Raw genomic sequence first — 72089 nt, 5'->3', positions numbered from 1 at the left:
TCAAATAGTTCAACACTAGAAGCATGCCTTGAAGTGTGAAGATTCACTGGCAGTCTTATGTACATCCTTATCGGCTACCCTCAATTGGTGATATCCAGAACGTAAGTCAATCTTTGAGAACACACTTGCTCCATTCAATTGGTCGAATAGGTCATCTATTCTAGGCAAAGGGTACTTGTTTTTGATGGTAACATTGTTCAACTCTCTATAGTGGATACATAACCTCATGATTCCATCCTTTTTCTTCACGAACAACACAGGAGCTCCCCAAGTGATGCGCTAGGCCTAATATAACCTTTATCTAAGAGCTCTTGCAATTGCGTCTTCAACACACTCATCTCAGGAGGTGCCATTCTATAGGGTGCCTTAGATATCGGTGCAATTCCAGGAACTAAGTCTATAGTGAACTCAACATCTCTAGCAGGCGGCATACCTGAAATCTCACTCGGAAATACATCCATAAACTCGTTCACTATTGGAAATCCTTAAGTTTTAACTCAGCTTCCTTACTCACATCCTGCACGCTACAGAAGAATAGCTCACACCCTTTTCTAATCAATTTCTTTACTTGCATAGCAGAGATAACTCCAAACTTCTCAGGTTTCCCGAAACGTCTATAGGAGGTCAATTTTCCCGAAGGATTTCTCAACACTACCTTTTGAACAAGAAATATCGAGAGGTGGATTTCCCCCCCAAATCTCGACCTTTGTCAAATAAAGAAGGGTTCGGGTCGGCTGGGGTGTTACAGTACGCGACACGCCTTTCATTTAGCTTAGTTTCATTAGGTTTAGGCTCAGCTCTTAGCAAGTTCAAAATTGGGACTCAGAACAAGGCCTCTCTTTTGGAGGGCCCTCAACTTTTTGAAAGAAAAAAAATTCCCGAAAAACTGAAATCACGTACTCAACATTACTTTACACCCAAAAAACAATCAACCATACTTTCTCTCTCCTTACTTTTCTCCTAAAGCTCTGAACTTTCTATCTCTCTCTCTCCTCACTTTAATCCTAAAGCTCTAAAGAAATGAAACACAAAGGCGTGTAAAATATTTAATTTCATTGCAATCATCAGATAGTTTTAGTAGCTCGATAACATATCAAATAAATTTAAAGACAAATAAAACAACTAAACTCTTAAATCACACTCATCGATATGGCACATTGCCAAAATCCATTAATTAACACAAAAATTAAATTAAATTTCAAGAACAAAAATCAAATAATTAAAATAGTGAATCTGCTATCATTATTAGTATAAGATCATTGTAGTATCAATCAAGCTGAACCCCTATGGTTGTCATCCTCAACTTCATCGACATCCACTTCACCAACTAGTTCCTTTATAGATTTACCCATAGACTCGGGTACAAATAATGTGCAAACCATACCAAGGAAGTTGATGACGTTAAGCACAAAAAGGGAGTTCTTCTTCCCAATACCAGCTGGATAACCGTGATCTCTCTTGGCCGGATCCGAATCTTGTGACGCGTAAACAAATCCGAAGGCTCCAATGATGGCCCCAGCTTTTCCAATTGCTGCAGATATACCATTACAAGTGGACCTTAACCTAGCCGGGAAGACCTCAGCAGGCACCACGAAAGTAGTGGCATTAGGACCAAAGTTGGCAAAGAAGAAGGTGAGCCCATACATGATGATGAACCCAATACGATTCCCCTTTTGCTGCCAAATGATGGTAAGGGAAGGCAATGGCAAGCATGAAAACAGTCATGAAAAAGAATCCCATCATTTGGATCCACCATCGTCCAATTACGTCTATGAAAGCGACAGTAAACCAATATCCAGAGATGGTTCCACAAAGAGCAGTTAGAGTTTGAGCTCTCGCTATCATATAGACCTCCCTAATAGCATTCATATCAGCTGCAGGTGGAATCCATCCAATAGAGGTGAAAAGGTCCTTCTGGAAAAGGTTTTGACTGTAGAACACAATGTCAAGTAAAAACCAGGTCCTGGTTGTTCCTAAGAGGCGAATGTCGTACTGGCGAGCAAATTGGGCAGTGAACAACCCGAATGATTGGTTAGAACTTTTTCCAATTTTTTTAACCTTCTCCTCTTCGGCATCAATTTGAACCTTCAAAACCTTCGACATGTCAGCAGCAGCCTGCTTGGCATTCTTTGCAACCAAGACAGTGTACCTAGCAGTCTCAGGCATCTGCATACGCCAATAGTATGTCACAGCAGCAGGGAAGGCTCCAAACATCAACACAATACGCCACATGTAGTCTGACTCCGGTGGGAGGGAGGCCACAGGGTCGACTTTGAAAGGGGGAGGCTTAAGCATTGATGTCAAAATACAAGGGAAGAGACATTTGATGTCATTTCATTAGCTGTGTAATAGCTCACGTAACATGAATAATTTTAAAAAAAACATCAAACCAAATGTCATTGGAGAACTGGGTTCAGCTATAATTCCATGACTTGTAACAATAACATGAGCAATTAAACAATGTAACCAATGTTATTAGATGTTGCTCTAAATTTTACCGTTTTTTGAAAGGGGCGCCCAAGAAGCATCTAAAAATACCATGTACATGCAAATCATCACCCGATAAAGAAATAATAGAAGGTGGTTAATTTACGTTAGCAAATAGTTACGTTTATTTCTACACATACAATTCACCCATCTCCTTTTGCATATAATTGAGTTTGTTTTCTAAAAATTTGACACGAACAATCCCAGCTAATGTCAAATTTAGTTAGCCTTTGGGTTCAGGTCGAGGGTCACAGGGTTTTGATGTTAGGTTTGCAGGTTAAGTGGGTTTGTGGGTTCCAAGGTGGTTAGGCTGATGGGGGTGACTACACTAAGGCTAGGGCCTAGACAATTGAGGTAGAGCATATAAGTTTTTTTTTTTTTTTAAAAATGATATGCTTAACCAATTACAAATTACAGGAGTGGCATGTCAATCATTTCTCTAAAGTATATCAATTACATTTGTAACAAAGAACACCATAACATTTACGACAATGACATCAATGATCATAGAAAAGACAAGTTGACACCACATAGGGAAGAAACAAAAGTGGATATGTAATGAAGGCAAAAATAGTCTTCTTTAAACAATTAAACTGTTGTAAATATTGGATTTCTTATTGTTCTATAAGAACAAAATCATTTGACAAGAATTTGGAGTCATCCAGATTAACCACTTGTAACTGTAACCCACAATGACAGAATTGGGTTTTAAGTTCAATTGTTAACATCCAGGGCAACTGACATTCATTAGCATGTTCAAGGGACTCAAAGTGACTCAAATAAGAGGATTATGTGTTCCAATAACCGGTTCAGACCCCTGCCACTAAGTTGGTCTTGAAATCTCCAAATACATGCATTGTGTCAATTAGTTTGTTTCTGTATATACTACATATGTCGTGAACTTTGCATTAGCTTCTTTTGGTGCACAAGAGTTAAATACTCCTTGTGGTATAGTAATATAAAATATAATACTTTGCAAGACTTTAATGTACTGTTGTGGTCTCGAACTATTTAATGTACTATTGGCTTTGGAACTTTAATGCCTTAATTAGCAGTTTAGCATTACACTCTATGTTACTCTTGCTCGGGTATTAGTAATATATTTGAGCTCTTTGCCCCTGTTTTTCTCCCTTTGTTATGTTATGGACTATGTTGTCATCATGCTTGGAATTCAAAAACATCTTTTTATACAATAACCCTCACTACAATACTAATTTTCTCATTATTGTTTGCTTGTAGTTTACATAGATTCTATATTTCTTTTTTCGTAGGATAAGATGGCAGATTATGAGAAATACAGACAAATGAGGATAGCGGAAAATCGATTGAAGTTGCAAGAGATGGGAGTTAAGTCTATGTCAATTAATGAAGGGAAAAACAAGAACATGGAATAATAAGAAAAAATATCAAAAGTCGGATAACGATGATGAGTATACACTTGCTGAGATTGTGAACAACTATTGATCCACTCTAGTGAAGATAGTGATAACGATAAAAGGGAAAAGTGCATAACATTGAGGTCTCAATCTAAAAAGATGGTACTTAATTTGTGAATTATAGTTTTTAACCAACTTGGTACATTCCTGAAATTAATATGGTTTTCCATTTTACATATTTTAGAGCAAAAGATAAGTCCTGCTCAGCTTAAAGACAATGCAATCGACTCTCAAATAGGAATGGCAAGTCTAGTGAAAAGGCGTCATCCAAGCTCGAAAAATGAACATATAGAGGAGGAATCACAAGGGAAATTTACAACACGAAGTAGAAAGCAACCTCAATTAGATTTAATGAAAACTAAGCAATAACAAAGAGTGTCAATGTAATCTGATCAAAATCAAAGGTCGTCTGGTTTGGAAAATCCTCAGTTGAACATAAGTAATTCTATTGTGCAGAGTAGACCCTTGTCCCATGGCCCAAAACAAATTGAGGGTGATGTTGGTGTCCATACAAAGATGGTGCAGCAGAAATCAATGTTTGCTCCTGGTTCACTTGGTGCTTATATGAGACTTAAAGCCAGAATAAGAGAAAAAGAACTACGAGATAAGAAAGCAAATGCAGTAAGAGAAATTCAATATCAACACACCTTAGAGGGAGAATATGAGAATTATAGGAGCTCAAACGAAATTGATTCGGAACAAGGAGAAGAAGAAGTTGTAGATTGGGGAGATTTTGTGCATGCTCATAATGGCGAGATACAAGAACACCTAAAGGAAGCACTTCTCAACCAAGAGCATGAAAGAGAACAAGGAGGTAACCACTTATCTCTTATCTTTGTCAATCGATGATTTTCTTCCTTTTCTTTTGGTTCCAATAGCATTTTGTACTTCACCTATATATGTACTACATAACCATATGACGGGAAAGCAAAGCATGTTATCAAAATCTATAGTGCTGTCAATTTTTCCGATTTCATATTAATCACAAACTATCAGCAACTGAAAACTAAAGTGTACTAATTATAGAATATAACATAAAGTCATAAATAGACATGAAAAGACGGAAATAAGCTTAGGCTACTTTACCCTACATGACCGAGTAGATTTGTACAACTTGTCTAGTTGTAGATGACATGAAAGCTGCCACTTTAAGGTGTCAAATCATTTATTGATGCATTTATGATGCAAATGGTTTATATTGTAACCATCAGCCTCACTCGCTGTCTATGTCACTAAAGTTTAATATTAGCTGCAAGTTTCAGCTTAGGCATCTGATATAGGTCCAAGATTTTAGCTTTTAGCTGGCCTATTCTGTTGTGTCTTGCATTTTTGCCATTGAATGCTGCAAGTGAAAGGCATTGCCTGTAGCAAGGAGGCAAGGACCAACATACCATTTGGAAAGAAAAGTTGGAGTTGGTTTTCTTAAGCATCTTGTTTCCCTTAAACTAACTTCTCTCTGTTGCATGAAACCATTAGGCATAAGTACTGAATAGATTAGCAGTTCTATCAGCACAATGCCTTCAGGAATCAGGACTACAATTTCTGATCTAACATGCCTACTTGTTCACATTTTCCTAGTACAAGTTCAAGATCAACCCTTATATGAAGTGCGAAAAAATAGTTGACACGCTTTGGGCTTAAAAAAGAGTACCAACAAAAGCTCAAGATCAACCCTTATATGAACTGTCAGGAAATAGTTGACACACTATGGGCTGAAAAAGGAGTGAAAGCTTCATTATGGCTTGCATTGAAGGCAAGAAATAAGGCCCAATCACTCATACTTGGTGAGTACAAGGAGCAAGATGGTTTACTTTACATATATGTTGCAGAGATTAAGAAGTCCAACTATAGAAATAATATCAAGTTCAAGCTCAATAGTGGTATATTTGAGAGATTGTACATTTTCTTTGATGCTAACAAAAAGGGTTTTCTAGCTGGATGTAAGCCTTTTTTTGGTATTGATGACTATTTCTTAAAAGGACCTTTTGTGGGAAAACTTCTCGTTGCAGTTGGTAGTGATGGAAACAATCAAATGTTTCCAATAGCTTGGACTTGTGTTGAAGTGGAGGACACTGAAAGCTATAACTGGTTTTTGCAATTTTTGGATGATTATCTTGAAACAAATGATGGTTTTGGCTACAATATTATGTCTGATCAACAAAAAGGCCTCCTAAAAGATGTATCTCTTTTATGGCCCAGAGCAGATACTAGATGTTGTGCTAGACATGTGGACTGCAATTTTAGGTAGGTATTTAGTGTTGTGTGCGGTATAGAAGAGGCTTTTGGATAATTGCCAAAAGCACCACTAAAGATGAGTTTGAGAAGAATATGACATTCTCTGCTGACATTTTCAAGGAGGCAACAACTGATTTAAGGAAGAGAAACCAAAAGAACCAGAGCTTACTTCATAACCAATCCTTATCGCGACTCTATTGACAACCATATGAATGAGGTTTTCAATTCATATATTTTGTCATCCAGGCATAATCCAATAATCACAATGTTTGAGGATATTATAGAAGGGTTGATGGAGAGGCTTCACCAAAAAATGGACTTCATATCTAAGAAAGAAATTCAGATTTGCCATATATCAAAACTAAGCTGGAGAAGTCAAAGATGGATGTAAGAACTTGGCTAGCATTTTGGGATGGTCACTTTTCATAAGGGGTTAGGGAAGGGTTAACACAAACTAGGTATGTGGTGAGCATGCTTGATAAAACATGTAGCTGCAATGCTTAGCAACTCAGGGGAGTGCCTCGCAACTATGCAATAGCTGCAATAGGGAAAGTAAAGGAATTACCTTAGCACTATGTATCACACTACTTCTCAAAAGACACATATCGATCTAAATGTATACTTGTTTCCATTAGAGCCATTGAATGGACCACAAGAGTGGCTTTAATCAACCTATAACCCAATACTTGCACCTACTGTGAAAAAGCTACATAACATGGTTACTACGAAGAGAAAGCCATCTGTTGGGGAGATAGTTGGTACAAGATTATCCAAGAATGGGGTTACAATGAGGTGCAACAATTGTAGAGAGGAGGGACATAACAAGAGTAAGTGCCTACTCCTTTGAAAGAGTTTGTTCCAGCAGCACCTAAGGCACCTAAGCAAGCAAGCAACCAAGCTTAGAATACAAGTGCTACTCCACCAACCCAACAATCACATACAACAGTCCCTATACACAATACAGGTGTTGGTGTTTCTTACCCAAAATGGATTTCAACGACAATGCAATTTCTATAACTTATGTTTTTTATTCAATCACAGTTGGAAATTCTAGAAACTAATGTGGTTAAATCTTGCAGTTCAATGAAAGTCAGTCATGCCCGAGCAACACAATTAGAACAACCAATATAACTTCCGTTGGATCATTTTACTATCGAGCTACACAATTATTCTAAGGCTACTACAATCTAAGCATTTTCATTCCCTTCATTACACAATATCACATTTTCATTAGCATAATGAAAATTATGATCACTAACAATGCCACAACAATCCTACAATTCATGAACTTCTTGCTAATGTCTTCCATTTTGATCTTCTACGTCCATCTTGCTCCTAATGAAAGTCCCTATTTCATCCATTAATTCAAGAGGATAAGGTCTGTCAATCTACTCAAAGTGCCAACCGCATCTTATTTCATAATTTTCACAAATATAGAACCTCATGAAAGGATTTCTCACTATTTTAGAAACTCTTTTATTTGCTTTTTTGCCACAATCACAGAGGACCTCATTGAAATACATGTTGATTGCAGATTGGTGTTGTGATTACTTTCAATTTAAGGGTGTTGATGATTGTTGATTGAAGAAGCTGCAATGGAGTTTTGCTTCTTTTTTGTTTTTTTGGATTGTTAATATTTTTTGGGACATAAGATGAATTCCCCTGTTTCTTTTTGTTTGTTTTTATAGCTGATATTTTGGAACTGTAATTTAGGAACTGAAAGTTCCAAATATTCCAGCGATTACTTTTGAATTTAATTTACTTTTTTTTTGGTGTAGTTAACCTCAGTTGAGTTAACGATGAGATAACTAGTTGGAATGTCGTGCACAGGTAGAGGTGGGCATGGGCCGGGCCGGCACGTGGGTCGGCCCGGCCCAACACGATTTGGACCCAGCCCGGCCCGAGCCTGCTCGAGGCCTGGTCCGACCCGTTGTCCGCTACGTGGGCCGGCCCGCCTGTCACGGTCAAGAAATTTTATTTTCGGCCCGCACCGGCACGAGCCCGTGTGGGCTGGCCCGCGGGCAGAACACTCCTTTTCTTTGTTTTTTACCATAAAACTGTCAAAAATACAACATAAAACATGGGCCGGCCCGCGGGAAGCACAAGCTCGGCCGGCGGACCCGTGGGCCTAGGCCGGGCCGTGGACAAATTTTTAAAATTTCATGCCCGGCCCGGGCCGGCCCGCCATTTACTCAAGCCCGCGGGCCGAGCTCGTGAACAGCCCCGGCCAGCCCATGCCCACCTCTATGCACAGGTCCCAAACAGTGCATAAAATAGTTATAGATATTGAATAGTAATAAAAATTAATAGTTTGGATCTTTTTTATGCCCTAAACTCTAAGCTAGGCCAATATGATAGTAATTGTTTCATTGATTGGATTATGGACATTATATATTCGTCATAAATACATTAAATTACGTACGTTGACGGGACACATATTCTTACCTTTAGATGTACGAAGTATTAACAAATGGGTAAACTTATGAGATGAAACACTCCACAAGTATACAAAGAAAAAGGCACAAGTTGTCCATTACAACTAAGCTAAGAGCCAAAAGTCTTTATGACGCTTAGTTGTGATTAAATATCCTCCTACTCTTTTACTCTTCCGTCGTACAGCTAGTGCCATACAAGTTGCATGTTGTATGCAATACTCCACCACCCCGACACCACCGCCACCCACGCCTGTCGCAACCTTGTTACTTGCCCACATTAGTAGCAATCGCCATGTTGTTGACTGCTTCTTTTGACCCAACACTAGTAAAGACACTTCTTGTTTCCTTGCCTCTTCTATTATGGTGGGTCCTTTTTCTTTTCCTTCTGCCATCTTTACCTCCACTTCTACCTACAAGTTTCATTACCATCAAAATAAAACATCATGACGCTTACACAAAAAGGAGGATACACATAAAAAAAAAAAAAGGTACTTGATTCATAAAGTTGAACAAATACAAAAAATTAAAGTAGCAAGCTACTACAACTAATAATGTTGTAGCTCTAATTAACTTACACTGATTTTATTAACATTTTAGTCGTAGCTTAATCGTTGATTAGACATGTAGCTAGTTAGCTTACGAGTTTTTGTATTGTATAGAAAGATATTAGCGTTATATTGCTTAAGAATTTTAAGGGATTGCTAGTTTGCCTGGTTATGTAAAGATAACTCACCTCTGGCATCTTAGACTGGCATGTCTTCTTCATAGAGTGTAGTAGCTCATAAATCTTTGGAGACATCTTTTTCCTTGACTCTTCCTTTTCTGTAATATCGATATGGTTATTAAGGCTACTTGGAAAGCCTTGTTAAGATCACAACAAAACATCAAGGAAGAGCCACATTAGTGGAATTTTCATATCATCCATCAATTAGCACATAAGTGAGATTTTCATATTATATGCAATCAAACTCTAATATATCATTTTTTTTACCAACATTCAAAAACAAATGTATCATTTCCTACGTTTCCTTTTAAATGCAATAATTGCAGTTTACACCTTTTATGGTATTACTTTGACCACAAATTTTTATTATTACATAGAAATAAAAATTATAAAAATTACATATTATTAAAGTATGTCACGTCACGAATCTAATAAGATTACACTTGACTATGTTTTTCATTATGTACAAATCACAAATCTTAGTCAAAGTGATAAATATGAATAGTAAAAAAAGTATTTTTGTTGCATTTAAAAAGACGGAGGAAGTATTTATTTTACTAAAACATAGGAGTAGTCCTTTAATCTGAATTAGTTAATATATCGATCGTTCAAATATATTATTTGTGATTGAAGGCATTATATTTTATGTTTCTAATTAAAGCTAAGTTATCTCGTTGAAATCATCCTTAGAACTACTTCCATATTTCAATATTATATATTGATAAAACTTTATTACTAGATATGAGAAAAGACAAATATAGCCTAGTTTTTTGTAGCTTCTTAGTTATATCTCAAGAAAAAAGATGTTTCATTAAATAAATTTTTTCTTAATAGTAGTATACAAACCTATCTTGGTTGTGAGCTTAGCTACATAGAGAAGAATGATAGAGTCATGACTCTGAACGGTATGAGTGAGTGCCCATTGAAGTGCAACTTTGGCCTCAACACTTGAATCAACCACCACCATGATTTTCCTCCCTTGATCACTTGTCTTCAATTTCTCAGAATCTTCCTCAATTTTGGCATAATTGTTCCCTTCAACTTGATTATTCTGATCAGATTTTTTAACACTATAATATGGTGAATTACTACCTAATTTGTTTTGCACGGGAACCTTAACAAGTGGCCTAATTCTATTTACACAAAATGCTTGCAATTTTTTCCCCCGTGTTTTCCCCATTGCTTTTGCCTAAAATTTTAGAGTGGTGAAGAGCAAATGAGGAAAGAGAATGTGTCTTTATATATGTTGATCAATCTAATATGTAGGTTGTTAAGGATAATCATGATTCATGATGGAGAATGATAATGTGTTAAAATATGAGTCATGCTATTGTATTGCCTTTTGCTTTTTCCTCTTTCTTTATATCTTTTTCTTTTCTTTTTCATATAAGCATTTGGTTGTATGTTGTTATTATTTTGTCATGTGGGGTTAAAGTATAAGTCGATCAACGTGATTGCCATCAAATTGCAGGACCCTTTGTCTAGAAAAGAATATTTTAATTAGTTTGATCAATCTTTTCCCTAGCCCTTAATTCCAATCTATATGATTGCATTAGGGTAAAAGGGTGATCAAGATTGGCCATTGAAAAATAAAATAAAAAGATTTGTGGGTGTAAAGAATATTCGAGGGAATAGGAGATGAAGGGTGATAATATTTGAGGAATAGATGTAGGGAGAAATGAGATAAAAATAATGTTTTAATGTATTATTAATTAATGAAAATTCAATAATAAGAGGGTTGTGAATTTTTATGTTCACTGAATTACTCCATATGAAGGACTACTAATACCTGGACAAACTCTTTGAACATTGTCTACCTGCTCAACAATTCAGAAAATGGGGATAAACATCTAAAAAGCCAATTAAAGGACATAAGACACCAAGCTTAAGTTCTTCCCTAATTCTTGTATGTAAAGTTGCAAGATCAATTGTGCAAGAGGCTCATAATTTAGCAGCCTCAAAATTTCGATCTATATAGCTTTTAATTATTTTTCTATTGTAAAAAAAAAAGGTTTTACTTTTTTAAAACACTAATATGAACCTGGTGCACACTAACTTAGTGTGCATCTGATCCATCTCACGTGAGTTGTAATGATTATAACTTTCTCTTGGCCACGTTCAATCTTCCACTCTTTCTCTCTCGTCTGATAACTTCTCTTTCCTAATAGTGTATTTTGAAATGATATAGTGTATTTTGAAATAATATAGTGTATTTTAAATTAACATAGTGTATTTTGACATGATAGTGTTTTGCTGAACTTTTTGACACAAGTGTTTTTGCATGATATAGTGTATACTGACATGATATAGTGTATTTTGAAATGATATAGCTTGTTTTGACATGATAGTGTTTTGCTGTATTTTTTGGCATGATAGTGTGTTTTGACATGATATAGTGTATTTTGAAATGATATAGTGTAGTCTATTTGTATATTACACAAAATTATCATAATCGATCGTTATAGTGTTGTCATGATAGTGTATTTTGATAGGATATAGTATGTTTTAACATGATATAGTGTAAGTCTGTTCTGAACAACGAACAACTGTTTTTGTTAAAATTTTAGAGCAAGAGAATCTTATTGAAGAGAGAGAAAATCACGTATCTTGGGAAGTGAGAGTGACTACTTTGTAGCGGGGCACCTGTCTGGGCCTGGTGCATAGTATTTTTAATGTCAATCGGGTCCACTCAAAACGGATTGTTACTTTATGTGGTTGTTTGGTATACTTGGAAATTTAATTTCATTGGAAGTTCCATTTTATAGGAAGTTATCTCCCTTAAACATTCATGTAATCTCTATTCCTTTTTGGTCAATGAACTTTTGTATTTTTTTATCTTTCTTACTTGAATATTCTATTCAACATTAATTTTTTTTTTACCATGTATAGTGATTATTATATATGGAACATCTACACTTAAATTTTACAAATACCTACTAGCATTTTTTACACGTTATACGTGTGTGTCATATTAGCGTTTTTTTCTCAATTAGTTATACATCAATGTAACAAATTTTTTGATTCAAATAGACATTTGAAATTTTTTGTATGTTTTTATTAAATTAATATTTCGTTGGTTTTTTTAGTTATATGTTCATCATTATCCAAATATAGTATTGAGAGAAGCAAATATAAGGTAGAAGAAAGCTTATACTCAAATAAAGTGGAAATTTTTGTGTATATGGTTCAATCGTTGAATATTAATAAAGTGGAATAGTTTGGTTTCTATAATAGAGTTTATCGAATAATAATCAATATTTAGGTTTTAGAATATTATCAGTATAATTATTAATATGAAATTCAAGTTTTTGTTTTTTTTAGATCGTGTCAATCAAGTTATATTATACATTTAATTTTTTATTATGGTTTTTCACACATATGCAAGAAGATGAAATCATTCTTCTTAATTTAATATTTAATTGAAATTTTAAAGTTATTTTCATTGTTAACTTATACAATATATATGGCAGGTAGGAAGAACAAAGATTATTTAATATATATGACAATTTAAATTCACTAATGGTGTTTAGACTTTTTGTAAGACACCATATTCCTCCCCCTTCACTTATATAATAGAGATTAAAAGATATTAATTGTCAAATATCTATACTAATATATTAAAAGGCGTGCATAAATTAGAAACGATGCCACGTGGCGCTCTCCCTAGGGAGTTTTAGTTCATGTAATCCATGTACAATAAAAAAAAATTAAAAATTGCATAGTATAGGTTTTGATCCCGTGACCTCAAGTTCATGAACTAAAGTTTTAACCACTAGACCAAGTTGTATTTAGTGCTATCATATCAAAGTACAATATTAATAAATGAAAATTTTCTTACCCGGGGCATAGCCCGGACCTAATAACTAGTATTTATATCAAAAACTGTGTAAAAGTAACCAACTAGGAAAAATAAAAGGAGTATAATATAGTTTTATCTTAGAAAGAAATACACTATATCACAAAGAAACACACTATCACAACATACTATAACACAAATAAATACACTATAGCACACACAAACACACTTTATTGAAACTGACAATACAATCATAGTCTTCTATAATAGGTTCAATTGTACAATCAACTATATAGCAAAAACTGAAAAACAGAGTAATAACTTGAAGATAGAGAAAATGAAGCAGTTATGAGAGAGAGATTGAAAAGACAAAAAAAAAATGAAGAGGGAAAAAGACAAAATAGTAAAAGTTGTAATCATTACAACCTACATAATATCTATTGTGTGCACTCTAATTAGCGTGCACCAGATTCATATGAGTTTTTTTTCAGAGTTAGTATTTTAAGAGACCGCCTACTTTTAAATTAAAATTAGCCAATTACAAGTTCTATATTAAAAACAGATTTAGTCCAATAGTGACTAGTTTGATTTCTTTCAGTGACTAGTTTAATCCATTTGGTGATTAAGTCTACTTTTATACTTCCTTCATTTCAATTTAGATGTTACACTTTTAAAATCACAGACTCCTAGACAATTTTTGGAGAGGAAAGAGATAGAGAAAAAAAAAAAACAAATGGGTCCCATATGATAGGAGAGAGATAGAGAAAAATTATTACCCAAAATGAAAGTATAACATCTAATTTGAAACTTTTTTAAAAGTGTGACATCTAATTTGAAACGGAGGAAGTATTTAAATTAAACCGTCTCTTTTAATAATTTGTATTTCTTTTTAAGTACATAAGCCATGTGCCGACATATTCATTTCAAGAAGGAAAATGAGCTATAATTATCTTCTAAAAAAAGAAGGAAAAGAAAAACAAAAGCTACAGTAGCCTTTGAGTGCAAAACAAGCTTCCAAACAAACAAATATACAATTGCTTCCTTTTCATCTGCAGCCAACTTCAATTAGCTTGAGTTGATTTTCAATTCTAGAACTTTTGACACAACAACCTGATGACCAAAAAATAAGTTGTCTTTTTAAGAAAATAATGATTAAACATAATGTATAGCAGCGTTGGTGGGCCGTTAGTTTGGGAATAATCAACGCTAGTGTTTAGCCAAGGGCCAAGAGTCGAGCCACCACCTGTGGAGAAAGCTCAACTACCATTATTTTACATGCTATCATCTATTTCTTCCATTGATGAAAGACCCGCCCGAATATTAATTGTCACAAATTAGAATTTTGATAACAATTATTGTTATATCTTTTCACTTTTTAAGGAATAACTAGTTATTAGGCCCGGGCTATGCCCCAGGTAAGAAAAATTTTCATTTATTAATATTGTATTTTGATATGATAACACTAAATACAACTTGGTCTAGTGGTTAAAACTTTAGTACATGAACTTGAGGTCATGGGATCAACCGGAAGGGTCCATAGCTGAAATACTAAATACAACTTTTCTAATTTTTCCACTCACAATCTTCATTATTTTTGAAGGTACTTGGCCTTTTTGAAATCTCATGTTAGCAATAAAGCACAACCGGAAGGGTCCATAGCTGAAAGGTTCCCTTTATGGGAGACAATTACGTTTTGCTTGAGATATTTAGAAAGTGTTAATACCATGTTCACTAGACCAAAAAGGAATGATGATGGTGTTCCACACATCAATAACTATCTATACAACTCATGTAGTCGTGTATGTCGTTGGAAAGAGAGAAAATGTCCGTCTTGATGACAAAAGTTTCAAGCAAGCACATCGCTATGTTTTGCTTCATTCGGATGAGATGAAACTAGTATTTGAGTAAGTATCATTATGGATTGTTTAGCGAATGTATCTATAATCAAAACGTTAACAAACACTTTTTTCAAATTTTTAAGTGATTTTTTACAACTAAAGTAACAAGAGCATGGAGTCGCAGGAAGTAAGCCAATGAATATCTCAAAAATCAGTGGACGCTTAAGGCATTCTCCGATTGGTTGCAGAACCAGGTTAAATGCTTCAAAATTTGAAGTTATCTTAATTATTAACTTAACAATCTATTCGAAATTATAGGTCCATAACCTAGATGATAGCACTGTAGAAGGAAAGTTGAGAAAAGCATTGGCCGGTGGATTAAGCAACCGCGGTAAAATTATTAATGGTTATAAGTTTGATGATGTGATCGTGAACAGTTTCGGAAGACACAAAATTCTGGAGTGATGGTTGATGCCGATGGCCAAGTGTATTATGGAAAACTCAAAGACATATTTGAACTTGATTATTATGGTTCTTTTAAAGTTGTAATGTTTCGTTGTGACTGGGTTGATATACGTAGGGGTTGTAAAACATACCCAATTGGCAGAGTAACTGTCGACTTCTCGAAGTTGATGCACACTTGTCGAAATTTGCCAGATTATCCATTTGTTTTCTCTTCTCAAGCAGAACAAGTTTTTTATGTCGAGGATGAGATACAAAAAAGTATGGCTTCATGTAATTAAGACTAAGCCTAGGGACTTGTTTGATATACCTGACGATGATGAGATTCTAGAATAGTAGGGTTTTGGGTTCTAATAATTAATTGTTCATTTGTATAGATTTATTCTTTTATGTTGGGTTCGTGTCGTTAACTGTTTTAATGAAATTTCAGGCATTAATAATATTGTAATTGCCAATTTCCCCATTTCCTTGTTCGTATAACTCTTTCTTGGGTTCTATATTCATCATGTATTTTGAAGTATATGATTAGCAATTAATATATCATATTTTTCATGTCACTATATGTGCTAAAGGACTGATTTGTTGAGATTGTATATTCTGGAATCAACATAAAGGCTGCAGTGATACATGTGATCACGGTTTGTTGTGGATATTTTGTGATTTTTGCAGAGTCCGTGTGAGCACGCCTTCTATCTTGATTGCGCTAGGAGTGATTCGATCAATTTGTTATCTGTAAGTGCTCATAACTTTATTCATCTTAGAACTTAACTACTAAGAGTATTAATAACTATGGTTTTGAGCTAACTTTGTTACTTAGGGTAAACTTTTACCAGACTATTGGCAATAAAATTACCTCATCATCACATGAATTTGTAGATCCAATGATTTAAATAAAGTTAATCACTCTCCTCAGATTTTTATAGTGACCAAGCCAATCATGTTGCTCTTTAGTTGGCATTACTATTGAGTTCTCTTGCATGCTTATATTAGTTTCAATTAATGACTCATTTCCATATACTTGTGTGGATTGTGGGAACGTGCATTTTCTATATGATGTGCTCTTTTTTTAGAGTTACTTCAGTTGAGGCTTGTCACTTAATTGCTAGAGGTTTATTTGAATATTTCGCATCTAGCTTATTAATTCATATAGCCTATTTGAATGTGCATTTTCTATATGATGTCCCGGATAAATGTATAGGATTTTGAGTTCTGTACTCACCTCTAAGGCCCTTGCTTCTGCAAGAGAAGAGTTTTAGTAGTTTCACAGCTATTCTGTGACTTCGGCTTTACTTCTTTTAAAGACTTGTATCTACTTCTGATTGATCTCTGAAATGCTAGATTACAAGAAAACTTGTGTAAAATTAGATACACATGAAACCTACCTCTTTAAAACAAGTACTCTTTCAATCTTAATAGGATTCAACTTACAATTTGATCCTTTTTGAAACTCCTGCCCTCGTCTTTCTTGTCAGATACTCCATTTCCTGTTCCCTGATGATGGTAAGAAGTGTAAAAAGTCTACCCATGTAACATCACTTCAATGAAGAAACTTGATATGTAAATGAGTGGAATAACTCACCATTGAGTTTTCGCTTGTAGTAAATGAATTTTCATGGGAATGAACTTTCCTTTCTAGGGTTTCTTCTTTCATAATTCCTCTTTCCTGAACCAGACCAAATACTAAAAATTAATAACAACAAAGGAATGTGGTCACTCCAATTCGATACTAAGAAGCTCAGATTTGATCTCATAAGTTATAATAAGTTCATGAAGCAGTTTTAGAGGAGAACTTTTGTTGTAGACTTTGAAATACACTTTGATTCGATGTAATTCATTAACTGAGTAGTTCGTTGAATAAGTTGAATGATAGAAAAAGAAGCTAGCGAAATATAGAAATAGAGTAGCTAGAGTGATCAAATATATATTAGATTACATGCATGTATGATGTACTACAACATATGATGGAATGTGGAAGTTCCAATATTTTTTATACCAAAAGCCAATTCCTTGCCTTTTTCCACCATGCTCCAATGTAGGCCAAAACTTGATCATAAAAAATTAAACTATTTCCTAAATGTTTTTGGTTTCTCTCTTTTCACTTAGTTTATTTTATTCTCTTTAACTAGTGTTTATTTTTGTGTGCCTTGTCCTATATTATAGGATATGACTTGTCGAGGGAATAGAACAAGGGATATACATGCCTCATATATACCTAATACGTCTTCGGAGTCACCAGCCTCGAACACCTCACCTTTGGTCGAAAATGCATCACAACCAACGAGAAAACAACATCTCCAACACTTCAAGTTCCTTCTTGTATTAGATTTGGACCATTTAGTCCATCGAGTACCATTGCATCTAAGGTTCAACCTCCATGTTTGAACACAACAAAAAGTCCACCACCACTATCAGGAGCTACATGAAAAAATCCACCTTCTATTGCATCAAAATTTACAACAATCCCACCTACTTCCACTGGTCATAACTCACGTAGTATTCCACCTTCTACTCATATCTCCCCTACTATTCCATCTCACAACGACCCATCTTCTACTACACCAAAATCACTCATTAACCCTTATACTTCCGCTAGTCATAAGTCACATAGTATTCTGCCTTCTACTCATATCTCCCCTACTATTCCATCTCACAACGACCCATCTTCTACTGCACCAAAACCACTCATTAACCCTTCTACTTCCACTGGTCATAAGTCACGTATTATTCCGCCTTCTACTCATATACCTCCTACTATTCCATCTCAAAAAGGACCATATTCTACTGCACCAAAATAACTCATTAACCCTTCTACTTTCACTGGTCATAAGTCACGTAGTATTCCACCTTCTACTCATATCTCCTATACTATTCTATCTCAAAAAGGATAATCTTCTACTACATCAAAACCACTCAAAAACCCTTCTACTAGCTCTGGTCCTATCCCACCTTCTGATCATATTGATACATCAACCAGAAATTGTCAGACTCATCAAACAAACCAAAAAGGTGGTGAAGAACCATTACATAAGTCAAAAACATCGAAATCCATATGATCAAAGTCGTATCCATATTGGACTTTAGATGTAAATTTTGATGACAAGGAGGAGGTTATGACCAAGGGTAAATCATTATATTTTTAATTCTTCATTAAGGATCTGGTTTGTCATCTGTTTCTTTCTATGCATATGCTCAGTGTAACATAACACTGGTTAGTGGTTCTATTCCGATAATGGACGTGTGGAGTGACAACAGTGTCAAATATTGCGTTGAATTCAATTCTTTCCAACCATTTAGGAAAGGTGGAAGAATGTTGGTTAAATTCATTTGCAGCATTGCAAAGGTTGCGACATATTGTCCAGTTGGAGAATCAAATTGGCATTTTGTCGACAAGAATCTCAAAGCTAAGATTGGTAGATGAGATCAAAGTAAGTATATTCAATACTTACTCTCTGACATGCAAAATTGTTTACATCAGCATTTTGCGAACTTCATCAAGAAAGTTTGCAACTTATTTTTGAACTTTAATTTGTCTAAATTGCTCACACACTATTTATGGGATTCTTAAATACAAATACGAGTGCTATAATAAGGTGGAAAATGGGTAAGGGTATCATACGAAAGTGAGAAGAAGTTGTAATTCTATTTCATAAAGTAGATTTCTATAAGGACATTGCGATATGAAATATCCTTCAGTTTGAATAAGACAAAGGAAGTCACTTTAAACTGTCCATAGTTTATATGTTTCAAGAATTCAGTGGCTAGGTCCTTGGAGTAACTCCTCCCTAAACGTAGAATTATCCCTATACTTTAAAATGTCCATAGTGAGAATAAGTTGTACTCAACTAAACTTAGAAATCTCGAATTGTTGTTATAACTAATTTCTAGAATGTTCCCGCATACTACATAACTTGGCTTTTCTCTTTCAAAAAGCTCAAAAATGACAACAGATAAAGGATAGTTAAGACCACTAGGATGAATGGTTTTTATTCTTTTTGATCACTTTGGTAGCTATATTTCTTTCTTGCCAAAACACTCTGACTTGAACATTTGTGAAATTGATATAGCGTAGATAGTGTAAGTAGTGTTGTACACTGATGTCATATATAGCATATAACAGCCCTGGATCAGAAATATTGGTATTCGGTGTGTTTAAAGCATTAGTGTTCTGTCTTAAGTTGGTGAATTATAGGGTCTACAGGCCTTTTAGAAAGAAATGAAAAGAAAAACCCTCAAGATTAGGTAGTCCATACTTATGAAACAATTTTTGTTAAAAGAAGAGCAGAGTAGTTGTAAAACAACAAAAAGATGTTGGTGCTAGTCACTCTGTTGTTGTACCCAACAAATGATTCGTCAAATTCTGTAAAAGATGAAAAAATGTAAATGATTCGTCAAATTCTATAAAAGATGAAAGATTGTCAAATTCTGTAAAAGATGAAAGATTGTCGAATTCTGTAAAAGATGAAAGATTGTCAAATTCTGTAAAAGATGAACAGAAAGAAATGGGTACATACTGAACAAAAAGATGAAACAATTTATGTGAAAGAAGAGCAGAGTAGTTGTACCCAGCAAATGATTCGTCCAATTCTTTTTATTTCTGTTGATGCTAGTCACTCCGTTGCTCTTCTCTGTAAGATTGCCACTCTTTTTTTTTTTTTTTGTTTAATTTATTGCATTTTAGCAAGTATAATTAAGTGATTTTATTTTTGGTTTGTGAATTGTGATGCTGCTAGTTTTGCTTAATGTTTATTGGAGTTGATTGATTTTTCTTTAGGGTTTGCTTTTAGTAAGAAATATTGTGGTTGAAAAGCTGAAATTATGGACTGTAATAGTGGGAAGAGGTTAGAAGATAGACAAGAAACAACATTTAGCACATAAACTTAGATTCATGAGGTTGAAAACTGGTGGAAAATAAATAAGGCAAACATTATAAAGGAGTAAGAGGGAGGCGGTGAGCAATACCTTTTTAATGGAGCCCGGAGGTAGTGCGGGCATGCAGTTGGGCTTGAGCTGAAAAAACTGAAGATGCAAGAAGAAAATTGAAAGGTAAAAAAGAGGAAAACAAAGACGGCATTATGTTTTTTTGACTACTAGATCAATTATGCACATTTTCTTAATTCAACAACTTAGTCAATGTAATGTAAAAATAATTAATGTTAAGAGTGTTAATTACAACAAAGGGCATAACATAATTTCTATTAGTATTTTCAAATTTGTTTAGGTCTGTTTAAGTGCGATTAGGAATCCTTTGTCATACGATTTTATCGTAAAGAAAACTTGTGTAAAGATAAGTTATTACTAAGTACTGACCATGTTCTTACAGTTTGTCTACCACTTCTACCTAATTGAGTACTTCTACCTAACTAAGTACTAACTGGCTAAGCAAAATCTGGTTGTGGCAATTCTGCAAAGTAGAATTAATAACTATGAAATGAAACACCACCCTACCATCATGTTATATGTAAAACTAAGCAGCATAGACACAGAACCTGAAGTAACTTTCGCAAAACATAATATTTTGATAGACATACAACTAATATGTTTGATGTGGCTGTTGAATAATTGTAGCTATCTCTAACATGTTTGTTGTGAATAACTTTTGACAAAGCGAATATATGGCTTGTTTCTTTGTTCAAACTAAGACACGATTTGTGATTCTCGACGGTCTTGAATACGTCAAACAAATACTCAAGCATGCTAGTAAAAGTTGGAGGCAGTTTAAACACTCTCTCAAATCAAGTCACCATGAACCACAGGAAAAGACACTCGATGAGATGTGTAATATGGATCCACTGTACGGAAATACTAGTAATCAATGGATAAAGTCGGTTAAGCATTGGGATTCGCAAGAAGGGAAAGTAAGTACCATACTTACAATTAAACTTTATTTACTCTTTGCTTCTTTTATTTCATGAAAACATAAACTTTTTTTCCATAATAAATCTAGATGAAAATGAGTGCAGAAACTATCAGAATTGGGGAAAGAAGCACGAGTCTCCTTAAATCAACTTCTCAGATGTGGTTTGAAGAGCTTCGCGAACAAGCAAGATGATTATGTATGAATCGTGAATATATTAGGTTCTTATATATTTCATATTTAGGATGAATTAAGCCTTTCATTTATATTATTTTGCTTGAAAAATATGAATGTTTCAACTTCTTTATGGAGTTTAGTATATATATATACACACACAAAGACTATCAACACATCTTATCTTGTCGATTTTTTTTTAGTTTTTCATATTAATAAAAATAATAGGAAGATGAGCATGGAGAAGAAATGAGCTTGTTAGCTTTCTGGAAGCTTTCTAACCGAGACAGACACAACATAATTTGTTGTATAAGTACATATTAGAATGACTTTTTAAGCTCGCTTCATTTGAATGTAAAATGTTATTTCTTTAATTTTATATGTAATTATATGTGTAGGATGATGCATATGCCAAGGTGGAATCGATGAAACAAGCATGACCTTCTAAGTCTGACTTAGAACTCGAAGATGAAGCCTTTGAGTACACCATGTATGGTGGAGAGATTCTAGAACATCATGTAGGTTATGGACTTGGAGTTCGAAAGGGCGACATTTACGGTGTGCATGGTGTTCTGAATAAGCAAAACGTTCGAAACAGGATCGTGGTAGTGGAGAAGGATAAAGAAGAATTTTCCGTTCTTAAGAAGGAAAATAGCTTGTTGATAGCACAAGTTCAAGAGAACAACTCTCTACTCAAAACACTAGTTGGACAATTTTCTCAACTAGTAGGTAAAGTTCATAAAGGAGAGGCTTCAATGCACCTTTTAGATTGTACACAAGCAGTCTTGAAAGTGACAAACCAAAAGGTATGCTCATATATGCTCCCTATTGTTGTTGTTGTGATGCTTTCTAGAACTATCATATGTTCATATAACTGTATATAATATGGTTTTATGAATTACTAAGTTGGTCCTTAATTGATAATTCCAAAATTTGGCTTTTTCTTTTGTTCTTGGGTCTGGTTAGTTGATCTATGATGAAAAACAGAAGATGCTCAAAATAGTACGTAGCACGGTTAACTTGTTAGTGCTACTAAAATGTGAAATTACGCCACCCACCGATACTGCCACGATGTTGTCCCCCTATGCCCAGCTACCATTAGCCTGCACTCCTCCTACTACAGTGCCTTCCCCACAGCCATTCCCCTGCATATTTATGTCTGCTTCCCTACATGTTGTTGTGCAGCAGCCTACACCATCCACACAGCATCCCCCACACTCCCCCCCAGTCTGCCCCGTCCAGCCAACACTACCAGACCCCCCATCCAGCCACGCTCTTATCAAATAGTGAAGTAAATGACAGACAGATAATCCAGTAGTTTATCAATAAGGATTTATTAAGTGAGATAAATTAAGTAACAAGAAAGAAAAATTAATGACATGTCTGATGAGGGAAAATACAAGGAAAAAGTTGTGAGAAAAAAGATACATAAATTAGTTGAAATGACTATACATTTCGACCATCCTCAACGTACTTTCTTTTCATTGTTTTTGTACTTCTAATTTTATTTAAAATTTTAGGTAGGGAGGCAGTCAACTAATAAAGATGATTGCATGAATTTGATAAGAGTAAAATATCCAAATCATCATATTACATACTTAAAGCCCCTCACCTAACAACCTTTGTATTTGTAGATGATTTAAAGGATCAATTTCAAATAAGCTACATACACTTGTGTACACCTTCTGGCTCAAAATATCAATATTAGCAACTGGTAAAATGTTATGACTGTTCAAGCAGCTCCTTTACACTCTTTTCTTATTAAATTATGCACGAGGAGGTTCAAAAGCTTCGAAACAAGTACAACTCTAACTCACTGGAGATATATAGGTTTTTAGTATGTCAATTGATATTGAGAGACCATGCTAACTCATAAAAGATAGTTATTTTAGTAAGTCAGTTGAGCCAACCTCCAGGACTTAGTTCACCGATACTAGCTGTGTTTTCCTAACAGAAAGGAGGTACAAATCTTAGTTTGGTTGAGAGGTGGAATAGAGAAATAGATAGGAAAAACAACCAAGATTTTTGACAATTTTTATTAGAATTGATATTCTATTACTTTGCCTTTTCTAACAAATGATCACCACAAATATTTGGTTTGATTAACTTAAGTGCTAGTGGTATGATTCAAGGACAATATAGACAATACCTCACTGTCAGCAGACGACTTTGAGACTCCTATTGCAACAAATTCTTCCACGATCTTGCTTAAAGACGCATCTACCTGGTTTTGACTCTCTGATAACCTTAATAACCTGACTTGTTTGCATGTTGGCTGTAAATCTGGTCCATTAGCCATTGAACCACCTTTCTTAGCACTTCCCGAGACACTTTCTAGCCTCTCTGACCTCCCATCAATATGCTTCGACCGTGACGCTTGATCTTTCAAAAATTGCCTGAATCCAAAGGTTGAGCTTCAGAGGTAACTCTTCTCCCAGTGGGTTCGCTTTGAGAAACACCAATTCCTGAACCATTACATTTTGAAGACATTGGAGCCACTGACGGGGCAGGTTTAAGTTCAACATATCCAAGTAGTGAAATTAGTGATCAAACTCCAGGTTAAAGCTCTTAGGAGTTTTCCAAGACTGAAGACTCTTTGGTTCATAAAGCTCATCTCCCTATGTGGAGGGAAGGTCAAGGGCTTGCACGCATATAATGGAGAAATTCTTGACTATAAGCTAGTGGTTATAGTATTTTATTAAATCTGTCGATCAATCATTCACAATTTAAGAGTTTTGAAGGACAGGGGGATGGGCATGTCAGCCGTAGTATATAAATTGGAGGGCCTTTCACCCCCCTTCTTGCACAAGGGCTCATCAATATGAATGTTCTTAGTGCCAATTTAAGAAGGCTCCTGCTAGACAGGCTGCTTTATTTAGGAGCAGGAATTCCTAACTCAGTTGTCTGCATGACCATTAACAAAGTATGTTCTTCAGGAATGAAGGTCTGTAGATTTGTATATCTTATGTGATCTATATCTCATTGCTGAAGGGATGTGCAAAATACCAGTAACATTTTTTATGGATCGGTACAACAACCATGCTTGCTGCGCAAAGTATCCAATTGGTTGCTAATGACATTGTCGTGGCTAGGGGGATGGAAAGCATGTCTAATGCCCCTAAATACCTAGCCTTAGCCAGTGTAGTTCTTTGTCTTTATAATGATCAATTGATCATTGACCATGATGCAGTAGATAACAAAATTCCAAGCTCTTGTTGTGTGAGATGTTATTATCTATTTTTCTCATGGATCAAAACGTTGTTGATTCTTAGCGATATTAGTGTATCAAAAGGGAGTAAGGGAGATAATCATGAAATAGTCTGGGTACACTTTACTATGCTTATAAGGCCTAGGGATCCTTATGTGTGTATTAGCGGCTGCTAAAAGACTTTACGTGTTTGCATGCTTTTGCTATTAGAACAACTTTTCTAGAATTATTGTAACTCTCCATTCAGTCGGCGGCTCGACGCGCTCTGAAAAACTCTGTGTTGGAACACAAGGTGACACTCAAGAAGGGGGGGTTTGAATTGAGTGGTGAAATCTAATCGATTTTCGCAAAATCTCTTTTATGGCTCAGTGCCTGGGACTGTGCAAAACACTCGTAAATCGCTGATTTAAGTTTTTGCGAATAATAAACTGAAAGTAAGTGAGATTTGATACGCAAACACAGGATATAACGTGGTTCAATCTCACCTCTGAGATCTACGTCTACAAGAAACAAAACTCTTTATTTCTTTGAATCCTAAAATATCAAACTCTTGATACAATAAGATTCCCCTCACTACTAACCCTAGTAGTGACCCCCAACACTTAACTCTAAGTGTTGGCACTCTCTATAATGTTAAAGCTACAGAAAAGAACAATCCTCAATAATGTGCTTCTTAGTCAAGCAAGTAGAGGACAATTACAATCGCATAATAGTAACTTAAATCCGACTCGCTCAGTGCTATGCTCAGTGCCGGAGGAAATAGTTTTCAACTCTGAATATTTTCGGTTTTTCTCTCTGAAAACGAGAGATCTAAAAGTAAATTATGAATCTCTTTTTTAGAACATGGATTGGACGACCATCCTTCCAAAGGATATCTTTCAATTCCTTAATTCAAGGGATTTAATTCTCTTTTAGAAAATCAAACTTTATCTTTTTCCATCTTTATCTTTATTCTCAAAAAGATATGTTTTCCATAACAGATTTTCTTTTCAAATCAAAAAGTATTTCCAAAAAAAAATATGATTTTATAAAACTTGTTTTTAGGAAATTTTGGTTTTATAAAATTCTTTTGAAAACACGTTTTAGAAAACACGTTTTTAGAAACCAGTTTTAAAAAAAAAAATCTTTTCAAACACGTTTTAAGGAAACATGATTTTGTAAAATCTTTTTCTAAAACTCTTTTATATTTTAAAACACGTTTTTTTATGGAAATATAATTTTTGTAAAATCTTTTTCTAAAGCTCACGTTTTTATCAAAATCTTTTATAAACACGGTTTTAAAATTCTTTTTCTAAAACTCACGTTTTTATCAAAATCTTTTATAAACACGGTTTTAAAATTCTTTTTCTAAAAACACGTTTTCCTAAATTCTTTTTATTTCTTATTTCGAAAACTTATTTCCTTTTTATATAGATATATAATTTTAATACAATTATTTATTTTCTTAACTCAAAGAAAATAATAATTATACTAACTTTATATTTCTATATTTAGCACATAGCATATCACCAAGTTAGAGCATATTACATTTTAATCCAAAGTAACTATTCTAAGAAACATATAAACTTGACTTCAATCTTGATTCTTCTTTTCTTCAAAGTCTTCATTTATTAATTCCTTTCTTAATGCCTCTGTTAGGGGTGTGCAAAAATATCCGATCCGAAAATCCGCCGATCCGATCCGAAATTTCGGATATCCGATCCGATTTTGAGATTTCGGATATTTCGGATCGGGTACCCGGAAAAAATTTCGGGTTTTCGGATCAAATACGGATCGGGATTTTTCAAAAAATTCAACGGACCTGATCCGAAAATCCGGTGATCCGATCCGAAAACCCGCTATCCGATCCGAAAACCCGGTGATCCGATCCGAAAATTCGGATATCCGAAAATTTCGGATCGGATTCGGATCGCAATTTCCCCGATCCGAAATTTTCGGATATCCGAATTTTCGGATCGGATCCGATCCGATATCCGACTTTGAACACCCCTAACATCTGTTACATACTTTCATACTAAAATATATTATATTAATTTTCATCATCAAAACATAATATATGCATAAAACATAACATGTACATGCACAACAAATTCCCCCTTTTTTAAGAATGACAAACCATAAATATAATATTGTTAGATAATCACTTGTTCCCCCTCAAAGTATGCATCATTAATCACATTAGGGAAAGTAACATAATATCATTCACATACGTTTTCACAAGTAACTTGGTAACCAAGATAACTTCATTCAATAGTCTAAGTATTATACCCATTTTCCCCCTTTTGACATTATCAAAAAGGATAGCATCAACATGTTTAGTGAGTCAAAGTGAGATATAGTCAGTAAAATACTTCAAGTAGCTCAAGCAATAAATACTAAGGATGCTGGTGCTATGTCATAATCCAACTCACAATCCGAAGTCATTAAGCAAAAATATAATCCAACTCACAATCCGAATTTATGAAGCAAGAAATAATCATGAAGGATCATGGTTAATAGCTAAGAATGTAAGATGGAGATAGATAATATGTGTGCCACTGTGCCACTGAACAATCTATTCCCTTTCAAATATAACTAATCTTCGAATATATTGGAATCCAAAATGATGATCTTCAAACCTTTGATAATATTTTTCCATCTATGAATTGAACTTTAATATTTATCTAACACAAGTGTCTTACTCTTCTTTTCTTCTCTTCTCTCTCTCTCTCTTTTTTTTTTTTTTTAAAGAGAGTCAGACCATACAATATTACTAGAGTCAATCAATAAGATATCAAAGGTGAAATAAGTTAATTCGAACCTCATTTTCTTCTAGATACATCTCATGGCACTGTGCCCGCACAGTATGAAACAGTACTTTCATTCTTTCAAGCATTAGTGTTTCTTCAACCTTTTCATGTTCCCCCTTAACTAATGCGTCTTCTCTTTCACCATCTTATCAATATGTCTATGCTCCATATACCATGAATCAAGATTAAAAGCACTTGTTGAACTTTGGATGAATGTGTGAAGAAAAGAAGGATAATAATAGGGAAATGAAGATAAGGTGGGATAAAAAAAAATTGATGAGGCACAAATGTCAAATTCATGAAAAGAAAATCAGAATATTGGGATGAAGATCAAGCTTGCCATAGGAGAAAGAATTTGCATTTCATAGCTCAAAAATTCGGCAACTTAGATCATATAGCTTATTAGTTCGCAACTTAGGATCATGACATTAGGACACATCATTAGACCATTACGAGTCCTTTTATATCAAGGGACCTTTACTCACAAAGCTTCACCAAGACATGCATCAATAACACTCTAATTAACATATTTAAAGGAGGACAATAGGCATAATATCAACTAATTTCCAGAAATTAATCCCAAAGCCACGAGTTATCTTGTAAAAGGTTCATGCATGACATTCAACATAATTACCTTGATCACATAATTCTTTTCAAACCACTTACCACCATCACATTCTCTATGGAGTGTGTTAAAGATTTGCCGACTTTCAAATACCAATTTATCCCTTTTTGTTATTGCCAAATATAACACACCCTCCATGGTAGGCTACTAGTGAGAGGAATTGAGATTTATCACTAGTCATGTGTCTTGAGCAACACTATCGAGAAACCATAGGTTGCTTCCTCTCACATTTGCCTGCAAAAGAATCACTTGTTAGTTTTAGGAACCCATATTTGCTTGGGTCCCTTTTTCTTACGTTGAGCATCCAGTATGTCTTTCCTAACCCAGATTTGAGTAACATGTTTGATATTCTTTGCAATTCGATTTTTATTTTTGTTGCAGTCGTCAATTAGATGACCATTATTTCCACAAAAATTGCAAATTAGATATTCAGGAAGGCCCACGTATTTTCTCTTTCGAAAGTCTCCTTTGAAGGTTCTAGCACTGAGCCTGGCACTGGGTTGCTGGTCAGTATATCCTAATTCGATTTTGTTCATGTTGTTTGGGCTGCTAGTTAAGTGATTTAGAGCATTCATTCCATTAGTCCGCCATTTTTCGTGCATTTTTCGAGCAATAGAAAGTCGTGACTCCAAAAAATCAACTGATGTATTTAAATCACTACTTCTTTTTCTGGAAATCTCCAAGTCTCTTTTAACTTTATCAAGCTCTTCTCTTATCATTGCATCACTAAGCAACATTAGTGGAACAACCCTAGATTTCTGTCTTGAGTTTTTAAGTTCAACCAACTCGTGATTCAATGTTTCAATTTGTTTCTCAAGACTTGATTTTTCAGCTTCAAACTCAGTGGCTGGCACTGAGCCCTTTACGAGGTCATTAACTAGAGTCTTTTCGTGTTTTAGTGTGTTTATCTCTATGTCTTTCTCATCAATCCTTTTCATCAGAGTTTTATTTTCTTTCAATAATCCTTATATTCCGTTTCTAATCCAATTTTTAGCCTGGTCAAGTTTTTTATTTCCTTTTTCATGATATCAAAATTATCATTCATGTTTTGACAATCATCAATTACGTGTCCAAGCAAAGTGACAAGTTGACTTTTTGAAAGAAGATGAATTGAAGGTTTTAAGGAAGTTAGACTTACCTCACTGTCTTCTACCTCTTCAAGAGGGTTCGAACTTTTAGCCATCAAGCATAGATGTGAGTCGTCAGGGCACAGTGCCGTCTTCAGAGTTGTCTGTACAACATTCAGACAAAATTTCGCTTCGTGGCACTGTGCCTGGCACTGGTCCTCGTCAGAATCCGAGTCTCCCCAGACTGCCGCAATCATAGCTTTCTTGTAATCTTTCTTCGACTGCTCTCGTTTTTCCTTAAGCTTTTCTTCATTCCACAAAGGGCATTCTTTAATCCTGTGATCAAACTCACCACACTTCACTAGTACAGAAACGGCGATTTGCGTCGGACATGGGTGCGACGCCAAAGGCCTCGACGCAGAAAGCCCAGACATGATCTGCGTCGTATGCTGAACGACGCAGATATATTAGCAATTTGCGTCGTATCGTGTATACGGTGCGACGCAAATTGGTCATTCTAGCCCATACAAACTACAGGCAGGTAGGTTATAAAGGGGGATGAGTGTAATTTGCGTCACACATAGCAGGGGGTGCGACGCAAATCAGTCATCTGCGTCGCACCATGCGCCATATGCGACGCAAATGACCTCATGTAAAAAATAAAAAAAATGCAGTACCAAAGCATGAATGCGTTAGTACTGCATTTGAGGACAAAAAACGAGACATACAAATTGTAAAGAAATCAGAACAAAAACGCAGTACCTAAAGAAACGAATTGTCTTGCATCGATTAAACGAGATAACAGAAACGAAATTAAACGTTGTAACAGAAACGAAATTAAATGATATAACATACAAATTGTCTTGCATCGATTAAGAAACGAAAAAAATCTAATAAATATTAAAAATAAAAAATCCAGATCTAACATACAACAAAAAAAAAACGAAATTAAAAAACTAAACCTAAAAAAAACAGATCTAAATTCGCCAAAAACCAATCTAACAGACAGATCTAAAAAAAAAAACGCGAATGGAACGAACGAAATTCGCCAAAAACCAGATCTCGTTCTTCAATCTCTTTCTTCAAATCGCCAAAAACTAGATCTAAAATAAAGAAATCTCGTTCTTCAAATTTAAAAAATAAACATAAATATGGCAAAACAAAGAAATTCAGAATATAATTTGAACTAAAAAATACCTGAGAAATTCGCTGCTGTTCGAACGAACGAAAGGTGTTTTTTCAATTTTCATCGGTGCTCGTTCTTCGTTGTTGGTGTTTGAAGCGGCGGTGTGAGGCTACTGCTACTACAAAGATTCAAATCGACAAAATCGACAAAATTCGGTTGATATGAGAGTTGAGAGAGAATTGAAGGCGAACGGATTAGAGAGAATTGAAGGCGAAAACGGCTGAAGGCGAAACAGAGAGAAATTTAGGGTTTGAGGGAGATGAAAGTGAGAGAGAAAGAGGCGCTGAAGAGAGACGCTGAAGAGAGAGAGAAAGAGGCGCTGAAGAGAGAGAGAAGACGCTGAAGAGAGAGAAAGAGGCGCTGAAGAAGGTGAGAGAGAGGGTGAGAGAAATTTAGGGTTTGAGACCTTTTAAAAGCAGACGCGTTAATTATTTGAGACCAATGTGCGTCGCATGCTCTACAGGTGCGACGCACATTAGCAATGTGCGTCCCATCCTCCGTAGGTGCGACGCACATTGGTCCAAAAATCTCTCAACAGGAGCGCGGTATATGCGTCGCACTCTCCTCAGATGCGACACACATTGTTAATTTGCGTCGCATGTGCGGAGGGTGCGACGCATATTTTTGTAATTTGCGTCGCACATCTTTCCACATGCGACGCAAATCCCAACTGTGCGTCGTTTCCGTTTCTGTGCGACGTAAATGAAGGGACGCAAATCGTCCTTTTTCTACTAGTGCTTGAAACAACCAAAGTTAGTAGCAAATCGTCCTTTACCTTTGAAGTTTCCACTTCTCCTGAAGTTGTTGCTCCTGTTCTTTTTTAAGAAATTTTGAAACTTTCTAGTTAGAGACGCTACTTCTTCATCACTTTCACTATCATCCGTTTCTACTTCAGTTTTTAAGGCCAACCCTTTAATCTTTGGTTAATTTGATTTAGGATCTAAAACAAGTTCATGGGTCATTAAAGGACCGATTAGTTGTTCTAGTGAGAGTTTTGTTAGATCTTCAGCCTCTTGAATAGCAGTGATTTTGGGAAGCCATTTATTAGTCAAACTTCTTAAAACTTTTCTAACTAAATCTTCAGAAGAATAGATTTTTCCTAAGGATCTTAGTTCATTAGTTATTAGTGTGAATCTGGTAAACATATCTTTAATAGATTCGTCCTTATTCATTGTGAACAATTCATATTCATGGACTAGTAAATCTATTTTAGACTGTTTTACCTCATTTGTACCTTCATGGGCCAACTCCAGTATGTCCCAAATTTCCTTAGCAGTAGTACATGCCGAGATTCTCGAATATTCATCAGGTCCAATTCCAGATTGGAGAATACTCACAGCTTTGTAATTCTTTTCGGCTTTTCCATAGTCAACAGAATTGTACTCATCTTCATCCTTGTCGATCGGCTTTCCTTCAGCATCTTTGACTTGAATAGGAAGAGGTCCAGTCTTTATAATTCTCCAGCATTCAAAATCAGAACCTTGAATGTAGATCCTCATCCTAGTCTTCCACCATCCGTAATCCTTTCCGTTGAAAGTAGGACACTTGGAGTGCCTGTCACGATAGTCATCTTGCGTGTTCATGATTTCTATTCTCTAGATGTGAGTCTTACGAGAATAGCCTGCTCTGATACCACTTGTTGGAACACAAGGTGACACTCAAGAAGGGGGGGGTTGAATTGAGTGGTGAAATCTAATCGATTTTCGCAAAATCTCTTTATGGCTCAGTGCCTGGCACTGTGCCAAGCACTCGTAAATTGCTGATTTAAGTTAGTTTTTGCGAATAATAAACTGAAAGTAAGTGAGATTTGATACGCAAACACAGGATATAACGTGGTTCAATCTCACCTCTGAGATCTACGTCCACAAGAAACAAAACTCTTTATTTCTTTGAATCCTAAAATATCAAACTCTTGATACAATAAGATTCCCCTCACTACTAACCCTAGTAGTGACCCCCAACACTTAACACTAAGTGTTGGCACTCTCTATAATGTTAAAGTTACAGAAAAGAACGATCCTCAATAATGTGCTTCTTAGTCAAGCAAGTAGAGGACAATTACAATCGCATAATAGTAACTTAAATCCGACTCGCTCAGTGCTATGCTCAGTGCCGGAGGAAATAGTTTTCAGCTCTTAATAATTTCGGCTTTTCTCTCTGAAAACGTGAGATCTAAAAGTGAATTATGAATCCCTTTTATAGAACATGGATTGGACGACCATCCTTCCAAAGGATATCTTTCAATTCCTTAATTCAAGGGATTTAATTCTCTTTTAGAAAATCAAACTTTATCTTTTTCCATCTTTATCTTTATTCTCAAAAAGATATGTTTTCCATAACAGATTTTCTTTTCAACTCAAAAAGTATTTCCAAAATAAAATCTGATTTTGTAAAACTTGTTTTTAGGAAATTTCAGTTTTATAAAATTCTTTTGAAAACACGTTTTTAGAAAAAACCAGTTTTAAAAAAAATCTTTTCAAACACGTTTTAAGGAAACATGATTTTTTAAAATCTTTTTCTAAAACTCTTTTATATTTTAAAACACGTTTTTTATGGAAATATAATTTTTGTAAAATCTTTTTCTAAAACTCACGTTTTTATCAAAATCTTTTATAAACACGGTTTTAAAATTCTTTTTCTAAAACTCACGTTTTTATCAAAATCTTTTATAAACATGGTTTTAAAATTCTTTTTCTAAAAACACGTTTTCCTAAATTCTTTTTATTTCTTATTTCGAAAACTTATTTCCTTTTTATATAGATATATAATTTTAATACAATTATTTATTTTCTTAACTCAAAGAAAATAATAATTATACTAACTTTATATTTCTATATTTAGCACATAGCATCACCAAGTTAGAGCATATTATATTTTAATCCAAAGTAACTATTCTAAGGAACATATAAACTTGACTTCAATCTTGATTCTTCTTTTCTTCAAAGTCTTCATTTATTAATTCCTTTTTTCATGCATCTGTTACATATTTTCATACTAAAATATATTATATTAATTTTCATCATCAAAACATAATATATGCATAAAACATAACATGTACATGCACAACATTCTGTTCTTCAAAGTATCCCACGTACAATCTGAGTGACATAGTTCTGTTGTTGGTATCAGTTTATTAGAGTTGAACAAGTGCAAATTGATTACTAGAATATTAATGTCTATCATATGACCTCCAGGTTTTGCAAGTATCTAATGTGGCTAAGAAGCAGCACGATGCATCTATTTCACATAGTTGTGAAACATAGTCACAACCATTTGTTCTTCTTATACTTGCTATTATATTGTTCCAATATTCACTTCCTTTATGATCTTTTGGAGCCATATTATGTAGTTTACAATTACATATTACATCATTTATGATCCTTTTTTTTTCTTTTGAAGGTACTCGAAAATAATAAAAGTCCAACAAATCAAGAACAGACGGACAGTACTTGAGACTTCAAATTGGCTACCATCATTATTTTGCTAGATCTTATATTAGTTAGCTTTGTAAGGCTACAACTGCATTTTTAGTGTGTTTTTGTGATAGTTTTAGAAACATATTAATTATGAATTACTAGTAGAAAAATGACGATTTGCGTCGCCCGAAGTGTGTCGAATTTAAAGCAAAACGACGCAAAAGGGTAATTTGCGTAGCACGCAAAGAAGAGTGTGACATGTGTAAATGAGCACCAGTATGAGCTATATGCGTCGCATATACCATAGGTGCGTTGTAAAAACCAAATGTGCGTCGCACCATCAGGCACATACGACCCAAATCGTCTTCACGGATCTGCGTCGCATGGTACTTTAGTTCGTTGCAAAAGCCTAATTTCCGTCGGACTTCATGGCCCGTCCGACGCAGATCCGCGACCCACAACTTAGCTTAAATACTCCAGCCTTATACTTAACGTATTGGTACTTAAACCTAAAAACTCCAGCCAGCCGCTTCCACTCTCACTCTCCTCTCACTCCATTTCGTTCCTTAAACCTAAAAACTCCAGCCAGCCGCTTCCACTCTCACTTTCCTCTCACTCCATTTCGTTCCTTAAACCTAAAAACTCCAGTAGCCGTCACTCATCTCCTCTCTCTCTCTCCCCCTCCCTCACTCACTTCACTTCGTTCCTTAACCTAAAAACTCCAATTCGTATTTTCTCAATTCAAGTTCACCCTCACTCAACTCCGGTTTTCGGCGAGCGCCATGAACTGCAGCAAACGAACGACCGAAGGGTGACATTCGAAGAAGAGCAGTGAAGAAATATGATTTTTGGTGACTACACACGTTCTTTTTTTTTCGATCTGATTCATTTTCTTCAACTACTTGATTTTTCAAATACACTCGAAATCGCCATTTTCGGCGACTACACAATCGCCATTAAACTACTCGATTCCAACTACTCGAAATTGCCTTTTTCTTTTTCATTTTTTAGATTTATTTTTCGATTTTAATTTTCAGATTTGAAAATTCGTTTTTTCAGTTTTAGATCTAAAAACTAAAAACTTTCTACTAATGACCTTTGGTTTTTTCATTTTTCATTTTTTCATTTTTTTCGTTTTTTTCGTATAAAAAACACAAGCAGCAGGTTTGGTGGTTGACAAAACTGAGCAGTAGCAGCAGCCACAACAACAGTAGCGGCAGCAGCCACGAACAGAATGCGGTTTGTTGGTTCACGAAATAGAGCAACAAGCACTTGTAGAACAGAACACAACAAGAATCCGCACTTTTAGCGTCTGAATTTATTGTCCGGCACAATCAGACGCAAATTAGCGTCCGCTTTTGTAAAATTAGCGTCCGTCTTTAGACGGACACTAATTAGAGTCCGTTTTTCGAGAATTAGCGTCTGACTTTTGAACGGATGCTAATTACCGTCCGTTGTACAAGCTTACCGTCTAACTTGGCGGACGGTATTCAATGATATCATCAACAAAAATCGCGACCCACATTATTTCCAACCCTATCTCTAACTTCTTATCTAATTTTTTCTCTCTCACCATTCTGCTTATGTTTTCGTCGGCGGCATTCTTACGATTTCACTGAACGCGATCTTCTTGCTGTCTTTGCTCAGTACGAAATTTTTAGCTTTCATTTGTTGTAATTTTTTTCGTTAATTTATCTTTTTCGTCAATTTTTCAATTCGTTTAGTAATTTTTTGTTTTTTGATTGAATTCTTTGAAGATATGGCGAAATGGTGGATGTTAATCTTGTTAGAGATAAGGCCACTGGAAAGTCCAAAGGTTTTGCATTTGTGGCACAACTCTAGCCCGCATTCTCTGATTTGAAGCAGGTTCGATCGATTTCTGAGCCAATCACCGTCGCATGTTTTCGTTTTAGGGTTAGTGATCTTTTTTGGGTTTTTTATTTTCAGATCTAGTTTTTTTTTGTTAATTTCTCAATTCTCCTTCAAAACCCCATATTTATCCTCTTTTTTTCGATTTTTATTTTCGAATCCTTCTTTCGTATGTTTTTTTTTTCGTTCTCATTGAAAAAGAAAAGCGTTGTCAATGTAGAGTAATTGAACTTATTGCGTCAGAAAATTTCACATCTTTTTGTAGTAATTCAAGCTTTAGGAAGTGCTTTAACCAACAAATACTCAGAGGTATGCCCGGAAATCGTTATTTAATGAACACATTGATGTAATTGAAAATCTTTGCAGATCAAGAGCACTTGAATGTTACAGATTAAACCCAGAAAAATTGTGTTGAGTGATTTATAGGATGTTTTTGTAAATTGGAAAAGATGTGCTATTTCTGAACTCAACTAACTAGGTTGCTGATTTGAGTTCTCAAATCCATCAATTGTGTTGCTCAGCTCTGCAAAATTTAGCATTGACTAACCCATTTAATGAAAATGAAAATCAAGATAAGAATAAGAGTGGTGTTAGTTGGAGATGGAAAAATGTTCATGCTCCTCCATCTTTTTTAGGCTTCCCTTTTTCTGCTTCACATCTTCTTATGTAAAATTGTAAATCTATGTTTTTTTACAGTATTACATAATCTATATGAGATATTTATGCAAGTGTTAAGAGTTGTTTATACAAGTATTGTGTTATGGTTAATTTGTCATCCTTTTTTTTGTGTTGACATAATTATGAGTTCTTTATGCAAGTTAAACTTAGACTCTAGATGACTATTTTTAGTTTACTCTCTTTTTGACAGAAGTATGATAGATAGATACTCTTGTTTGTCCAGCTCAGGATGCACTCTTCCGGGTGCATGACAGAGTGATTGCTGAAGATGCAGGTGCTGATGATGAGCCAGATGGAAATCAACATGTTACTGCTCGGTTGCTTGTTCCCTCTGATCAGATTGGGTGTATTATTGGGAAAGGTGGTCAGATTGTTCAAAGCATCCGCAGTGAAACTGGTGCTCAGATTCGGATTCTGAAAGATGATCATCTGCCCACATGTGCGTTGTGCACAGATGAACTTTTGTAGGTAATGCTGAAATGTTTTATTTAGTTGACTGCTGTAGTAGAGATGTTACCGTCATAGTTATCATGTCCGGGTTATATATTGTCCACATTTGTGTTTGCAAGCAAAATAGCTCAGGTAATGTTTCCTTTTACAATGATTGTCCTCTTTCACTTATCTTTTTGTGCATGAGAATGGCTAAATTTTAGTCAGCGAAATTTTGAAAGCATGAGATTGTGGGGGCATTCTAGGAGCTTCACTTGGAACTGCTCTTTATGCTGAGTTCAATTTTATTTAGTCGCGAAGAGATTTCTTTTTGTAAGGTTCTGGGGCCTTCTTTTACACAATTACATCATTTTGTTGTTTGAGTTGATGATGTAAGGTTCTAGGGCCTTCTTTTACACAATTACATCATTTTGGTGTTTGACAATCAACTGGAACACAATGTGGAAATTATGGTAAGTATGCAGGTTTATTGATGTTGTAAATTGTCATTAGTGCAATTGTTGAGTTGACCAAGTATGACTTTTCAGGGGCTAACGGTTATATAGTTGCTTCGGTTCCTTCTAATTACATTTAGTTGCTATAATTACATTCGAGAGTTAAGGATTCTCCCAGAGTAACTGCTATAATTATATTGCTGCCTTCTAATTACATTTAGTTGCTTTTTATAGACTTAGAGCTACTTCTTAAGCAAGTAAGATAACAGATTTGTTTCCCACTAAATGTCTAGCAATATTCTAGCTGACACAAGTAACAGAAAGTTAGGAGAGTAATCTAGGTGGCAGCATTTCCTTTCTTGCCCTTTCTCACATATGTGATGATTGGCGTTGTAGTGGTGGCTTGATTCTCTGCAACATCCTGACCAGATAATTAGAGAAAATGGCTTTTGTATACCAATAGTCTGAACCTACACATTTAACATTTAACATTTAAATTAGTCATATTGTATTAGTGGAGAGTATGCTTCCTAGTCTCCAATTGATGTGTTAGAAGATTGTACTGGGATTTGTCTAGGTACTAGACAGGCTTTGTGCTTAAATGAGTATACAAGCGGACTTCATTTTAGATCTTTTCATCTTTGCTTCACATTTCTGGTCTATGTTTTATAAGACGGATCTGAACTGTTTTTCCTCTTGGGACAGGCCTGTAAATTTACATCTACTGAAATGTTGCTTGTCTTAGTTGAAGCAAGTGTAGTTGGTTTAAGTTGTTCATTTAATTTTTGTTAATAATTGTTTTTTTCTGGTTAATTTCATTAATTTCTTTGTTTTTGTTGATTTGCAGGGTTATCAGATTTGCGTTTGAGTCCAAGATTTTTGTTGTGGAATTTTAAGTGTACATGTAATTATATGAGATTTGTATTAGATTTTGTTCTAAGTATATTAGAATTTAGTTCTAGAATTATTTTTTTACTTGTATCTCCATTTATTATCAATAATAATTGAATTGATTAATTTGTTTGCCTTAATAAAAGAAGTATGGTATTTGTATCATTTCATTTCTTATTACATTTAAATATCAATTAATTAAAAGCAAAAAGCTATAACATTTAATACTAGATAACCAAAAGCAAAAAAAAAAAAAGTGCAATAATGAAATGCGTCCAAAAGCAGCACTGTCAAAACGGTTGCTAATTAGCGACTGCCAAGGAAGAGGTCGCTAATTAGCGACTGACAAGCGGTCGCTAATTAGCATGGCGGTCGCTAATTAGCATCTGCCATGGCTGTCGCTAATTAGCATCTGCCAAGGCGGTCGCTAATTAGCGACTGCTGTCGGCGGTCGCTAATTTCAAAATATCGGTCGCTAAAGTTTAGCGACCGCCTGTCGGACGCTAATTTAGCTTTTAGCGACCAGGTGTTTTGCATCAGGCGTTTAGCGACCGTTGGCGGACGCTAATAATATTAGCGTCCGATCCCGCGTTTTTAGCGTCCGATTTCTGCAGACGGAAAGGAGTGACATTCTTGTTGTGGAAACTATTTGTATTTCGTTCCTTAATTCGATTCAGTTAGAACAATCTTGTATTTTCTTATAATTTCGATTCAAATTTGAATTCCTTATTTCATTCTTGTACTTCTTGTTGTTTCGATTCAGATTGTTTCAATTGTATTTTGTATTTCGTTGTTTCGATTCAGATTAACGCAAATCAGTTAGAACACTGACTATTTGTATTTCGTTGTTTTGATTCAGATTAATGCATTAATGGTTTTGTTCTTGTATTTCTTGTTTGTATGTAAACTTACTGTGTATTTCATTTTTAATTTGGATATGAGATTTTTTTTTGTAATAAAAAGTTACAAATTTGCATCGCACATTCAATACGGTGCGACGTAGATTCTATTTTTTTTTAAATTTGCGTCACACATCGCATACAGGCTGACGCAGATGCCTGATTTGTGTCGCACCCTGTGCAATGTGCGACTCAAATTTCCCTTATAGTTTGTAGTTTGTGGACTGGGAAGATTAATTTGCGTAGCACCGTATACAACGTGTGACGCAAATAGCTAAAATATCTGTGTCCTTTCCGCATACGACGCAGATCAATAACAGGTCATCTGTGTTGAGACCTGTGCCGTCGGACCCAAGTCCGACGCAGATAGGGGTCCTAGGTCCGACGCAAATAGTGATTTTAATATGTAGGGATTTTAATTGTACGAACTACGTTTATAATTTATGATAATATACATTGTTCAGAATATTTTTATTTAATCTTCAAGTTCCATTGTTTACTTTATATTCTAAATTACTATATAATGTATTATTATATATTTGGATTTGTTAATTAATTAGGAAAAAAGTACCAAAAGAGTCCATACAAAATCTAGACGGTTTTCCTTTTCAAGAACTTATGACAAATATAAGAATAATTTTCCAGCCAAATTTCTCTCCACACTAAAAGGCGTCGTAACTAATTGTAGTCGACAAAAAGCGTCTTGAATTAGGACACTTTAAAGTGCCTACAAATTAATTGATGGCACCCCCACTAAACAATGTGGCGACGGCTATACATGTAAGGGAGGCGTTGTTGAACTACGCTAATGGCGATGCTTTAGTTGATGCGAAATGCCGACTCATTCTGCTCGACGCTTTTTGGCAGTGTTGAGAGCAAATTTCTTGACACGTTTAAGCGTCGCCAATTGGGCTAAAAAGCGTCGAGCCAACACGCGTTTTCTAGTAGTGTCACCCTAAATTGCCAATTCCATTAGGGATGAAAAGGAAAGAACGGAAAATAGATTATGTTTAACTCACCTTTAGAATTATACAAATCTATTAGACACGAGGTAATCACTCCAATTAGTGATTGAAATAAGATTCAAACAATCACGCTAATTAGTGATTAAAATAAATTATCAAGATAATCACCTTAATTAGTTATTAAAGGAAGGAAAGATAATCACCTCAATTAGTGATCAAAATGAATGTAAGATAATCACCCTAATTAGTGATCAAATATGACGAAAGGTTAAGATAATCATCCTAATTAGTGATTAAATATGATGAAAGGTTAAGATAATATGGATGCATTAATAAAGGTGTAATAGGTTTACAAGTTAAATAGTAGCAAAGTTTGGGGGACTCTGATCCCGAATATTACATAGTAGTGATAATTGTTCAAATGAGATATCTGTACTCTTCAGTTTTAGAGCCCTCCATGTAGATTTAGAAAATTGGAGGAATTCATTTTGCTGAAGGTCTCCCGTTTTTACTACCTTGGCAAGGACATCTGCTTCATTAACTTGTTCGCTGCAAAGACCCCTACAAATTCTAGTGATGTTGGAATACCTATCAGGCTATCACGAATTCTAGCAGTCCCCATAATATTATCTACTTCAATCATTGAATCGGAAAGGATGATACAATCATCCCATTGGCGCGCTTTTGCCTAATCCATGACAACTTTAATGGTCGAAAGATTCACCATGTTGGGAGGATTAGTTATAATATTGCCATAGATACCTTCAACCCATCCTCCTAATCTGGTTCTGCAGATTGCTCCCATACCTGCTGAGACGGAAGAAGGATAAAAGGAGGCGTCCACAACTATAGTAAAGCAGTGATTTTCTGATGGTTTGAAGCTTGTGATTTGGGTTTTGATCGGATTACCAGGTCTTGTCCAAGAGGATTACCAGGTAACTGATAAATTGGTCAATAGAATTTATAGTTGGTGAGTTGTTAGTATTTTGTTAATTTATAAATTGTTAGTGAATTTAAATTGGTAACGAGAATTCTTAATGAATTATAATTCTGGAAATTGCATGAAGTTATTGAGTTAGCTAACTTCGGAAGCTAATATATTCTTGATGTAATCTTGTTTAGGAAGGATCATTAGTTACCACATATTCTGTACTATATATTCTAAAGGAAAATCAATAGAAGGCAACACAAAAAATACAGTGACCTAAATTTTACATGGTATTAGAGCTAGGTTCAGCCGTCCCCAACCTTTCTTCACCATGGCCGGTGACTCTGATGCGGCTGCCCCTCCACCGCCGCCGCCTACTATTACTCCTACATCTCCGTATTTTCTTGGTCATCAAGATAGACCGGGTGACTTCATTACCCCCACCCGCCTTACCGCCGATAACTATGACCATTGGGCCTCCGACGTCCCAATGGCCCTTGAAGCCCGCCAGAAATGGGTATTTTTAGATGGCACGATCACCGCTCCGTCTCCGCCATGTACGCCTTTGGATTGGAGCACTATTCAAGCCATGCTCATATCTTGGATTATGAACACCATATCCCCGGAGATTAAAGGTACGCTTTCGAAATATTGTGACGTTAGAAAATTATGGGACTCTTTAAAGGCTCGGTTTGCCATGGCTAACGGTCCTAGAATTCACCAACTCAAATCTTCTATGGCTCGTTGTGAACAAACTAAGTCCATGACCATTGCATCTTATTTTGGAAAACTGACTACTTTGTGGGAAGAATTATATAATCATGATCCTCTTATTGAATGCCGTTGTTATACTTCTTGTTCTGCCGACCAATTACATGAGGAACGTCGTGCCACTAGTAAACTGCATGAATTTTTTGTGGGGCTCGATTCGGATTATTATAGCACTGTACGTTCTAATATTCTTTCTCAGGACCCTTTACCTACACTTGATAGGGCTTACCAATTGCTTGTGCAAGCCGAAAGGGTTCGGCTCTCTAAAACTCTTCCGGTTGACTCGCCCGAAGTAGTTGGCTTTGCGGTTCGCACAGCCCCACGAGCCAGCGCTGCTTCCTCGTCTTCTCAGGCCTGTCCTCGGATTCGTGAAGATAAGTCCCATATTACTTGTTCCCACTGTCAAAAATCTGGTCATGAGAAGAGTTCGTGTTTTGAGATACATGGGTATCCTCCTTGGTGGGAGGATCGCAAAGTTGCCACAGCTAGTCGAGGGGTGGGTCGTCCCTCGAATGCACCTGTTGCTGCTCGCTCTCGCGAGCCTGTGCGAGCCAATGCTACTGCCGTAGCATCCACCGAAGCCCCGAGTGTTGTTCTTGGAGTAGCTGCTGCATCCCCGTCTCTTTTCACGCCCGATCAATGGAAGGCACTCGCCGGTTTGCTTGGTAATTAAATTTCAGATGACAGGCTTCATGGTATGTTTTCTTTTACCGACCGGATTGTCGACACTGGAGCCTCTAATCATGTTACAGGATATGCTTCCATTTTATTTGATCTCACTTGTATTTCTTATTGTCCGGTGGGGTTGCCTAATGGTGCTGTTGTTACGGCCAAGCAAGAGGGTTCGGTTCATCTCTCGGACTCTCTCACTCTCACTCATGTTTTATATGCGCCTCATTTGCATTGCAATTTACTTTCTGTTTCTCAGTTAACCGCGACTATGGATTGTATTGTTCAATTCAATTCTAATGTTTGTGTTATACATGACCCGTCGAGGAATCTGATTGGAACAGCGGTTAGGAGAAATGGACTCTATTACTTTGGAGTTGGGAATTCCGTGCATCATGTCTCGATTGGCGAGGTCTCTGACTCTTTGGATGTTTGGCATCATCGCATGGGTCATCCTTCCTAGAAAATCGTCAAGTTACTTCCTCCTGTCAGTCATTTGAAGGGTAGTTTAAATAAGGGTTGTGAGGTGTGTTTTCGTGCTAAACATCCTCGCACTAAATTTTCTATAAGTGAACATAAAGCTAGTCGTATTTTTGGCAAGGTTCATTGTGACTTGTGGGGTCCATATTCATGTTTCTTCTTGTGGTGCTCGATATTTTTTAACTTTGGTGGATGATTATTCTCGAGCTGTTTGGGTTTATTTGTTGGTTAATAAAACTGAAGTTTTTTCTATGTTTATGGCCTTTATTGCTATGATTGATCGACAATTTTCCCAAACCATTCAAATTGTGCAAAGTGATAATGGTACTGAATTCAATTGTCTCAAAGATTATTTCACTGCCCATGGTATTCTTTTTCAAACCTCTTGTGTTAATACTCCTCAACAAAATGGTCGGGTTGAACGAAAACATCAACATATCTTAAATGTGGGTAGAGCTCTTCGTTTTCATGCTAATCTCCCTATTTATTTTTGGGTTGAAAGTATATTAACTGCAGCTCATCTCATTAATCGTACTCCTACTCCTTTGCTAAATAACAAAACACCTTATGAACTCTTGTTCAATCGCCCTCCTTCCTATGATTCTATTAAGGTGTTTGGTTCCTTGTGCTTTGCTTATAATCATCATTCTAAAGGAGACAAATTTGCTAGTCGGAGTCGAAAATGTATGTTTGTGGGTTACCCTCTTGGGAAAAAGGGTTGGAAATTGTTTGATCTTGATAGTAAGGATTTTTTTGTTTCCCAGGATGTCAAATTTTTCGAAGGTACCTTTCCTTTTTTGTGATCTTGAGGCTGCCAACATTGATCCTTCTACTTTGGTCACTAATTATGATAATGTTCATTATGACTTTGCTGATTATAAATTGTATTCCCCACCTATGCCACCACCAAATAGTCCCCCACACATTGATCCCCCACAAAATACTACTCATACCCCAAATAATAATCTTTCACAGTATGCTACTCCTTCACAAAACACACTCTCACAAAATGTCTCTAATCCTCCTACAAATTCCTCCTCTCCACTCACAATTCAGCCCACTAATTCCGAAACCCAGCCCACATCCCTTAACACTTCACCCTCTCCTCTCAATTCGCCTACTGGCCCCCCTATACCTCCCTCCGAAACCCAGCCCGCATCTCTTACCAACACGGGCTCGGCCCTTCAGCCTTCCCTCTCTACCACCAATCCCTCGGTCCCCTCTTCTCTTGGTCCCGATTCTGAACCTTCGGCCTCGCCATCTAAACTGGGCCGCGGCCTTCGCACTCGGACTCCCTCGGTTTTACTGCGAGATTATGTCACCAACTCTATTTCAGTAAATAGTCCATCTTCGCCTTCCTCTACTCCTCTACATTCCTCTGGTAAGTCCTATCCTATAGCACATTACATTAATTGTCAACGTTTTTCTGCGAAATATCGAAAGTTTATTGCTAATGTTACATCTATCACGGAACCCAAATCTTTTAAGGAAGCTATGCAGGATGCAGGTTGGCAACGATCTATGAATGATGAAATTCGGGCCTTGGAAGATAATGGCACCTGGACTATGGAGTTGCTACCTCCTGGCAAACGTGCTCTTGGTTGTCAGTGGGTCTATCGTAACAAGTTTGATTCTCATGGGAACTTAGAGCGTCAAAAATCCCGCCTTGTTGTTCTTGGAAATCATCAAAAAGAAGGCATTGACTAAACCGAAACTTTTGCTCCCGTCGCCAAAATGGTCATTGTTCGTGCTTTTCTTGCTATTGCATCTGCTAAAAATTGGGAGTTACATCATATGGATGTTCATAATGCCTTTCTTCATGGTGAGCTGGAGGAAGAGGTTTACATGAAGCTTCCTCCCGTTTTTGAATCTTCTCAGCCCAACATGGTTTGTCGTCTTCGAAAATCTCTCTATGTTCTCAAACAGGCTCCTCGGTGTTGGTTCGCTAAACTTGTTTCCGCTTTGAAGGGGTATGGCTTTCTTCAATATTACTCTGATTATTCTTTATTCACTCTCACCTAGGGTTCGGTTCAGATTAATGTCTTGATGTATGTTGATGATCTCATTGTGGCTGGGAATGATTCCAGTGCTTTGTTGGCTTTTAAGTCATATCTCTCTGATTGCTTTAAGATGAAGGATTTGGGTCCCTTGAAATATTTCCTTGGTATTGAGGTTACACGCAGTGCCTCCGGCTTGTTTCTTTGTCAGCGAAAATATACTCTGGACATCATTTCTGAAGCAAGTCTTCTTGGGTCTAAACCTGCTGGTTTTTCGATTGAGCAGAATCACAGACTCGGTCTTGCGACTGGGCCCTTACTCGCTGATGCCGAGCCTTATAGATGGTTGGTTGGTCGTCTTATTTATCTTGCTGTCACTCGTCCTGACTTGGCTTACTCTGTCCACATTTTATCTCAGTTTATGCAGGCCCCTCGTACTGATCACTGGGACGCTGCTTTGCGTGTTATTCGTTATCTCAAGGGTACTCCTGGTCAGGGTATTCTCTTACGAGCTGACAGTGATCTTACTCTCACTGGGTGGTGTGATTCTGATTGGGCTGCTTGCCCTCTTACTCGGCGCTCTATCACTGGATGGCTTGTGTTTCTTGGTGCTTCTCCCATTGCTTGGAAGACCAAGAAGCAAGCTACTGTGTCTCGTTCTTCTGCCGAGGCCGAATACCGCTCTATGGCGGCTATTACTTGTGAATTGAAGTGGTTAAAGGGTCTTCTCCTGAGTTTGGGTGTTCATCATCCCACTGCCATTCGCCTCTTCTGTGACAGTCAATCCGCTCTCCATCTTGCTAAAAACCCCGTTTTTCATGAGTGCACGAAGCACATTGAGGTCGACTGTCATTTTGTTCGTGATGCCATTACAGATGGTCTTATTGATCCTTCCTATGTCCATACTAGTACTCAGCTTGCAGACATCTTCACCAAAGCTCTTGGCAAGCTTCAGTTTGACACTTTACTTAGCAAGTTGGGTATTTGTGATCCCCATGCTCCAACTTGGGGGGGGGGGTATTGAGTTACCTATCTTAGGAAGCTAATAAATTCTTGATGTAATCTTGTTCAGGAAGGATCATTAGTTACCATATATTCTGTACTATATATTCTAAAGGAAAATCAATAGAAGGGAACACAAAAAAATACATTGACCTAAATTTTACAGAAGTATTAGTAAAAACTAATTGCCAGACTTGTTAGGGATATTATTTGCGAGGACTCTTAGCAAATCTATAGTGATTAAATTGTTAGTGTATTACACCCTTCATTTCTTCATAAATTTACCACTTCTAATTTGGGCATTGTTCATGGGTAAAGAAAATAAAAAAAATCAATAAATAAGAAAAAAACATAGTCATATTGGCCTTGTTGGGGTCTTGTTTGATTAGTCTCATTGTATATATTAAGAAAATCAAACATTTATAATTTTTTGCTAATATGTAATTAAATATATTAACGATACAAAACATGCATGCATTAGAACGAGGGAGTGACAATGGTTTCCTTCATTATATGACAATTTTGGGCCAAAATTTTGGCCGCGCACGATGAATCGGTAATTTTTATAAGGTACGGCCTTGCCTGAACTCGGTCCGACCCATCCCATATTCACATTTAAATGATGAAAAATGTAGAGTTAAAAAAATAAAGAATAACATTTTAAGACCGAGCCAAGGAGGGAGTATGTTTCTTCCTGATACCTAAAAGGCTAAAAACTGGTTCCCGATTGGCCGATTATAGCTGGCTGCAGCCAAAGATTTAGGCTAATCCGAGTTGGAGTAGATATCCTTAAGTTACAGGTAGGACTAGATTTCCATGTTCTTTATAATGATTTAGCCTCATCCCCTAAAAAAAAGAGTGCACCCTCATAATCCCAAGTTCTGCCTCACTTTAAACCATCAAAACAAATTCGTTCCAATAACAAAAACGGTACACTCTCAATACTTCAACTTCTCTCTCTCTTTCCCTTGTTTCTGTACGTACATGCTTAGTTGAGTTAAACATGTTTCCTCCGTTCTAATTGTACTCGTCATTTAATTGCTCCATACTCACTGAAATACATATACGATGTTGTAATTTTATTTTGGGTAATAACTCCTTTCTATCAATCTCCTATCACATGTTTATATGGAATCTTTTTGAATTTTTTTTTTTCTTTTTCTCTATTTGTCTCCATTCCAAAAACTGTATAAGAGTCGATTATTTTAAAAGTGTAACATGTAAAATAAATCAAAAAAGTATATATTTTTTCCGGTCTGATTCTTTTTCTATTATGATTGTGTTCTTTCTTTTTCCACAAACTTGCGTGTTCTTGATTATTTTTTCTCGTTTGAGGTATTATTCTTAGTTGCTAGGGTTTAGGATTTTATTGTCAAAGGGTTTCTGTTCTTAGTAATTAGTTATATTATTTTCTGCGGCTAAGACTTATGTTAAAAGTTATTTGAACCTTTCCTTATTTTTTCAGCATTATTAGCTAATTTTGGAAAGTTGAATATGTTGATAATTTATTATTATGCATATGATACAGAACTTTCAAGCAATGGGGATATGTAGCTGCTTTACTGTTAGAGATGAGTATACTGTAATTTCTCATCGTTCAGATTCAGGGAATCGCTGGGTTTCTGAATTCAACTTCATCATTCACAAGGTTTTCCATTCTTTTTCTTATTTAAGCTTACTATATTGTATTTCATTCAAAAGGATGATTAATGAGTCCCTCCTAAATAAGCAAATTTGTATCCTATTACTAGCCAATGTGCGTTCTGAATCCAAAACAAAAATTAACTGATAATTGATATATCATGATACCAAGAAATAAGATATCAATCTAGAGAAAATCTAACTCTTTTATTTTCTTTGTTGTCTAAAAAATTGGTACAGGTGAAAGGAATTTTGTTCGGAAACGAAGTCCATACTATTGGTTCCGCTCAGCCACAAGCTGCGTCATTGAACGCGGTAGTCATACCCGATATCTTAGAAACAAGTTCTAGTCGCATTCACCCAAATGTCGTAACTAAACATCAGCCTTTGCAACAAAACTCCGGGGATGGAAGTTTTGACGAAGTTGCAGATATACACCATACACAGACTGAAGTAAATCCCTATTCTTTCTTTAAAGTAATTTCTATATTCTTATCGTAATTGTTGCTGTTTTGAACTAAGAAGAAAGAATTGATGAAGAATTATGATATTCAAATAGTATTTTAGTTAGTTTTGAACTGTATGTTTATAGAATGAGATAATAAACATCATTATATCACTGCAACTGATCGATTAGTGTCAAAAAAAAAATTCAGCCATTGTTATTTACTTTGCTCATGAAGCATATAAACAACTTGTTCGGTATCCAGCAATAATTGGCCATAATGGTATTGAATTCATATGTAATTTTTCAAATAAAATTCCAATGAGAGGTCGGATGTTAATGTATTTGCAATCTCAAGCAAATGCTCTGTTTTGTAAATTTCACTTACCACTCAATACCAATTTTAAAGTAGTGTTGGATGATAATAAGTAGGCAAAATTGGCCGCAACACTCCCAAACTATGACATGAGTGCACATAGCACCACAGTGTTGGTTTTGTAGCCAAAATAATAGGAACTATTATACTTGATGCAGCGGGTATTATAGATGATACCGAATGTAAGTTTCTTTCGTAACCATAAAGACATGTACCGGTAGATGATGGAACTTGCATGGTACCACATGTTGTACGCTATGAGCAGAAGACATGCACATTTCACCGGCCAGAAAACTTACCTCTAGACATCAGGTATCATTAATGATATGCGCGCTACACCAAATCCAATAGTTCGTGATATTTGAGCTACTAGTCAAAGTTTGCGGTGCTATGTTTAGTTTGTGATATTATGGCTACTAGCCAAAGTTTGTGGTGCTATGTGCACCCACTGAAGTTATAGTTTGGTATGTTCAAGACAAATTTCGCCTAATAAATACCAATGAAAATCTAAAGAAGTATTTGGAAAGGTAGAAACAATATCATGAATAATCAATATAATGCTATGATTTTTCTTTAGATGAAGTGTGAGTTCAATACCAGTACCTTAAATCTCTGAAAGTATATGTCTTCAAAAGAATATCGTGAGCTTACTTTTAATATCTGCTTTCAAATGTATGTATTGTATGTGTTTCTTACAATTTTCATGGTTCAATTCTATAATTTTCACAGGTTAAAAGTACATCTCATGAAAGTGAAGTTCTCTTTATTCATCCAATTCAAGCAGGAGCAGAAGTTGTAATTGTTGATGACGCTGCAAGTATCTTGTCGGAAGAAGACGAGTTACTACATACACAAAAAGAAGTAAAATTCTGGTTTAACGAAGGCCAAGTATCTCCAGACTGCTTCCCTGTGAGCTTGAAAAAACAGTTGATTACGAATTTCGAGAACGAATTCTATGAAAAGATTTTATCCCCAGATGAAGAGGATGTGTGTCCAACATGTCTTGAAGGTACGAAGTTTTCAGTCGCATAATATATTTCCCCTTTCTCGATGATTGATCATTGTCATTTGTCACAAAAACTAGACTTTGGCTAAAATGGACTATTCTTCATGGATTCCTACATCTTAAAGGGCTATCTTGCTTCACAGTCTTTTCTTTATGTTAGGAACTCGGGTCAGAGACTATTCGAGAAAGCGCTAGCCTCTATTTGATAATCTCAAATTGGGATCTATCAGTCAAACAATTACACCTAAAAAAGAACATATAAATCTATTGGCATTACCGTATACTCATCTTATGTGAGCACCATTTCGTAACTTTCACTACTAAGCTAAGCTTGACCTAGTGGTAAGACATTTCAACCTCAAAGTTCTGGGGTTCAATCCTCATTAAAGACACTTTACGAGAGGGTTTCCCCTTACTATCCCCCAATCTCAAAGTGTTTGCCTGCAAATCCACACTAGGTTAATGTGCGAGAGGTGGTGGTTTGGTTGGCAAGACCCTTCATCTTAACATGCAGTCCCAGTGAGGAACCAAAAAAAAAAAAAAAATCCTAACTTTCATGGTATCAATTAGAAGAGTTATGAGTAACAGATAGATTGCATATGAGAAAGATGATAGAGACTTGTATCATTCCTCGACATTATACACTTTTGTCGATGTGAAATTCTTAGTTTGAAACGTGAAAGTTGATTTCATACCAATACTTCATTAACTAGGTTTATTACTTACTTTACGAGTTTGTCTTGTAAGAGACCGTCTACTTTTAAATTAAAATTAGGCAATGATAAGCCCAATATTAAAAAGAGAATTAGCCCAATAATGACTAGGTTAATTTCTTTCGGTGACTAGTTTAATTCATTTAGTGACTAGATATACTTTTATATTAAAATTAGACCGTCTCTTTTAATAATATTTGATTACTTTACTATTTGGTAGTGAATATAAGATGAAAATAAAAGAAAAGTAAAGAAAAATATTGTCAAATGGTATATGCACAAAAATGCTGTTATAAAACTTGACAATCTTTTTAACATTTCGGTTTATTGAATGCTATATATTCTCGCAACTTGTGTGAAATTTTGGACCTCAGTTTGTATGACACTATAATATGCACTCATAACTAATTGAACCGATGTTTGAGCAACACATCTAAATATGTAATGGGTTTCTTTCTGCAGAATTTGATCATGAAAATCCCAAGATAATTACACAATGTTCGCACCAATTCCACCTTAGCTGTATATTAGCCTGGAAGGAAAGAAGTGATGAGTGTCCAATATGTTTCAGGGTAATCAACTTCTTTTTCCCTTTTCTTGCTAGCTTTATAATTTATGATCTTTTAGCTTATTCTTTCGCCCTGCATATCTAACCATCATCGTTATCTTTCATGAAAATTTGTCACGTGATGCCTCTGTCTAGCAAATAATTCGACGCCACATAATAATTTTGTACCATATCATGTCATATATTTTTGCCCTTGTATATTTGTATCTTCTTATCTTGTAACGTTAGGCCAAATTGTTTGACTATGTCAAAATCTAAACCCAATACACTATAATTAATTGATGTCCTTCTTACCATTAATGTCTGCATCAAAAATCTTTTTCCATTGGCTAATGTCTCTTTAACTAAACAACATACATTGCATCTCAATCACAAGTCCACAAGGTCCAATAACAATGCAAAGGTACAAAATCGCACCTCTGAATTAATCCTTCAATAGTTCGTGTCAATATTGGTTTAGTTCATACTCACATGTACACTCAAAATCTGCAAAGAGGCTTTCAAAGAAAATCTGCGAAGAGGATACAGTGAAATACAAACCACTTTTTTAAACTTTACTACGGTAATGAGCATCTGTGTTGCATTAAGGGGGCAAACAAAATTGTTATTGGTGGCCAAACACATTAGTAACTTTATTGGTCAATGTTTCCGGCTTCGTAATTTAATAAGTTGGAAGTACCAAATGAAATATAAGTTGGTATTAAAATTCATTAAAATTGTAAATAAAGCTAGAGGAAGGAGGGTTGGGTGTTCGGGTGGGGGAGAAGGATTGGGTGTTGGGGTGGGGTGGGGGAGAAGGGTTGGGTGCTGGGGTGGGGTGGGGTGGGGTGGGGTGGGGGAGGAGGGTTGGGTGTTAGGGGGTGGGGGAGGGTTAGAGGGTTAATCTTAGGGTTAGCGTTTAGTGTTAGAGATAAGGGTTAGGATTTAGGTTATATTTAAGTGTTATGGTTATGGTTATGGTTATGGTTTAGGGTTAGGGGTTAATAATGGCAAATGGTAAATAAAGCTAACGGAAACTTGACACCGTTAGTCATTAAGGGTATTTGGTGCATTTTATGCAAATCACAAGGGCATCTGGTGCATTTTTGAAACAAAGAGGGTACTTGGTGCATTTCGTGAAACCTCAAGGGTACCTGGTGAAAAAACCGATTTTGGTAAAAAAAAATTATGGAAGCTATGTGATGAAAAAACCATTAGCTTTATGTAGTTTTCCCTCTTTTTTTTTTTTTTTTTCTTGTTACATTTTTCTAGAGCTTGATTTTGGCCCGACACGCTTTTTATCGAGTTTTGGGCAAATTTTGTTTGGCTCGCGGTCGGGCCTGATCCGTTTTTTTTTTTGCTTTGGGCACAAATTTTGGGCCCGGTCCGGCCTCACCAGTGGGCAATTTTTTTTGCCGGCCCGGCCCAGCCCATAGTCACCTCTACATTTTTCATATGTGGGTGTTTCTTTTTGCTAGCTATATTTCCTTATTTATAGTACTTGGTCCACCATAAAGTATTTCTATTACTTCTATATTTGTTTTTTTTTTCTTTTTCCACTCAAAAGTACTATTTTTTCACCTTAACTCTATATTTTACATTAAATGACTAAAAAAAATATCTTTTTAAAAGTTTGAAAGTGACATTGCCTTAATTGTTTTTAATACTGATATAGTAAGTAAAAAAAAAAGTACCTCATAGCAATAAAACCGTCCATTGACATAATGATATTGACTTTTTTTTTTGTACCTATGACCTATCAGGCTATCCTTGTCATTTTGATGAATTTAATATCTTTATTGATAATGAATTTAGTTGAAGCCTGAAGGTACCAGACTTTCACTTTTTTTTTGTTTCTAGAAACAACTATTATTGATTTTATGAATTGTTATTGTAGGAGATGGTATATAGTGAATATAATTAGAATCAGCATCATCAGCAGAAGAGAAACAAATGCAAGAAACATCAAAGACGTCAAGAGGAAACCACAAATACAAAAGTCAAGTAGAACGAGGTTGTTGATAATGATATGTAGCCTGAGCTCTCTCAAACATGAGATGATGTATAAAAAGACGTGAGACAGTGAGAGTGCTGTAAATGGCAAGAAACTCGTTTGCATAAAAATTTTATCCTTTGAACCTTGGGTAATGTTATACGCATAAATGCACTTCTATTTATCTGTATCTGCTCCCAAATCTTCAGTGACGTAAACTCCATTTGTCCACAAACAGTTGTCCAACATGATTACCATTCATCAATCATCATGATGATATGATTCACAATATACTAAAAGAGGTCAAGATTGAACTAAATGCTCGCTTGGTTTAGTAGGGAGTGAAAATTTCTTAGAAATTTATATTCATATGTAATTATATTTCTTATAAATTGCTAAATGTTGTTTGATGATTTGCGGAAATTGAAAGTTTTCGTGGGAATTTTCACTTACCTAGGTCCCCCTAGGTAAGTAATTTCCTCCATTTGTAGGAAGTGAAACTTTATAGGAAATTCTACTTCACGTGAATTTGTCAACCAAACAACACCAAGAAATTTCAATTCCTAAAAATTCTAGCTTTCTATGCTAAACAATGTCAACCAAAGAATACCTAATGTTGGTGGCAAGAGAGAGTATTTTTTTTGTTTACAATCATGGGTAATTCCGAAAAAAACATTCTTAAAGGCTATGTGTATTTTATCTTATTTGTACTGTTTTAAACTTATTTTTATTGAATTGAACATATTTTACCGATTCTCTGTTGTTTTTCCTTATAAATTTATCGCTTTTTTTAGTGAATTGAGCTTCTTTTTGTTAAATTGAACTAGATTACTGAATTTTAGAAGTATTACCTCCATCTAGAGGTGTCAATCTGGGTCACTGGCTGGGTTTGGGTTGACCCAAGCTGGGTCGGAATGATTTGGGTCGGAATAATCTGGGTGACACTGTGTCATGGGTCGGAACTGGGTGGGTCGGGTGAACTTGGGTCGGGGAAACTGGGTGAGGGGATCTCGGACTACGGGTCGGAATTGGGTCGGGTGAGACTGGGTCGGTCCGTATCTGGGTTGGGTGAATTTGGGTCGGAATGGAATAAGGTGAAGTCGGTCCAAATCGGCTTTCGGAATGACTTGGGTCGGAAGAAATCGGCTTTTGTAATAAGTTGGGTCGGAAGAAATTGGGTTTCGGAATGACTTGGGTCGGAAGAAATCGAGTTTCGGAATGACTTGGGTCGGAAGAAATCGGCTTTCGGGTTACTTGGGTCGGAAGAAATCGATATCGGAATGACTTGGGTCGGAAGAAATCGGGTTTCGGAATAACTTGGGTCGGAAGAAATCGGCTTTCGGATTACTTGGGTCGGAAGAAATCGATATCGGAATAACTTTGGTCGGAAGAAATCGGGTTTCGGAATGACTTGGGTCGGAAGAAATCGGTTTTTGGGTTACTTGGGTCGGAATCGATATCGGAATAACTTTGGTCGGAATAATTCGGCTTTAGCAATTACTAAGGTCGGAAGAAATCGACTTTCGGGTTACTTGGGTCGGAAGAAATCGATATCGGAATAACTTGGGTAGGAATAATGCGGCTTTCGGAATTACTTGGGTTGGAAGAAATCGGCTTTTGGGTTACTTCGGTCAAAAGAAATTAATATCGGAATAACTTGGGTCGGAATAATCCGGATTCCGGAATTACTTGGGTCGGAAGAAAGATACGAATATGGATAGAGGAGAATAAATCGACCTTCAGAATTAATTGAGTGTTCAAGAAATCGACTATCGGAATGACTTGGGACTTGGGTCAGAATAAATCGGATTTCGACTTGGGTCGGCAAAATCGGATCTCGGTGGGACTTGCCGACTTGGTTCTTGGAACGACTAAATATCGAACCGGCGGCTCCGTGGCGTATTATGATATTGTGGTATAGATTATAGTCATTTATATTATACTTATAGTGGTATATTATAGTAATCTGTAATTATACTGATATTGTGAATTGTGATTGGGTCATTGTTAATTTTTTAATAATACATTGAATCATTAATAGTTTGATACTTATATTATTATTACTAATTTGAAATGTTACTACAGTAAGACTTATAAATTATACTTATATTATTGGGTCATTCACCATTATTGGTTATTGGTAATTGGCCTATTGCCTAAGTTACTAAGTAGTAAGTATCGCTCATTAGTTATTCAGTTATTTAGTTATTCTTATTCATGATTGCATATGTATTCAAGTAACAAGTAACAACTAATATAACAAGTAACAAGTAACAGCTAACAACAAACAACCATAAGGATTATTGATTATAGACTTATAGTGTTAGGGTTAATAAACTATTAAACTTAAACATTTTGTTAGTTAGTGACTTACTTACTCTTTTGTCTGAAATCTGAATCAGTTACTATATAGCAACCAAAAAGAGTTAGAATTAAAGAATTAGGTTGACATTAAAACATTAATGAAAGCATCTTAATTAATTTGTAATTATAAAATTGTTCGACTTTTCATCGTTCATGGAACAACTCAACAAGTAACAATCATCAATGTTAATCACTTAATCGAATATGTCATATGAAGATCAGAAGATGATACATAATCATACACTATATCACTAAAGGATGAAGATGAAATATTGAAGCTATGAAAGTAGATCATGGTCAATAATCAGTATGAAATAATAATCATGTCATTGTATCAGTAGAGGATGAAACATTGATCGAATTTCGTTAAGTTAAGGTTGACATAAATCAAATGATCATAAAGTTGGCCTATTGCCTAAGTATCGCCTATTACTCTATTAGTTATTCACTTATTAGTTATTCTTATTGATGATTGCATAAGTATTCAAGTAACAAGTAACAACTAACATCTAACAAGTAACAACTAACAATTAACAACTAACAACCATAAGGATTATTGATTATAAACTTATAGTATTAGAGTCAATAGACTATTAAACTTAAACAGTTGTTAGTTAGTGACATAAATCAAATTGATCATAAGATATTAAGATTGATTGTCTTCGACATTAATCAAAAGTCAAAACCATCAAATGATCATACGATTGATCATCGATGTTATTACACAGTTTTAACAATAATCAAAGCATACTAGAAATCCGTCTATTTCATATTATTAAATAATCACACATTAATGCATTTCATACTTAACAATTAATAATTTAAACTTTCATTGTTTCACAATTTTTTCACATCAATACATCATTATTCATTGAACTTTTAAAGTAAGTAGGAATTATTTAAACAGTTAGTAAACATCATTCATAATTATTTTTACATTAATGATCTTGTTCATAATTAAAAATAGTAATTAATCTTCTAAAGTTTATAATTTTTATTAATTTATAATATCAATAATAGTTTCAGATCAATATGATTTAATTCTCAATTTAAATAGTTACCCACCCATTGTAGATGGGTCTAATAATAGTTTAGGAATTTAAGTAAAATTTACTTAAACAAATCAATACTAGAAGTCTAAAATTATAAATTTAGAAATAAAAAAATAGAATACTTAATCTTAACCATTGATTTGAGAAATATAAAAATCTAACCATTGATATTTTGAAATCCATGTGCTTGGTCACTCTTAATGCTCATTGGTCAAAAAAATAAATCAAGGATCCTGAATTGAGACCATTGATTAGCCAATATCAAATCTGAGCACTTCATTTCTTTACTCTCTAACCTAGTAACTTTAGAACTCTAGACTCTTTACTCTAAAATCTCAGCCCTTCATTCTAAAATCCAACGATTGAGATTAAGTGATTAATCCTAAAATCTAACCCTACAATCCATCCTATATCAACCCCCTTTTTCAGTTCCTCCCCCATTTCGTCACTTTCTAAACCCTAATCTCAATGTCTCTCTTTGCAATTCAGATCTACACCAACGCTCACAAAAACCCTAACCATTCTTCTAACAAAATACCAGAGATTCAAATGAGGAATCACATTATCTATACACATTTCGATGAGTTAGGTGAAGTATCAGACGGCGAAAAATAACGGCAAGAAGAATCCAGATAGCGAAAGCGAAAGTTTCCGGTAGATCATGATATATTCGACAACGAACCTTCTAGGTAACTTTCTCTCTCTTATTCATCATCATTCTTTAAATTTCTCTGTTTCGAATTTGCTGGTTGATTTATTGTATTGTTACCGTTTCTGTTGGTTTGCAGAAATTCGGCTCAAGTATAGCGAGATTGAAGGTAATTTTTCGCGCTGCAGCAGATCAGAGAGAAAGTTGAACGAGATGGCCTGAAGGAGGAAACGATTTCTAGGTCTGCTTTTGTTCTTTAATTGTTGAGATTCTGAATTGAAATTATGTTTGAGTGTTACATACCTAATTGTGGTCATCCATCTTGGATGAATAATTTTTTACAAAGTGAAACCTGACACAATCAATGCCAAAGTTTATGTGCTATAAATTATGTACCATGGGGTTCTATATCATCCCGTATATATTTTTGTGTGCTTGCTAAAATATGTTAAAAAAAAATCAGAATTAATCGCTGAAAGTCAGAAATCTCAGAATGATAAAGAAATAAGGCTAGTATATAGTGGTAATTGTTTTGTGTGCATAAAATTATTAGCAATGTTACCACTCTAATCTGAACTAATTGCCGAGATTATTTCTTCATATAATCAAGCGATGCTTGTTTCTACTAATGAACAAAACTGGAGTTATTGAAGTTAAGTTCTTATTCCATGCGTGTATTTGCCGTATGATTCTTCTTCCTTGCATATTGAAATTTTGTTTCTAAGAATGACTTAAGAAGTGGTTGAAATAATACATGTTTTAAGTACATCTTACTATTATGTTATTGTTGATTCTTGGCTTCATTCAAATCTTTATATTTCAAAGATAGATAATTCCTTTGTTATAAGTCATATGTAGTACTTTAAGTCATATGTAGTAATATATCTTGATGAGTTGTTATGTGCCTTATTACATAATTGTTTTATTGTCAAGGACTTTCTTCTATATTTTTATTTGTATCTTAACAATATTTTTTATTTCTTGTAGGTGAAAAAGGGTGGTTAATACTATGAAGCAGCAGAAGCATTAGGATTAGTATTTAAAGTATTTTGTAAATTTCAAAAACATGTAGGATGATCTCTTTAGATATTTGCTAATATACGTTAAAACTTATTTTTTTGGCAAATTCGTTTAACTTTTTATGTCATATATACAAATTTTAATAATACCATTTGGTTTACCTTTAAAATAACGTACAATGGACAACTTAACAAAAAACAACCACGTGGGGATTGAAATATTGAATATTGAGGGTTTCAAATTTAAATGAGGTATAATTATGTATTTATGTCTTGATAAATAATATTTGTCAATTACTTTGACCAAAAAAAGTGACGAGATATTTTCCGTTCAAAAACTATATAAATTGGAGGATAGATCACATTGTATTTATATGTCTTAGTTTTACATCTGGATTATAAGATAAATTCTACGTTTTATTAGGTTTATGTAGATCTAGAATTTATAAGGTTTTTTTGGTAATAGTTTTTTATAGTTTAAAACTGTTTTATTCAGTTTGATTCGGATTAGTTTAAAACAACTTTATTCAGTTTAGTCAAAAACAGGTTGATTCAGTTCAGTTAAAACAGTTTTATTCAGTTTGATTCAGTTCAGTTAAAAATAGTTTGAAACAGTTTTCAGTTATATTCAGTTCATTTTCAGTTCAGTTTAAATCGGTTTTTCGAGCAGTTAATTTCAGTTTGGTATGTTTTCGGTTAAGTTTCAGTTCAGTTAATTGCAGTGTGCTTTATTCTGATTGACTTATCGGTTTTTAACTTTTCAGTTATGGATCAATTCAGTTCAGTTTATTCAGTTCAGTTGATCAACCATTTGCAGTTTAACCATCGGTTTTCAACCAAACTGACAGCTACTCCAAAGTGCAAAGATTAATGTACTTGTCACAAAAAATGTGTTCCACCGATATTTAAAAATAAAAGAAAGATAAAACTTGAAATAAATGGTAATCTTATACGTCTTCGGTCTTGCACCCCAAAAACAAATAAATGGTGTTGGGCCGGGTTTACTTGGGTCGGAATGGCATTGAGTCGGGTTTAGTTGTGGTCGGGTGCTAACAGGGTTGGGTCGAAATTGGGTCGGTGATAGCTGAGTTGGGTCACAACTGGGTCGGTGATAGCTGGGTTGGGTCACAACTGGGTCGGTGATAGCTGGGTTGGGTTACAACTGGGTCGGTGATAGTTGGGTTGGGTCACAACTGGGTTAGGTGGTAACTGGGTTGGGTGATAACTGGGTTGAGTGATAACTGGGTGGGTTTAACTGGGTCATTGGCGGGTGAAGTTGGGTGCGGGTCATTTTGGGTCGGAAACAGGTTGGGTCTGGGTCGTTATTCACGGGTGCAACTGGGTACGGGTACAACTGGGTCGGCCCAATTCAGGTTGGGTTACTAATTCCACGGGTTAAACTAGGCACGGGTGAACACTGGGTCGGAATGGGTCTGCTTTCCAACCGACCACTCTCGGCTCGGAACAGGTTGGGTCTGGGTCGCATGCGGGTTCACCCGTGGGTCGGCCCAGTTTTTGACACCTCTACCTCCATCCCAATTTCTAGTGTTTGTCTCTCATATTGCACGAAAATTAAGGAGATTATTATTTGTTTTGAATATTTGTAATACTTGCATGAGAAATAATAAATATGAGTATTTGCAGTAGAGTACAAACAGTGGCAGATCTAGGAATTAAACAATGTGGATTCGAAGTTGTTTAAACATAGAATAAAAACTAGTCTTATATTACTATTATTTGTTAATATTATATTACAGTGGCAAAATTTTACTATTATTATTACTTTTATTTAAATGCGTTAGAATACTTATACAAATTTGGCTAATAAATTATTAGTAATTAACCACTCACCAAAAGCAAGGTTTTTGTTGTAACATAGTCTGCTTATTAAATTATTAGTGCTATCAATAATTGATTACTTAAGCAAGTAAATTAGAAGAAGGAAAGCTAGAAAATAGAGAATCAAAAGAAAAAGAAAAAATAAAATCAAAAATAAAAATATAAGATGTGGTGTAGTGAAATTTAACCTTGAGAAACTTTTGCTCCAAGTTTTCTCTCGGTGCATGATAGCCTATCGTGCACTGTCGCCATGGCAAGAAAGGCGAGTGGAAAATCTCAAGGAGGAAAGGATGGTAAGTAGCTAATGAATGTTAAGGGTTCAGTGTCTGAATCGCAAGCGTTACGAACACGTGCCATGGATGAGCTTCTAGGTGTAGAAGTTTTGGATTTTGGATTAGGGATAGGTGAAATCCTAACACCAAAGGCATCTATTCAACACTTGAAGCAACAATCAGAGGTGCGACATACCTTCAATAAGTGGCTGCAATGTATTCATCGCAGTGGAAATGTAATGGCGGCAAATGAAGGTGAGGGTAGAAGTCTTATTCCAGTTCTTCATCCTGCAGAGAACTCGGTGAGTCATTCTATCGAACATATAGTTGTTGATAGTGAAAATGAAAGTAGGCAGGAGAATGTTATTATAGAACCGGTGAAAATTGATCTAGATGCTATTCAGGATGAAATCTCTTTTTAGAATTCGTCTATAATATGTTATGTATTGGGAGCTAATCCTCCAATACAAGTTTTGGAAGGATTTTTCAGGACAATCTGAAGAATGTTCAAAGTGGACAAAGTAGCCTTAATGAAGATGGGAGTGTATTTGGTGAGATTTTCAGCGATGGATGCTGGGGATAAGGTGTTGAAATGGACACTATTTTTTTGATAAAAACCCATTAATAGTGAAACCTTGGTCTCATGAAATGGATTTTGAAAAGGAAAAGATTAAAACCCTTGCAATCTGGGTACAATTGAAGATTGCTTTGAAATATTGGGGTGAGAAATCACTCCTTAAGATTGTTGCTCAATTAGGTGATCCTATAAAAAGGGATGAAGCTACGAGGAATAGGGATAAACTATAATATGCGAGGATATTGGTCGAGAATAATATAGAGCAAGAGTTTCCTAGCCATGTTATGTTCATCAATGAAGTAGGAGAGAATGTTGAGGTGCCTGTCGCATATGAGTGGAAGCCTGTCAGATGTGTGGAATATGTAGTAATTTTGGGCATGAAAGTAAGGAATGTAGAGCTGCACAGGTTAAAAAGGTCTGGATTCCTAAGGTTACTCAACAGGAGCAGGTGGTGAAGGAGAAAGAGCATAAGGTTGTGGAAGATGCACAACTTCAAAACAAAGGAAAACAGATAGATCCAGAGGGTTTTCAACGAGCATTGAAGCCTAATAGAATGAGGGTTTCTAGAGTTGTCTCTACAAGCATTAAAAACTCCTTTCAGGAGTTACTGTATGCAGAGGATAATCAGGAAGGCAGTGAGGCTCTGGAGCAAGATGGTAGTAAGGAAGTATTTAATAAGGAGGATCTAGGTGACAAGGGAGAGGGATCTCCAATTATCCCAAATGGATAGAATCATAGTGTGGAATGTCCGAGGGATAAATAATGCTACTAAACAGAGAGATGTGAAAGCTTATATTCAAAGATTTTCTGTCGGCATTGTTTGTCTCTTAGAGACAAAGGTAAAGCTTTCAAATCTAGGGAAGCTTTATTAGCGGGTATTTGATAATGGTGTTTTACATCAAATAGTAGTTGTCATAAAGGAGGTAGAATAGTACTTGCTTGGAAGGCAGGAAGTTTCAATGTAACAGTTATTAGAGGGACAAGTCAGTTGATACATTGTTACATACAACCTAGAAGTAGTGTAGCTGGTTTTATAATTATTGTACAATGGTGTATGCTTTTAATGAAAGGGTAAAGAGATGTACATTATGGGATGATTTAAGAGGAATAAAAACAGATGAAGCATGGTTAATATGTGGAGATTTTAATTGTGTTATGAATGTGGATGAAAGAATAGGCTCATCAGTTAGAGAGGTGGAGATGAAAGATAATAGGGAGTGTATGGAGGCATGTGCACTTACTGATATCAAATGTTATGGGAATTTCTTCACATGGAACCACAAACAAGCTGGAGAAGATAGAGTGTTTTCGAAGTTAGACAGGATGCTTGCTAATCAGGCATGGCAAGATCTTTTTCCCACTGCAGAAGTTAACTTTCAAAATAAATGGGAATTTGATCACTCCCCTACATTATTATCATTGTATAAAGATTAGCATAAGGGTAAAAAAACCTTTTAGATATTTTACTATGTGGAAGAAGGCTACACAATTTGAAGAATTGGTGAGACAAGCATGGAATACACCTGTGCAAGGCTCCAAAATGTTCAGTGTTATGCAGAAACTAAAGCAAGTAAAGATAAGAATGAGGGAGTTGAACAAGCAAGGGTTCCATGATCTACAAGCAGAGGACATTAAAGTTCAACAGGCTATGATGTATGCTCAACAACAGATGCACTTGAACCCAAGTAATAGAGAGCTAGTTGATGCAGAATTGAGAGCAGTAAAAGTCTATAGAGAGAAAGATGAAACTTACCTCGCATATCAGGGTAGATAGATTACACTTTTTTGATGATAAATCTCAGCAAATCCTATTCCCACTGTCAACTATCTAGAACATTCCTACTTATGAGCTGTCTGGTTCACCTTATAATGGACTATGCATTCCCACCCTCCTACTTTATGGAGCCAAACAAATGGATTTTCTCCCCATAAAATGCACTGATCTCCACAGTTACATGAAACTCACATCTATTGAACTTGTGAGCAGATTAAGACTGTATATAGACAACTAAGAAGACAAGTGAAATATAAACTAACTAAATATAGAAAGGGAACTCAATGCTTTCTTGGCTTCCTTGCCTCTAATCTATACAGAGTGTAGGATAATACAACTAAATCCTACATCAACACGACACACACACAGATGAGTGAGTGAGATCGATACTTCAGCATGTTCCAAAATCATCTTATATTAACATACAGGGAGACCAGAGTAAGTTTTCCACTTCTTGAAATCAGAAATTGAACCCCATAGATCAATCTAATTACATAAAGCACCAAGCAACGATAGGTACAATTTTGCGTATATACAATGTGTCATTCCCTATATTTTGTAAATTGAAAATTAAACCATGAAAAATGCGGTCATAAAAGACATAGAGAATCTGATATAAATACAAGTTATAGCATTTAAACTAAAAAAATAAATGATTATATTATACGCGTTATAAAATTCATTAAGAACATTCTATAAAGCATAATTCTACAGAAACTAAAACCCTTCAAAAAGTTATACTACACATTTTGGCCATTATCTTTTTTACAATTATCTTTTGTATTTTTATGCCCAAACATTACAAGTGAACTCCATCTATCCCAAGATAAGATTGCTAATCAACTTTAGTACAGACTTTTGAGTAGTTGTAGATGTAGATATGTAATAATTAAGAACCCTCATTAGATGCATCATTTCCAAGGAAAGCATTGATAGCACAGTTCTCATCAAGATTAGGCATATCTAAGAAATTCAAATGAGAATCAAAATCAGTATCAGAGAGCTCCTCAGATAGGCTTTTTCCACTGTTATCAGCAGGTACAATATCTCCTGATGTAGATTTCAATTTTTTTGTTGCAAACCCATCATTGAGCACATCACCACCATTAAGCGCAGTCGCGAAGAAGGATGATATTTCTAGAGTGTTCGAGACATTTTCTCCCTAACCAAAATCAGAACAATCAAAGCAGTTACTACCTTCCTCTGAAGTGAAATACAAACCAGTAGTAGCATCACTAAAGGGTTTAAATCCTACCTCTCCTCCTACATTAGGCATTGGTTCAGAACACTCAAACTGCTTAGCTTGTGGGTTCTGTTTTGCGGTGATGCTGTTGAGTTTTTCTTGCCAGCAACTTTCTGAGAGAGGGCTTTAACAGTACGCCTAGGAGCAGTAGCAGATACAGGTTCCGCTTCTTCAGGGAAATTCACCTTGGCCTTCTCACCTTGGCGGACTTTTCCCACATATACCAAACCCCCCCATTGTTAGATTTTTTTTGCTTAAGAGTCTAGGTCTTTGGGATAGTATTTTTATTTACAAAGTGCTAGTGGATTGATTATGCGGATCACTAATTTATGGTAGTACATGCATTCAGGATTAAAGTGCATCTTCATGTTGTTTTGCAACTGGGTTATGACATTTTTGGAACTTTTATATTGGATAATCTATTCTACTTGATTTTATGTTCAACCTAGAAACTGCATATGGCTATCTAAGCCCAGATAAAGGGAAAAGATAAATTAAAAGCTTCACTAGGAACTTCATAGTATAATGTTAGAGATATAGAATTAAGACAATGCTTTTGTGAACACAAAATCAGGGTATCATTGACAGGCAATAATCACTAACAAAGATAGAAGAGAAAAAGAAAACAATCAAAACAGTAATAGAATCTTGTTCATCTATTTATTTGGTATCGTATTTACCTGTGTTTTTGGTAAAATCAAGTGAACTGGCCACGGAACAAAACTATGCTTAGCCTGACAAACGTAAGTGAATTCATCCGTAGGACATGGCAAAGGTGCAGACGCCACTAAATCATGAAGAACCTTGACTTGACGAAGATCATTCGTCAAACAAACATTATGTACGCGTATAACTTCTGACGGATCTGTTTCCTGAACCTTTCCATTTTCCACAATTTGGATTTCGTTGTTTATTTCAATTGCCAAAGCGCATTCACTCCAACCCTAATCAAATACTTTCGAAGTGTTACGAGTGGAACTTATAATATCAGCATAACAATTCAAAATAAAGCAACAACGAATGCATCTAGTACATACCTTAGGGAAAATATAATTATTAACGTTGGGCTCATGGCCATTGTGAGGCACAATATCAAAAAATTTCTCGCGCAGTTGATCATGGTGATGATGGGATTTCTCGGGCCAAGCAACATGGTATGGCTTAATCACCTCATGAAGTGGCTCTGAATGAACATTTAAATGGACACCCCCCTCGTCTAGGCCACTAAAATTAGAGGACTTAGTACCACGAAACTCATGGCCATCAAAACCACCATTTTGGCCACTATGTTGACTTGAATTGCCACCTGAACCACAAATTCCTCCATTAAAACCACTCAACACGGCACCACCAGAACCTTCGCAACCATTTTTCTATAACTTTGGCTAGTATATCATCCCAACCATTAGCCATGACTTCATCTATTTGTGATTTAGCATCCAATGCTTTCTGACAGCAAATAAAGAAACAACACAAGTAACAACAAATAACAGATTTGTGGGTTTGCAAAATAAACAACATCTCTCTCTGTAATCTCTCTACTCTATTTCTTTTGTTAGAAGATCAGTTCAGCTGATCTTGAGTTTAAGTAAGCTTACTCTAAGTTTTATTTAAGCTTGATAAAATTTCACAAAGGACAGCAATATATTACATGGTTTATGAACAAGAATTTTATTTTCATTTTCATAGAAAAGGACTGCTAATTTAAACTTTAAAGCAAAATATTACGAAACAGAAACCACTACTTCAGTTCTATCTAATTTAGTTCACAAGAACAAAGGTTTGCTTACTGCATTAGGAACACAAGGCCTCTGTCCTTCAAGATCACCAATACCTACACTTGTTGCAACTGCTTGATTAACATTTCTCTACTTATTTATAGTGAACTTACAGCATTTTCAGTCTTGGATCGAATTTGCAAATCCTGCCCGAACTGCAGTCATAATGTTATGCAAGCATTATGATCACTTGTAATAATCATGTAGTAATCAAAGCATTAGGAACTTACACCCCAATAGCATGTTGCAGCCATGAACTTCAGTTCAACAATCGATAATACTCGGAACCTACAAGCTAATAAATTCACAGCTAATAAATTCACAAATAATAAATTCACAGATAATAAGTTATATCGCACAAGGTATAAGAGCTGATATTTTCTAGTTCACAGCTGTTTTCCCCAAAACTGTTCTTACTGAAGTGTTCAAGCTTATGTCATTAAACCATTGTTTGTGTTTATTACAATGTCATTGAACACATGTGTATATTTGGGCTTTGATGCAGATTTATCACCAAATGTTGTTGCATATTAGAATCTTGTGCTTTCTGCTTTTTGTAACAGGTATATGCTTATATTGTATAGCACAATAGTGTGGTAAAATACCATATTGCTGATCTCTATTATCCTTTCTAGGTTGTATCGGAAGACCCTTCTATGCCCTCTCAGAACCAATATTCACTATCCTAGGCTGAAGACAACCCGTCAAGGTCAGATTCAAGTTATAGCTACGAGCACACTGTCAATGGACAAAATCTGCATCCGGATTATCTAAATACTTAAATAAGTCAAGGAATTGATCCTAATTACCAACTATCATCTAACGAGGTGGCACATGTATATCTTTGTGATATTTCATGACTCAAAGGAGTTAAATTACCTATTCTCTTTCTTATCACACCATTTTCTTTTCTCATAACAAATGTAGAACCTTGAGTCTATAGAGAAGAGCTATTTTGTTGGTTCCGAAGCTCAGCACAGCTTACAGCACATTACTTTGTAGTTCCAAGAGGCACTGCGTTTGGATTTGGACCCTCACAATCAAACTAGTGAAATGAAGGTTAATTCATGTGAAGCATTTTACATTGTTTTAAATATATTTTATCAATAGCTTGAAATGTACTTACCCACGGGTCCTTAGTTCACAATAGCTAGAGGTATGTAAACAAAATGAGAACAACCACCCTGCTATCTGCATATTACAAATTCTTTTCTCTTCTCCTCTTTGTCTAAGTAGATCCATAACAGTGCACAATCCTTCATTTAAATTCTGATTAAAACAACTTTGTATTCTTTATAAAAACAAAGTGTCAAAATTGCCTTTTTTTTGTTATTTCTTGTTGAAAGAATGGATCTCACTGTTATGCTTTCACCAATTTTCCACAATACAGGAAGCAAGAGAAAATCCTGCTAAAAAGCCAGCACCGGATTACTTTCTCTAAAAATTTTACAGGGTCATGGTATACTCTGGTCAATCAGCGATTGTTATGTTGTGATTGGGTGGTGAAGTTGGTACATATGATAGAGAATCAAACAATGCTTTGAAGGAGGTGAGCTTAATCAAAACTACGACCATTAAACGATCTATACTAACACAAGTTTTATAGTACCAAATTGTATAAGTGATCGTGTAGATACTTATAGTTGCTTCTGCGATTTCTAGATCGGTAGGATTCTTGAACATTATCACTCCATCCTTATCAGTTGCATGAGCTTTGAGCCAAACTAAATGTCGAGGGACTTGTGTGACATGAATCCCTTTCTTCTCAAGTTCCTTTTTCTGATATTATACCATAGCATATCAGAAACCAGTATTAAATAGTCATAAATATTATTATTAGTTAATCTAATTCAATTCGTCAAGACTTACAATCTCTTCTTCAAAATATATATATCATTGTCGTCCTCCTCGATAGCTCGTATTCTGTTTCAATGACTTATCTTGATTTACTTTACTTTGCTCCTTCACAATATTGCTATTTCTTTGTTAGTATAGACATTTATTAATTTATAAAAATGGCCAAAATAGTATAATACTACCTAAAACTCGGGACTAGTACAATATTTTGAGAAATTCTTCCAATCATCTTGAGTTATCCAAGGATATTTCCATTGTCTTCTTTGCCTTAACTTTCCAGATGATTTGTACATCCACATTTCTCATTCTAGTCTTGAAAGCTCTCCATCGATCAGAGGCCCTCCCTAAGATCCATGCTTTAGGTTTCTCTGGTATTTCAAATTCTTTCTACATATTTACATAATTGGTACAACATATATACATAAGCTCATAGTCAATTAGTTTTCTCGTAGCATTAGTTTAATTTAAAATTTGTTTACCGCGATGAACTCGCACACCTCATTCTTCAATTCCTTTGGAACATCACTCCACTTCCTGTAAGTTATGCCTACACGTTTTCGAACCATTAAACCAATGTAAGTGGAAAGAGGAGTGCGATTTTCCCCTCTTGGTACTTTATGTATAGGATGCCATTCAATCGGGATTTTGGTTCCATCTTTAATTGCCTTTCCCACCTTTGCAAGTATAGTGCGACCTATCTTATTTTCACGTCTAATCTTTTCAGCATCAGATGCTTCATCCTCTGGATCCAAGGCTAAGTTGTCTTCAGATGGAATTATTTCCTTTATTTTTTTGGCCATTACCTATAAAACACAAGAGCAACACAACAAGACCAACTTTAAGAGAACCACAGAAGAATATCTCGTTAGCTAATTCATAATTATGCTAGAAGGCAAAACTGTTTTTTATAAATAAATCTAAAAATCCAATAAATAGATGTGGGTCCACGTAACATAAGAGAATAAACAATTCTAAAAGTTTAACAATATAAATGTATGCTAAAAGAATCATAGTAGAAAGTGCTAAAAATAAAGCACAACTTTATGATATGAACATATGAAGATAATATTTGTAAAAGCAATAGTGTAATCAACAACTTAATATTACATAAGAAGTTACTCCTTAGGAAATGTAAATTCTCATACAAACTTTCTATACTATTAACATATTTGAAAAAACCACACCTCATTTATGTCAAAGACTTTGTTTTACGACGACACTTCCGCGAGATCCCCTCATCAATGTTTTTGTCTGCATACATTCCTCCGTCATGGTCATTTTGTACTTATGTCGAAGATTCACCATTGTCATCAGTCTTAAATTGTACCTTATTCATGAAAGACCTATCCTCCATCACAATATCTCCTTCGTAGTCATCAATTATATGTCGAGAACGTGGTGATATAACTACAAAATTTCTCTTATTAGGTGGATCAGCCACATAAAACACTTGTTTAGCTTGAGTAGCTAATATGAAAGGATCTTCCTTATGGCCAATTTTGTTAAGATTGAATACAGTAAATCCTAAGACATCAATAAGAACACCAGTGTTGTTGTCAACCCACTTGCAACCAAAAAGAGGAACAGAGAAACCATGATAATGCAGCTCACATATCTCTTCAATGACACCAGAATAACACATTTTATAATAGACGTGATGCTTATCTTTAACACTAGCAAAATTCAAAGCTTCGGCTTCCGAAGTTACTCCACTATTCTGCATGGTGCTATGTTCATCTTGGTCTCTTGTGTAAAATGTACAACTGTTATTTCCCTAGGAACACTACAAGAGGGGGGGGGGTGAATTGTAGGTGTAGAAATAAACATAACTTTTTGCGGAAATTAAAACTTAAACGAATAAACCAGCTAAAGGAACACAAGGGATTTTTACGAGGAAAAACTTCTTGGGCCAACAAGAAGAAACAACCTCGCACCACTAGGGATTTTTAAACTCAACACTTTCACTAATTAGGCCAACAATTCTGTTACAACCTAATTCTAACTCGAGCCCTACCTTGAGTTCCTGAACTCAAGTTCCTGAACCACTGTTCCTTAACAGCAGTTCCTCTCAATTCACTCGAAGTTTTCTCACAGATACAAGCTTCACTCAAAGCCTTTCTCTTACAGAACTTCACTCAAAGTTCCTTACCCCAAAAACCAAAATACAATTGATCGAAATAAGTTTAGTGGAATTAGAGTAAGAAGGCAAAGAACAAATGGCTATTATGAGAGAATGAAGGCGCTGACACTTAATAAGTTAAACTCACTTAATTACTTAGTCAGACACAATTTGGAACTTATCTAGACTTCTATATTTATAGTGTTAATCATGAAGAACGTGGGATTAATGTTAGAGTACACGTTTTAATCCATTTACCCATGATGTTCCTTCCCCTAAGGAACACGTTTTACATCATGTCCATGATCCCATGAACTATAAATTGAACATGGATAAAATGCAGCCATTACTCCTAAATAATAGGAGTTCCTTGAGCATTATCCGAAAATCAGTTTTTTATAAACTCTTTTTATCTTTAAATCTGAATTTCTAATCTTTAAGAAAATAATATCTTTGAAATAAAATCTTTCTAACAACCGGATATTTATTTTCTTATTTTTCCGAAAAATAAAATCTTTTCCAAAACAGATTTTCTTTTTAAAACTGATTTTATCTTTTGAAATTAGAAATAACTAATTTCCTATAATCTAGGCATGACTTACTCCATTATCTTTTAATCGTTATACTAAGTACACGCCTAAGTCTAGTTCCTTATATTAGATTAGTTCCTTTAACATATTTGCTAAGTGCCACTTAGTTTGTTCCTTACAAAGGAACAAACGTTCATTCTCAAATATTCTGTCACAGTTCCTTACCATTCTTTCTTTGTTCCTTACATTGGAACTAGAAAATAAAACGCCTAGCTTCTATTATTCTTGATCCAATGCTTGCTCCAGTATCAACATAGAAACTTCTTTACTTAGCCTTTGAAATCCTCTCTTGACTTCTTCATTGACTTCGTATTCTCCCAGTTCCTTGCATTGATACCTTAGACACCATACACTTAAATAATTCATTAGTTCACTTAAATCAATTCATCAATTCATGCAGAGTCTATCCTTTTTGAGGATGACAAAGGGGGAAAGGGATTTAAGGAACAAATAGTAGATAAACAAATAAAATGAAAAAAAAAAAAAATTTAAAAATTGGATAATGTAAATGAAAAATCAAAAATAGGTTAAGGTAAATGAAAAATCAAACTTCAGTTACTCATATAATTGTGTTTTATTTTTCATTTTCTTCTTTATGTTTTTATTTTCATTCACTTATATTATTTGTTATTTTCCTTAGTTTGTACCTTTGTTTCTTTGTCATTATCAAAACTAGGGTTCAACAATTTCCCCCTTTTTGATGATGACAACAAAGGTACAAACTAAGGAAAATAACAAATAATATAAGTGAATGAAAATAAAAACATAAAGAAGAAAATGAAAATAAAACACAATTATATGAGTAACTGAAGTTTGATTTTTCATTTACCTTAACCTATTTTTGATTTTTCATTTACCTTATCCAATTTTTAAATTTTTTTTTTCATTTTATTTGTTTATGTACTGATTGTTCCTTAAATCCTTTTACCCCTTTGTCATCCTCAAAAAGAATAGACTCTGCATGAATTGATGAATTGATTTAACACCTTAAGACCAATATGCAAGCACCATTAGTGGTTAAGTTAGAAAATCAAAGAGTAAACTTGCTCAAACATCAATCACATAATACTAGCCATTCCAAGGAAAAAATTATGCAAAGCATTTAGAAACATAGACAATATAGCAAAAGTCATTGATTATATAGCACTTGTCCATAACAAAGAAAAGAAAGAAAAAGAAGAAACAAAAGTTGTGTTCCTTGATGAAAGAAACAGGAACAACAAAACAACAATTAAAGAAACTAAGAAAGGGAAGGGGAATGGTGTTCCTCTACAACCACTAGTAGAAAAAGGATGATTTGCGTCCCCGGATTTGCGTCGCACAGACACGGAAGTGACGCAAATTACCTTTGTGCGTCGCATGACAAAGAACACTCGACGCAAAACATCAATATTCATATCAGCATACGAGCAATATGCGTCGCACCGTATGTAAGTGCGACGCAAATTACCTTTGTGCGTCGCACCTAGCTCCGCGTGCGACGCATACTAAGCTTGTCAAGTGGGGGATTGAGCCTAATGTGCGTCGCACCCAGTCCACCATCCGACGCACATTGGGCCCAAACCCTAAAAACGCGTCCCTCTCCCTCACTTAACCTAATTAGTCATTTCATTTTCATCTCCAGCCGTTTCATCTCCCTCTCTCTCTCATCTCCCTCTCTCTCTCTATCCCTCCCTCGCTCTCTCTCTCTCTCCCTCTCCCTCTCCCTCTCCCTCTCCCTCACTCAACTGTAATTCTCCTCCGTAATATGCATCGAAGATCTTCTCTCTCTCTCTCTCTCTCTCTCTCTTTCATTCGTCGAACTTCATCATCTCAGATGAAATCGATCGAAGTTGGTTCGTTTCAATTCTAGAAGTTCGTTCGTTTCACTTCTAGAAGTTCATTTCTTTGGCACCGATCATCTCAGCATTTCATTGTTTGTTTGGCACCGATCTCAGTACTTAGATCTCAGAATTTAGATCTCAGCATTTCATTTTTTTCTTTGGCACCGATAAAATCGATCAGGTATTTCGTGTTTCGTTTGTTTAATCATTTTCTCGTTTTCAGATCTTTAATCGATCAGGTATTTCATTTTTTTTCTCGTTGTAGAAGTTCGTTCGTTTAATCATTTTCTCGTTTTCTCGTTTAATCGTTTTCTCGTTTTCTCGTTTAATCGTTTTCTCGTTTTCAGATCTCAAATAGATCTCAGCATTTCACTTCTAGAAGTTCGTTTCTTTGGCGCCTCTAGGGTTTATTTTTCAGATCTAGGATTTTCTTTCAAATTTTTAGTTATGAAATTCCTTTTCTCGTTTTCAGATCTTAAATTTTTTTTATTCGTTTTCAGGCTTGTCCGATGAAGGTTTTCCGGTCATGAACGATCTCCTTTGCACCGCCATCTGAAATATCGACTGTATATTATTGGTTTTTTTGAGTTTTTTTCAGTTCACTCCCATATTTTGTATATCGATTTTATTGTTGTGGAGTTGTATAT

At 35.4% G+C, this 72089-nt stretch overlaps 3 protein-coding genes and 1 long non-coding RNA gene across 7 annotated transcripts; 2 read left to right on the top strand and 2 right to left on the bottom strand.

Annotated features, from left to right (window-relative positions):
- Nucleotides 1-1271: 1271 nt before the first annotated feature.
- On the bottom strand, nucleotides 1272-2295 carry LOC125498833 (low affinity inorganic phosphate transporter 2-like). Its single transcript, XM_048647125.2, is given in 2 exon segments — nucleotides 1272-1682; nucleotides 1684-2295. Coding segments are annotated over 2 exon segments (1023 nt in total).
- A 6251-nt stretch (nucleotides 2296-8546) lies between these two features.
- LOC104896123 (hypothetical protein) lies at nucleotides 8547-10679 on the bottom strand. 2 transcript variants are annotated; one of them, XM_057395642.1, is made up of 3 exons: nucleotides 10164-10679; nucleotides 9327-9454; nucleotides 8547-9003 (listed from the first exon to the last, which is right to left on the bottom strand). In XM_057395642.1, exons 1-3 carry the CDS (start codon nucleotides 10495-10497, stop codon nucleotides 8698-8700), a joined length of 768 nt encoding a protein of 255 aa, XP_057251625.1. In that variant the 5' UTR covers nucleotides 10498-10679; the 3' UTR covers nucleotides 8547-8697. The 2 variants fall into 2 exon arrangements, with proteins under 2 accessions (XP_057251625.1, XP_010681127.2); XM_010682825.4 differs by having other exon boundaries at nucleotides 9327-9415; nucleotides 10164-10675.
- Nucleotides 10680-35225: 24546 nt separating this feature from the next.
- LOC125499117 (uncharacterized) lies at nucleotides 35226-38219 on the top strand. 3 transcript variants are annotated; one of them, XR_007275835.2, is made up of 4 exons: nucleotides 35227-35378; nucleotides 35490-35646; nucleotides 36470-37181; nucleotides 38011-38219. It is a non-coding gene; the product is annotated as an uncharacterized LOC125499117 (long non-coding RNA). The 3 variants fall into 3 exon arrangements; XR_008969964.1 differs by having other exon boundaries at nucleotides 35226-35378; nucleotides 36473-38219; XR_007275834.2 differs by having other exon boundaries at nucleotides 35226-35378; nucleotides 36470-38219.
- A 2958-nt stretch (nucleotides 38220-41177) lies between these two features.
- Nucleotides 41178-42749, top strand: LOC104896244 (uncharacterized). The gene is made up of 2 exons (XM_010682960.2): nucleotides 41178-42282; nucleotides 42370-42749. Exons 1-2 carry the CDS (start codon nucleotides 41178-41180, stop codon nucleotides 42747-42749), a joined length of 1485 nt encoding a protein of 494 aa, XP_010681262.2.
- The last annotated feature ends 29340 nt before the right edge of the window (nucleotides 42750-72089 follow it).

The sequence above is a fragment of the Beta vulgaris genome, chromosome 6, assembly GCF_026745355.1.
Source record: "Beta vulgaris subsp. vulgaris cultivar EL10 chromosome 6, EL10.2, whole genome shotgun sequence".
Classification (NCBI taxonomy): domain Eukaryota; kingdom Viridiplantae; phylum Streptophyta; class Magnoliopsida; order Caryophyllales; family Amaranthaceae; genus Beta; species Beta vulgaris.
Note: the sequence above shows the minus strand (reverse complement) of the source record. Positions and strands in the feature narration are given on the sequence as shown.

What these genes read in the sequence shown, in the direction of transcription:
- LOC104896123 (XM_057395642.1), bottom strand. Translation starts at nt 10,497, where the DNA reads ATGGGGAAAACACGGGGGAAAAAATTGCAAGCATTTTGTGTAAATAGA. An exon ending in TAAGCTCACAACCAAGATAG is followed by an intron (nt 9,455 to 10,163) that starts GTTTGTATACTA and finishes GATCTTAACAAG; the next exon opens with GCTTTCCAAGTAGCCTTAAT. An exon ending in GCCAGTCTAAGATGCCAGAG is followed by an intron (nt 9,004 to 9,326) that starts GTGAGTTATCTT and finishes TGAAACTTGTAG; the next exon opens with GTAGAAGTGGAGGTAAAGAT.
- LOC104896244 (XM_010682960.2), top strand. Translation starts at nt 41,178, where the DNA reads ATGGCCGGTGACTCTGATGCGGCTGCCCCTCCACCGCCGCCGCCTACT. An exon ending in GGCACTCGCCGGTTTGCTTG is followed by an intron (nt 42,283 to 42,369) that starts GTAATTAAATTT and finishes ATCATGTTACAG; the next exon opens with GATATGCTTCCATTTTATTT.